This window comes from Rhinopithecus bieti, unplaced genomic scaffold (genome assembly GCF_001698545.2).
Source record: "Rhinopithecus bieti isolate Rb0 unplaced genomic scaffold, ASM169854v2 scaffold_70846, whole genome shotgun sequence".
NCBI classification, from domain to species: domain Eukaryota; kingdom Metazoa; phylum Chordata; class Mammalia; order Primates; family Cercopithecidae; genus Rhinopithecus; species Rhinopithecus bieti.
In genome coordinates this window covers 28127-100215 of record NW_016826194.1, presented here as the reverse complement: position 1 = coordinate 100215, position 72089 = coordinate 28127, and the positions used below count along the sequence as shown (strand labels likewise).

The following is a 72089-nucleotide window of genomic DNA, read 5'->3' as shown; positions in this document are numbered from 1 at the left end:
AACCAGCTTTTTATTTCATTTATCTTTTGTATTTTCTTGTTTCAATTTCACTTAGTTCTGCTGTGATCTTGGTTATTTCCTTTCTTCTGCTGAGTTTGGGTTTGATAGTTTCTTGAGGTGTGACCTTAGATTGTCTGTTTGTGCTCTTTCAGACTTTTTGATGTAAGCATTTAGGGCTATTAACTTTCCTCTTAGCAATGCTTTTGCTGTGTCCCAGAAGTTTTGATAGATTGTGTCACTATTGTTGTTCAGGTTGAATAATTTTCTTATTTCCATCTTGATTTAATTTTTGACCCAATGCTCATTCAGGAACAGGGTATTTAATTTCCATGTATTTGCATGGATTTGAAGGCTCCTTTTGGAGTTGATTTCCAGTTTTATTTCACTATGATCTGAGAGAGTGCTTGATATAATTTCAATTTTCTTAAATTTATTGAGGCTCGTTTTTGTGACCTATCATATGGTCTATCTTGGAGAAAGTTCCATGCACTGTTGAATAGAATGTATATTCTGCAGTTCTGGGTGGAATGTTGTGTATATATCTGTTAAGTCCATTTGTTCCAGGGTATAGTTTAAATCCATTCTTTCTTTGTTGGCTTTCTGTCTTGATCACCTGTCTAGTGCTGTCAGTGAATTGAAGTCCCACACTATTATTGTGCTGCTGTCTATCTCATTTCTGAGGTCTATTAGTAATTGTTTTATAAATTTGGGAGCTCCAATGTTAGGTGCATATATGTTTAGGACTGTGATATTTTCCTGTTGCACAAGGTCTTTCTATCATTATATGATGTCTCTCTTTTTTTTAACTGCTGTTGCTTTAAAGTTTGTTGTGTCTGATATACTCCTGCTCACTTTTGGTGTCCATTTGCATGAAATGCATTCCCTCACCGCCCCCCACCCCTCCTTTACCTTAAGTTTATGCAAGTCCTTAGTCTCTTGAAGGCACCAGAGAGTTCCTTGGTGAATTCCTTCCCATTCTTCTACTCTGTATCTTTTAAGCAGAGCATTTAGGCCATGTACATTCAATGTTAGTATTGAGATGTGAGGTACCATTCCATTCGTTGAGCTGTTTGTTGCCTGTATACCTTGGTTTTTGTGTTCTTTGTTTTTTTACTGTATTTTTGTTTTATAGGTCCTGTGAGATTTATGCTTTAAAGAGGTTCTGTTTTGATGTGTTTCCAAGATTTGTTTCAAGATTTAGAGCTCCTTTTAGCAGTTCTTGTAGTGGTGGCTTAGTAGTAGTGAATTCTCTCAGAGTTTGTTTGTCTGAAAAAGACTGTATCTTTTCTTTCTATATGAAACTCACTTTCACTGCATACAAAATTCTTGGCTGATAATTGTTTTGTTTGAGGAGGCTGAAGATAAGGCTCCTATCCCTTCTAGCTTGCAGGGTTTCTGCTGATAAATCTGCTGTTAATCTGATAGATTTTCCTTCAGAGGTTACCTAGTGATTTTGTCTCACAACTCATAAGATGCTTTCCATAATCTTAACTTTAGATAACTTGATGACAATGTCTCTAGGCAATGATCTTCTTGTGATGAATTTCCCAGGTGTTCTTTGCGCTTCTTGTATTTGGATATCTTGGCCTCTAGCAAGGCCTGGGAAGTTTTCCTTGATTATTCTCCCAAATATGTTTTCCAAACTTTTATATTCCTATTTTTCCTCAGGAACACTGATTATTCCTACATTTGGTCATTTAACATAATCCCAGACTTCTTGGAGGCTTTGTTCATATATTTTTTTCTTTTTTCCTTGTCTTTGTTGGATCAGATTAATTCAAAGACCTTGTCTTTGAGCTCTGAATTTCTTTCTTCTTCTTGTTCAATTCTATTACTGAGACTTTCCAGAGCATTTTGCATTTCTATAAGTGTGTTCATTGTTTCCCAAAGTTTTGAATGTTTCTTATTTATGCTATCTGTTTCTTTGAATATTTCTCCCTTCAATTCTTATATATATGTATTTCTAATTTCCTTACACTGGGCTTCGCTTTTCCCTGGTACCTCCCTGATTAGCTTAATAACTAACTTCCTGAATTCTTTTTTGGGTAAATCAGGGATTTCTTCTTGGTTTGGGTTCATTGCTGGTGAGCTAATGTGATTTTTTGGAGGTGTTAAAGAAACTCATTTTGTCATATTACCAGAGTTTGTTTTCTGGTTCCTTCTCATTTGGGTGGGCTCTGTCAAAGGGAAGGTCTAGAGCTGAAGGCTGTTGTTTAGATTCTTTTGTCCCACAGGGCGTTTCCTTGATGTAGTACTTGCCTCCCTTTTCCTATGGATGTGCCTTCCTTGGAGCCGAGCTGTAGTGATTGTCATCTCTCTTCTGGATCTAGCCACTCAGCAAGTCTATCCAGCTCTGGGCCAGTACTGGGGGTTGTCTGCACAGAGTCCTATGATGTGAACCATCTATGTGTCTCTCAGCATGAATACCAGCACCTGCTCCAGCAGAGGTGGAGGCGGGTAAAATGGACTCTGTGAGGGTTCTTAGCTTTGGTGGTTTAATTCAGTATTTTTGTGCTGGTTGGCCTCCTGCCAGAAGGCAGCACTTTCTGGAGAGCATCAGCTGTGGTGCTATGGGGAGGAACAGGTAATTGGCAGGGCCTTAAAACTCCCAAGATTACATGCCCTTTGTCTTCAGCTACCAGGGTGGGTAGGGAAGGACCATCAGACTGGGGCAGGGTTAGGCATGTCTGAGCTCTGACTCTCCTTCGGTGAGGTTTGCTACAACTGCTGTTGGGGATGGTGGTGAGGTTCTCAGGTCACTGAAGTTGCACAACTCCATAATCCTTGGAGGATTAAGGCTGCCCCTACCCTGTCATGCAGGTTGTCAGGGAAGTGGGTGAAAACTGGCAACCACAGGCCTCACCTAGCTTTCACACAATCCAAAGGGTCGGTCTCACTTCTACCGTGCTCCCCACAGCAGCACCAAGTCTGTTTCCAGGCAGTGAGCAAGCAGGACTGAGAACTTTCCCAGGACATCTACCTCCCAGCTGTGACTTTCCTTCTTCCCCCACCTGTGGAGTCTGCACACAGGATTCACACCCTCACCCAAGTTCTGGCCAGGAGGTTTCTCAACAGTTCAAATTGTCACAAAGTTCAGCTGGAAATTCTGTTCTCCCTGTGGTCTTTTCCCAGTGCCTCTGGCTGTCCTCACAAAGGACCCCTGTGAGGCCAGACAAAAACGGCTGGCTAGGGAGCCCAGCAAGCTCTCAGGGCTTTTCACGCTGCTTCCTCTACCCCCATATTTCACTCGGCTTTCTAAATTAACTCAGCTTCAGGTAAGGTCAGAATCTTCTCCCAGAATCTAGGCTGTCAGTTTCCCCAGTGGGGGTGTATGCTCCGGGGCAGACGATCTCCCCTTCCCCCTTCCAGAGTTTGGGCACTCACAGTATTTGGAGTGTTTTCCAGGTCCTGCAGAAACAATCCGCTTCCTTCAGGGAATCTGTGGTTCCTCTCAGGTTTCCTCATGTATTCCTGCAGTTGTTCTGGAGCAAAAGTTCATGATGGGAGTCTCCACACAGTGCTCTGTCAGTCCAAGTTGCAGCTGCAATCTAGTCCTGCCTCCCGTATGCCATGATCCACCGGAAGTCCTGTTTTGTTCCTTTAGTGGTGTCATGTTTCCCTGTTTATTTATGACCCCTCATGTCTTTGTGCCAGTTCCTGTACATTTAAAGAAGTAGGCACCTCTTCCAGTATTTACAACTGAATTTGGCAGGGAAAACCCTCTAGTAGTCAGCCAATCCAGAGATTCCTGGCAGGCTGATTAGTGAGGCCTATGGTTGAGCTTGCTGCAGAAGATAGCCCTTGAATAAGTTTTCCTGATTCCTGGGTCGAGGGAAAGGAGGGCTTGGCCTGAGGGCAGACCTCGATCCTGAGTCTGTGGGTACAGGCCTAGGTCCTGAGTCCATGAGGAAGTATCTGGTGCCAGAGTTCTCTGTGGTGGGCCTGGTGCCTGGATCTGCAAGGGAAGTTCTGAACCCTAAGTCTGTGGGAGTGGAGTAGGGCCTGGGTCTGTGGAACCAACCTGCCTGAAGCCTGGTTCTATGAGAACTGACCTGGAGCTGGGGCAGTCCTTGAGTCTAGATTGGGGGCCAGCACGGTACAGGGTGTGCCTAAACCACAGTTCTTTAGGGGCTAGCCTGATGCTAGGGCAAGCCTAGAGCCTTGGTCTACAGGTGCAGGCTTGGAACTTGGATCCACAGAGGCTGGCTTGGTGCCAGGGTCTACAGTGAAACTGGGGGCTCACTTCACTATCCTTCTCAATCATGGAAGGATCTCTGTGCTGTGGCTTTGTGGTCGTAGGGGAGAGGTGACATGAATAATGTGAAACTGTGCTTCCTACCCTCTTCAATGTGTCTCTTCTCATTTCCGTGCTCCACCCAGATGCTGTAGTCACTCACTGGAATTCTTTTGCTCTTTTGAAGATATTTTCATGCATGGGTGCCTTTTCCAAATGATGTTACTTTGAGGGGACAAGTACAAGAAACTCCTGTTTCACCATCTTGTTTACATCACTCTTTGCATATTTTTAAGTAAACATTTTTAATTTTGAAACAGATTTAGATTTACAGAAAAAATGCAGTTGGTGAAGAAAACTCATATATATACCCCACACCTAGTTATCTTACAATTAACATCTTACATTAGTATAATTATTTGGTTACATTTAATAAACAAATGTTGATAAATTATCTTTTGGTAGAGTTTATATTTTATTCAGATTTCCTTGGTTTTTACCTAATTTTATTTTTTTTTCAGGATCCAATTCAGTATACCACAATGCATTTATTCATCATATTTTCTTAGGTTGTAATTTTTCAGACTTTCCTTATTTTTTATGACCTTCACAGTTTTGAATACTAATGTCAGGCAATTGTAAAATGTCTCTCAGTAGACAATAATGTGATAATTTTCTCATAATAGACTTAGGTTATAGACTTAGTGGAAGAAGATCACAGAAGTATGAAAACATTCTCATCACACCATATCAAGGATCTATGAAAGTATGGAATCAAATACACTTATTTTATACTTAGGGTTATAACACAACACTACTTTGCTTAATTTTTGTTAAATTTTTTCAGTTTTGACAATTGAGAATTATTTCAGTTGGCTCCTGTGTCCCTTTGACATGTCTTCATCGTTCTTACTGTTTTAAGCACTTCTTCACTCTCTGCTGGTACTACAAGACGCTCCAGGCTTAACTTGCGTACTTTTTCTCCAGTCCTAGAATTTCTCCAAGAGGCCCCTATTAATTTTATTGAAGAATGGTATTAGAAACTAACTTCTGAGAGGTAGCTATGCTCATTGCTACAGTGTTACTTTTGCATCTAGGATTTCTCAACTGCAAAGACATATATATAAGTGTATACTAACAATTTCTACACACATATATCTATTTATTTCTATGTGTAACCAACTGTTTTTGTACCAATTTAAACAAATTTATTGGATGCTTCCAACTGTAATCCATTATCACATGGATCATTCTGGTTTTCTCTCTTGCTTATTTGCAATTTTCCACTCTAATAGTGAGAAACCTAGCTTCCAACCATCTTCTACCCATTTATTTGTTTAATTCCAGTATATATGTAGTGGTTTCAAAATCATTAAGTCCCATAGAAACAACTTTTTCAAGTCTTTAGTTGAAAATAGTCCTTATGCATATTTCCTTTCCTTTTAATCCTATAGACTATTTATTTCTAAATTAACTTAAGTCAGCACCTATTCCTCACCCCATTCAGTGAAGTTGTTTCTAACATTTGCAGTAGAGTTAGAATATTTCTTCATATTCTGATTTCCATCCTGGAAACTCATAATTAAATTTTTGAAATGTGTATAACTAAAGTTCAGTCTTTATGCTGTAAAGTTGGTTTTCAAAGGTACATTATTTATGTATCCACCATTACAGTGTAATACAGAATAGTTTCACCACCCTAAATAATTTTTTTTTTTTTAAGATAGAGCCTTGCTCCATTGCCCAGACTGGAGTGCAGTGGTGCAATCTCAGGTCATTGTAAATAAGCAATTGTTCATCTCACCAATGGTCTTGGCATTGAACAAAAGTACATACAGTTTCTAAGTATTCATTTTTGTTGTGTTCACTACTCCCTTGAATGTGATTTTCTATCTTTACCGTTGCTTTACTCCACATCTTTTCCACCCTGCAGTAATAAGGAGCTTCCAAAACTGCAAATCAAATATTACCTCTCTTCCAACATCATCTCCTTCTCAGGGACAGTTTTTTTTTTTTTTTTCTGACAGACACTAAACTGTGTACTAAAGGAAAAATATTGAGCAAAGTAACTCAAATTATGAACAAACAGAGCTAACAGTCTGTAATGAAAAATAGAATATTAGTAAGCAATTACCACAGAGTGACAAGTTGTATAAAAGAAATGCAGGTGATTGGAAGTGCAGAAAAGGTGTGCTATAGCATAGAGTGATCAGAAAGAATCTTTTGAAGTGATATTCAAGTGTTATCTTTATGTTGATTCAGAGTGATCCTTGTGAAAACTTGAAACGGGAGAGGTGGAGGTAGAAACGTTGTTCTTGGAGAGAAACATCTTTCGTACTGACAAAGCATAGATTATTTTTTACCAGATAAAAATGAAAGATAAAATTAAATGTGTCAGTGGCAAGAGGTAAAGCTAAAGAGCTAGGCAGGAATAGCAACCCAAAATATTACAGCTATTATTCCAGTGATGATGTTGGAAGAGAGACAATATTTGATTTGCAGTTTTGGAAACTCCTTATTACTGCAGGGTGGAAAAGATATAGAGTAAAGCAACAGTAAAGACAGAAAATCACATTCAAAGGTTGTGTGGTAATCTACGTAGCCTGGTGTTGATGTTAAGAGTTGAAATTCAAGTAGTAATAACAGGATAAATCAACAGGACTTGTTGATTCATTGGAAATTGGGGGAAAAAGAAGAAAGCAAGATGACTTGAAGCTCTCTTAATTGCAGAATGATTACAATATAATGCCATTGCTGTGTTAGTAAACAGCAAAGTAAGTACAGATTTGGGAAGATCACAAGATAAGTCCTGGCCATGTTGAGTTTGATGTGCCTGGGAAATATTAAAGTGAATATTTTCAATAGTCAGAAGGTCCTAGATCTCAGAAGAGAAGTTTTGAATTAAAGACGTAGGTCTGGAGATTCTCAATGATGTAACTGAAATAGAAATAGCTGAGATTGTTAAGACTTGGGTAAAGAATGAAAAGAATATGGCATAGGACATAGTTCTTAGAAGTACTAGTATAGAATGAAGGGTTGAAAAAGAGGGCCTTGGTAAAAAGGTACTGGGGACAGCCAAGGAAATAGGAAAAGAAATAGAAGATTGTGATGCTTAAAAATCAAGAGAAAATAAAGTTTTAGATGCATAAGTTGGTCATCAGAATTAAATTACGTTGAGAGGTCCAATTAGGTAAGACATGAAAAATGTCCACTGGTTTATTTTGCAAGAACGTTTTTAGTCAACTTGGTGAAATAAGTTTCAGTGAATTTCTGTTGGCTCAATCCTGATTACACTGGATTAAGTCATGAATGGAAAATGGATATATTATAAAAGGGAAAGCCATCTGAGAACCAGCCTAAATTCGGCCCATAAAGACCATCTGGGGAATAAGGCGACACCAACAGAGTCTGTGTGGAGTGAGCCACAGGGCAACAGAACAGCTGGAAACCAGCCCTGGGGAACCTGCATCAGCTGCCTTGAGTCCTGTGACCATTGTCAGGTTGGTCCTTTGCCCTTTCCCTTCTCCAGGCCTGCTGTCTGGAATGTAGATGTGGCCACATTGAACCACAAAGACGAGGACCACATTCAGCCTCTCTCAGACTTCAGAGAGCAGAATGTCAGAAAAGCCTTGAATCTCTCTGACCTCCAGACATTGTACGTGTGAAAGGGAAATGAAGTTCAGTCTTGCTTAAGGTGTTATTTGGGGGGTTTCGTCACTTTGAACATAATTTAATTCTTACTAATAAACCTGCTTTCTTACAGTGCTAGCTTCACTCCTGCAGGTAAGTTTGTGTGTTTGGTGACAGAAAGCTGAAGGAGCTTTCCTTCCATAGTCTATCGAATATTTAGAGCAGCAATAGTGGGTGTCTTGGGTGTCTTTATATCGCAAAAGGAGAGCTCTTGAGGCTGAAGGAAGAGGTAGCTGGCAAGAGTATGAAATAGTAACTGTGGAGAGTGGAGAGTGAACCAAGTAAGGGATTATTAGATTTATAATTATTACTTTGAAAATAATAGTTAATAGATTTATAATTATTGCTATGAAAATAATAGTGTTACAAGCAACACCACGGGCCCATATGAGACTACTAAGAATGAGTGTTTCATGATATCAGTTTAATGGTAATGGTTTTGAATTTCTTTTTTTTTAATTAAAGAAAACATAAATGTGCAGATCAACAAATCAACACAGAGAACACCCATAGAACAAGTTCCCAGGTCAAGAAATAGAATATGATGAGACCTGCTGGGCCTCTACCCACATGACACCCCTTTCGCTTTTCCAGTATTTATTTCTATCACCATAGTATAGCTCTACCTGGTTTTAAAACTTTATTGAATGGTACCATAGAGTATGTACTCTTCTGTGTCTAACTTCCTGTGTTCAATACATTTATGAGACTTACCAATTTTGTTGTCTATAGGTATACTTACTGATTTTCTTTGATGTCTGATATTTAATTATATGAATATGTGACAACTTATTAAGCTGTAGATAGACATTAGGGTTACTTACAGTTTTGACCACTTAAATATAATTATCATGGATTATGCCATGGATTATGGCATATCATGGAATATGCCACAATTATTGTGATATTATTGCGTAAGTTTCTTAGTGTACAGATACACAAATTCCTACTGCATATATACCTAGGAATGGAATTAGAGTTCATAGTGTAAGTACATCCTACACTTAGCAGACATGTTAAACTGTGTTCCAAAGTACTAGTACTAATTTGGTGGTATTCCCACCACATTGCATGAGCCTTCCTATATTGCTTCACATATTCCTTCACAGGTCAATACTTGAAATAATACTTGAAAATAACAATCTTCTAAATCTGGCGATTCTAATGGGAGCATACTATCTCACTGTGCTTTCATTTACATTTGAGTTGCTACTAAAGAGATGAAATGTCTTCACGTATTTATATTCACCTTTTAGATATTCTCTTTTGTGAAGTGAGTGTAAAGTGTTTTGCTGATTTTAAAAAATAGTTTGCCTTTTCTTATTGACCTATAGAAATTTTTAGTATATTCTGAATATGAGCTTTTCTATTCTACTCTACATCTTTCATTCTTGATTAATAGTGTCTTTTGGTGAACAGAACTTAATTTTAATGGAGTTCAGTTAGTCAATTTTTTCCTTTATGGGTGGTAATTTTAGCCCAGTTTAAGCAATACTTCCCTATACCAAAATCAAGAGTATTTTCCTCTATGTTATTGTTAGGAACTTTAATGTTTTGGTGTTCTCATTTCGATCATATTAAACCTAGATTTTTTTCTGAACAGAGTTTGAAGTTAGGAATCATATTTTCCGTTGTTTCCATGCAGCTATCCAAATGACCAACCATTATTTATAGAAAATATCTTCCTTTGATTATCGACCTCCAATCTCACCTTTATCATAAATAAAAGTCCATGTATACACCTTCAGATGCCTAAATTCTCTCCTTTAATATCATTTGTTCATTTCTCTAACCTCATGCTAATATGACAATGTCCTAGCAATTCTTTATATTGTCTTAATACCTAGTAGATCAAGGCTTCATAGCTGCTATAGTCTGAATATTTATGTCCTCTACAAAATTCATATGTTACAGTCTAATCCCCAATGCGATGGCATTTGGAGGTGGGGCTTTTAGAAGATGATTGGGTTATGAAAGTGAACACCTCATGAATGGAATTGGTGTCCTTATAAAAGAAACCCCAGAGAGCTCTTTCACCATATATATTCAGGCAAAGACACAGTGAGAAGACAACAATCTATAAATCGGGAAGTGCACCCTCACCATCTGCCAGTGCCTTCATCTTGGATTTCCCAGCCTCCAGAATTATGGGGAATAAATTTCTGTTGTTTATAAGCCACCCAGCCTTGTGGTATTCTGTTGTAGCAGCCCATATTGACTAAGGCAATATCTCTTCTTTAAAAAAAAAAATTGCTATTCTTTATCCTCAAAAATTTCCAGAAGAAATGTAAAATTGCTTGTCAATCACCACAAATGACCTCTTGAGATTTTTATTAGATTGTGTAAATACATAAACTCATGTGTCTTCCAGTCAATGAAGATGAAAACACCCTCATTTTATTTAAATATTCTTATATTTCTCTCAACACATTAATAGTTTTCTATATAGAGATCCTGCACTTTTTCATTGGATTTATTCACAAGTGTTTGATAACTTTATTCTTTTGTAAATTTTATCTTTTTAAATGATTTTAATAGTCAACCTTTGTTGCTAGGATATGGAAATACAATTGATTTGATACATTGACCTTATATGCAACAATGTTTTCTAAATTTATGTATAAATTCTGACAATTTATCTTTAGGTTTTGAATTTTCTACATATATAATCATATCAACTGTAAATTTTATCAGTTTTATTTCAGCTTTTTTGATTCTTACATATTTTATTCATTATTCTTGACTTAATGTGCTGTTAGCTAGTACGTCCAGTACAATGTCGAATGGTTCTGAAGGTTGTGGGCATTCTCTCTAAGTCCCAAACTCAGAGGCACACACCAACATTTTGCTGTTAAATGTGATATTTGATTTTGATATGTAATAGATGTCCTTCTTAATATTAAGACAGTTCTTATATTTTTGTGTTAAGAAATTTTTAAAATAATAATCACAAATGGTTATTTAATTTTATTACATTTTCATTAACTTCTTAAAGTGGTTCACTAAATGAGATCCAAGATTTACCATACTAGCATTAGAAGTTGAAAGTGGTTCTAAGAGTTTGCTTGGCTGGGTAACTGAAACTTGGATTTAAAGATGGTTTAAATTTAAGGAAGTTAAAATTATTAACTTCCATAGTATAATATGGAGAAAGATACCAAAGATTCAGGAAGATAGGAGTGCTGTATGTATTTATTATGTGAAGCATGTTTACATTCCCACTGTTCCCTGGGAGGGCTCAGAAGACACTCTATTCGCTAAGACATTACCAAGTATCAGTGAAGCATCACTAGCTTCCATAAAGCCAGCTCTGTAGGGTCAGCCTTCTGTAGTGCAGCATTGTAATGGGCTCCTTTTTTGATGGGGATGACTTCTTCACGGCAGCACTTAAACATTTAACTAAGCACAAAAGTATGGTAATAAGCCAATTTAATCTGTATGATCTCTGTTTGTGGCCCATTAATCACGATGAACCTAGAAAATAAATAGGTAACTACTGATACATAGTATTACTCAATATATGCAACTGGGAAAAAACATAAAAGACTTTAGATCTGGAAACTTTAGATCTAGAAACTTCATAGAGAAGTTTCTCTATGTCTCTAATCTTAGAAGAGAGAACTCCAGGCTGGGAATGGTAGCTTAGGCCTGTAATCCTAGCACTTTGGGAGGCCAAGGCAGGGGGATCACCTGAGGTCAGGAGTTCAAGACCAACCTGACCAGCATGGCAAAACCCCATCTCTATTAAAAGAAAAAAAAAAAAATTAGCCGATTGTGGTGGCACTATGCCTGTAGTCCCAGCTACTCGGGAGGCTGAGGCAGGAGAATCACTTGAACCCAGGAGGTAGAGGTTGCAGTGAGCCAAGATCGTGCCACTACACTCTAGCCTGGACCACAGAGTGAGACATCATCTCAAAAAAAAGAATAAAAGAAGAAGAAGAGATAACTCTAAGATGCAATGGAGAGAACTGGAGAAGGTCTGGAGCAGTATGGAAAAGAGAGGGCCCCGCAGAGTACAGAAGGCTGGTACATCTCGTTTGGAGAATGAGGGTATCTAGCACATGTGGTCCAATCATATTGTCTAGCTAAAAGATTGCAACTAAAAGAGTGCCAGCTAGTTTTCCCTTTAATCTTACATTTACATTGTCTCCCCAGTTCTATCACACCCCTGAAATTCACTGTCACAGCACACCATGCCTGTGCACGTGCATTCATGCACACAACATACACATCCGCCATTCTCAGTATGGAGCAGCAAACACAATATTCACAATTAGTAACCAAGCCCTCTGAATATAGCACAAATCCCAGGAAATTTTGAAGAATTGCTTTATCTTTTTATTTTCTGCTTCTTAAATTGCAGTGCAGTTTCCAAAGTATAGTTTCCTGTACCCACGTTTCCTTACATCTAAAGTGTCTTTGCCCAGTCTTAGCAATTACCAAGACTAATTGGTGATCCTGCCCAGCCATTGGGGTCACTCCCACAGGACCTATAGGTCTCTCCAAAGAGAAAGTGAGCCGAGTCCTACTCTCTGAATTTAGAACACTCTGACTTGGGATCAAAATTTTCTTTTATCCACCTCAAATAATCTCCCAAATAAATTCTGACTATTATACTACTCTTTTATTTTATTTTATTTTATTTTATTTTATTTTATTTGAGACGGAGTATGGCTCTGTTGCCCAGGCTGGAGTGCAATGGCGCGATCTCGGCTCACTGCAACCTCCACCTCTTGGGTTCAAGCAATTCTCCTGCTTCAGCCTCCTGAGTAGCTGGGATTACAGGTGCGTGCCACTACGCCCAGCTAATTTTTGTATTTTTAGTAAAGACAGGGTTTCACCATGTTGGTCATGCTGGTCTCGAACTCCTGACGTCATGATCCGCCCACCTCAGCCTCCCAAAGTGCTGGGATTACAGGCACGAGCTACCGCACCCAGCCTGTGAGACTCTTAAATGATCTTTCATCTTGTACCTTGACAATTACCCAGTCATGATTCCTAACTTGATATCAGATCTAAGGCCTTCATGTTACTCTTCAGCTAGGGTAGTCTTCTCATTTACCATCCAAAAGGCACAGCTTTTGACAGTGTAATAAAAGTGTGTGCTGTTAGTAATTACAATGGGACAACTGGCATAAACTAGGACCATTCTAGTTGTGTCACATTTTTAACCAACCTAGGATTTCCATGATGCTCCGCTGATTCTCAGGATTCTAAGAGTCCAGGGACTACACAGAGCTCTGTGATGACTAGGATCCCTTACCTAAGTCACTGAGCCCTTCCTACTGTGACCCAATTAGCTCCAATCAAGTTTATTATTATAAAGAATCACTTCATCACCATTTAATAACATATCTGGCTCGGTTTACTTTAGGATGGATGGAAGCTCCATACATACTGGAGTCATACCAAAACCCTTTTCCCAAAATAACTCTGCTAGAACACTGCTAAATCAAATATAGAACTCCAGACTGTTGCCCTGGCCCTCTTCTCAAGCATATCTCATAAATATAGTCTCAAGGCCTTAGTATATTTTTTATGTAGTCTTGTTTTGAACTAATTTCAGCTTTTCTTTTAAATATTAGTTCTTAATTCCTCAATATCCACAGAGTATACTTACCACAGTTTGCCTCAGGAGCTCAGAATATTCCCATGCATTTTCCTAAAAATATCACTATAAGGTTTAATGAGACTTCCCTTTTCATTCCATCTGAATTTTACAAAGCCTCAGGTTCATGCGTCAAAGATAGGGATAAATGATGATAAAAATAAGTTAACTTTTATTGAACACTACTGTATACCTGACAGTGTGATCAAGCATTTGCATGCATTATCTCACTGGATCTGCACAAAATATAAAACAGGAACTATTATTGACAGGGAAAGTGAGTGAGGTCTAGGAAGGGTAAGTCACTTGCTTAAGAACATATAGATAATAAATACTGAGAGGAAATTTAACCCCAGGTTGCTAGAACTCAGAAACCACTAATTTTTTTTAGAGATGGAGTCTCGCTCTGTCACCCAGGCTAGAGTGCAATGGCATGCTCTCAGGTCACTACAACCTCCGCCTTCCAGTTTCAAGCGATTCTCCTGCCTCGGCCTCCCGAGTAGCTGGGATTACAGGCATGTACCACCACACCTGGCTAATTTTTGTATTTTTAGTAGAGACAGGGTTTCTGCATGTTGGAAGACTGGTCTCGAACTCCTGACCTTATGATCTGCCTGCCTCAGACTCCCAAAGTGCTGAGATTACAGGTGTGAGCCACCATGCCTGGCCCAGAAACCACTTTTAACTGAGAATGTGTATACTTAAAAATGTAAGGCTAGCTAAATGTTTATAACTTGTTTTGTTTCTTGAAAGATTTTCACAAGCATTGTTTTAAGTCATTATTTACATTCATTCAAACTGTAAATAAAGGTATAGAACCATAGACAAACTTAGAAATTATAGACTTTATAAAAAATTGTTGCTTTTCTCATAGTTTTGTTTTCTCTCTCTAAATAATTATCCTGCTGCACAAAAATAGATTAGGAAGGCGGTTACTTGGTTATTTATGCTAAAATCCATAACAGAATTTTAATGAGAAACACATATATTGAAATTATTAAATATCACAAATCCTGAGCTTTAACTACAGCATAATTCTGAAACAGGAAGGAGCATTCCTGAGACAGTACATTCAGCCACAACATCCTCAGCTTTTCTTATCTGGTGGCCCCCAGCTGAAGATATTTTTCACAAAGGAATGGACACATAATATTGATGCTAACTGGGCTGCTAATGAAGAAATTCAGAGGCACAGCTTAGTTTTGATCACGAGCCCATTTTAATTTCTCATAAGAGAAAAGAAAAATGAATATAAGTGACCATGAGTTTTGTACAGGGCATCTAAGCAGATTGTGATATTGAGGCTTCCCTTTGCCTTTCCTGGATGTTGCTTCTAGGCCAGACATTACGATTTAAAATGACATAACATGACCTCATGAATAATTTGAGGTCTAACTTCGTGAACTCCAATTACAAAGTTACAGTGAGTTCCACAGAATGAAAGCCAGATGTAAGTAATTTACATTTTAGTCATGTATAAAAGGAAGAGATAAAAGGAGAAGTGCCATCTGGAAGATTAAAACCAACAGTAGCCACCTAATGGGCAGTTAGTGTCCACATAGGTCACCTGCCTCTTTAAAATGTTTGACACCTCCAGTGGCCAGCAGTTATTCTCTCTCTACAGATTGTCTACTTTATAAAACACAAATTCTGAGAAAACAAGTTGTGTTGAGATGTAGGGACTATCTAGGATTCTAGAATCTTAAAAGACTTGTTTACCAGTGTCTAGAAAAGAGTTTGGGTGTAATTAATTTTGTTTTATGTGGTACTTTTCTTAGTAAACAACAACTTTTACTTGCTTGCCTCAAAATACTTAATGTTTTACCCTACCTTGAAAGCATTTTAGATCTTAGGATCCTGAAGAAATAAAGTATTGATTTGCTTCTGTGACACAAGTGACTAATTATGGCAGGTTCCTTATATGTAGAATGAGTGGTTTGTGTTAATTGCTTATTAAATTCTATTCCAATTCTGAAATTCACACATGCTGTGAAGACACTGTACACATATGGAAAGAGGCATTATTCATGCTGCTTCTTCGTCATTATCACATGACAGACTCTCTTGTGTCTTTTAAACTGCAACAGGGAGAGACTGATACATCCAGCAGGCCAAAGCATTGACTGGTATAATTAAGTGGAAAGCAAATATGAAAAGCTCATCTTTGGTTAGTATGAGCTAGCAGCTTTCTCCTGCACTCTTATTTTCTTCAACTGAAATAGAATTTCTTTGTGGATATTTTTTATATTGCTTCAACATTTAAAGACTCTGTACTATTTCCTTTTATTTCCTGAAGTGAGAAAAGAATTTAATCCAGGAATGAGATTGTGAGTGAAAATGTTTCTCAATACCCTGAAATATTCTTTCTTATGCAGTTTTGATCATCTGCAAAGAAAGCGTTCAAGAACACAGTAGGATACACATCGCAGGGCATGGACAGGAACAGCTCATCTAACCCAGTGAGGATTGTCTTCCAGTTCTTTAGATGGCCATTTTAGAAGTTATTTCTAAAGGAAATATCTAATTTTGTATCTTCCAGTTACTTATGAAAAACTTTTAAAGTTTACATTTGGCCCTTAAGCCTCAACTTAGGACAAATTTTGAAAGTGTGATATGGAAAACCTTTCTATCATGAGCCTATGGGAGTGAAATACAGTGATCTCCTTCAACTTTAAGATGGAAAAATGTCCCGAATCCTTAGGAGAAAAGGGCATAGCCACAAAATATAAAGACCCTCCCCCTCGCCAGTTTAGCTGTTACGTGGATCAATTGCTCTGAAAGTTTATGTAGAAGCCTACAGACATCACAAAGAAACAGTGTTTGAAAGAGTAAGTTAACCAAGTTTGAATATGTAAAAAAAAAGGAATAAATATAATCTAAATATGATGCCAAAGGAGCACAATGGAATGATCTCCAACAGATTGTATTATGCTCAAGGAAAGAGCATATTCAAATAAACATTTCTATTTTAGGTTTTGGGGGAAAATGTCTGAATTTTTAAGAAGCAAAATAATGATCAAAAGCTAATTAACAGGGCAAGAAAGCAATCAAAAAGTGAGATGGCAGACTTTGATTGTTGGAGCACTATCAATAGGTATTTTTTAAGAAGAGATTTGCAATTATTATTATAGGATAAGGCATCAGCAATCATTTTGGCAAAGGAGAAATGGGCAGGAAATATTTCTCTTTTATCTGGATGCAGACAAATTTTCTTTCCTGATAATTTACTTCCAATCTTGTGGGAGAGTACAGTGTTTTACAAGGACTTGTACAAAGAATTGGACCTAGTCTCAGAACTGTGATCATGTGATATATTGAATATATTTACTTCTTAATTAAATTTTCTCATTTCAAACTGTTAATATAGAGACAGTTTATCGTTAACAAGGCAAATGACATGCTTTTTAGCACTATTTACAGTCCTTGAGATGCTATAACAGATATTTAAGAAAAAAGTGTTGGTCTACATTGGCAAAACTAAAATATCTATCAGGCACTTTTCATAAGGAGAACAAAAGGTTTTTCCAATATCATCTTTCTCCTTCCTTTCTTTCTTCCCTCCTTTCTTCTTTGTTTCCTTCATAGCTTAAATGCTTATAACTTTCTTTTAAAGTAATTCAATGGTTTATTTTACTAAAAAAGCTTTCTCACACTTTATTGTTCACACTCTTAAGCTTATTTTATTGAACTTTTATTGTTCAATAAAAATACTTCTTGATCAAGTACTTCTTAAAAATAGTTGAAATGCTTTTCTAAATTAATTTAGAACTCCTCTTACTTAAAATAAATGCCCTTTATATTGAGAACTGTTTTAACAGCAGATAACCTTGAGGTCAGGTCATTTCCATGACATATTATACTCATGTTTATGCTAAAGGTTGAAATAAAGCCAAAATCATGCTAGCACATTGAAAACATCCTGTTAGGCATAACATTTAAAGCATATACAAGGTTTTGTTGTTTACTTTCCAAGTAGTGCTTAGTATGGTTCAGGTGTGTTAACTTGGATTATGTTTCTGTGTTCTGAACTCATTGTCCATGAATGTTTGAACATAAAGAGATTCCTTTTCTTAGAATGATAAACTTCAAAATCCCTTGCTAAATACAAGGAGGATACAGAGTCTGGTTGGCCTAAACATGAACAGATACAAAATATCTCCCATGATTGTCTCCAAATCCCATATTCTGACCCTACTTACAGTGAAAAATAAATATATTTTCAGAAAATAAACAATATTGTGATGAAGTTATTGTGTCTTTAGTTTTCTGAGCTTTAAGTTATTGCTGCATTCAGCAATAGAAGATAAGTGATTTAAAATGCAACCACTATGTTAATTTTTTCCTGACGAGTAAAGGTATTAGGCAACTACAAATTCTTTATCTGTAAAATGAAAATACATACCCTACACTGGCTTCCTGATAGCATTGTTAAAACTAATTCATATTTCCAACTAATACTGAAAATTTGTGGTATAGTTGCATAGAAATAATAATGGGAATAAAAAAATGTATACTCTTCTTAGATGGTAAATGCTATTAATTTTGCTAAAAAGATTTAAATCCAGTAATAGTTGAGTTGTTAACATAATATACATTGTTGTTTCAGTTCTTAATAAAAAATAGAATGTACATCTCAAATCTTCACCAAGGCAGATAAGTAGATTTCTTCCACATTCTGAAACTTACTGTGATTTTTTGTGTCTAAAATAAGATTCTTTATTCACTTAGTCCCAGGGAACATTACATAATTATTGTGCTATGCAAACGAAAAGCAAATAAACAAAACAAAATCACGTAATGAAGACCTTAACCGGTATGTAAAACCCCTCCCCCCTCCAAAATACATGGAAGATGAAGGAAACGAAGGCAGGAGGTATATAATTTTTTAAAAAGTAAACATAGTATGGTGGGCTTTTGTTTCGAGAAAATTCCCTTAATGCGTGACTTTTTGTACTTTTTCTCTTCTCCGTCTGCCAGCTGGAGCGATATGGCTCCTGCATGAGCTGCTTGTACTGAAGGCTGTTCAGCAAGAAATTCGTGTGAAATCGTAGCATGTGATGCTCCTGGTTGGAGCAGTTAATAACTGGTTAAGCGGCATTTCCCTAAATGGCTGTTTTCCTCGGCCCAGCCGTCTCTCCCCCATCCCATTGCTCCCCGGTCCTCAGCAATGCCCCAACTCCCTCCCGGAACCTCTCTCTCTGAGCCCCCCGCCAGCGCCGCAATCCCGCCACTGTATTGTCCTCCTCGGCACCGAGCGATCTGATCCGCCGAGCCAGAAAGACACCCGATGGGGGAGAGAAGCAAAGTGGAAAAAAACCGACGTCCCTGCTCTTCAGAAGGGAGACCCCGGCGGAGCCGCTGTGCCCTGAGCCCTCCGCGGCCGCCCGGCTTGAGCTCCCGGGCGGGGCGCTGTCCAGCGCGCACAGAGTTAAAGGCATCATCGCAGCCATTAGAGGGAAAAGTTGCAGCGCCGCGAGCCCGGCGAAGTCCTCAGCCCGCCCCACTTGCCCACTCCCCACTTCCCAAACCGGCTCCGTGTTTAGGGAGGGCAGTGATCACGCAAGCCGGAGCGGCGGGCTGACGTTGGACGAGCTGCCAGGTAGCTGGAAGCAGGCAGCCAGGCAGCCGAGACACTTCGCAGCGATTCCAGCCTGGGCTCCGCTGGAAGCCTCGCTGAATCCCAGCCAGCTGGTTCTAACCTTCCAGAATCGCAGTCCCTTCTCCCCACAGCCAGCCCTCGCCGAGCAAGCAGCAGGATGTTTGCAGTGTCTCGCCCAGGGCTCTGAGACAGAGCCTGCCATCCACTCGCACGCCTTTCTTTTAGGGCTTTTCGGCTGTTGGCTACACTGATGTGACCCCCCCACCTCCCTTTTTGGAATGATGGGGATCTTTTTGGCGTATGTTGGATTTGTTTTCTTTTCCGTTTTATATGTACAACAAGGGCTTTCTTCTCACGGTAAGTCTGTGCTCAATGGCAAATATACATTTGCTCGCGTGTGTGTGTGTGTTTCTTACACTCAAAAAGAATGGACAGGCAGATAGAATAAGCTTCCTAGCAAGTAACAGTGGGCTTAGGCTGTATAAATAGTGTTCTGTTTGACGATTTTCTTTAAAGTTTATTAAACTGTAGACAAGCCAGGCTGGAGAGAAAATCTAGCTGGTGCCTGACAATGAGGTGGGCTCCTCGGTGAGCACAAACACAGGGTCGATGTGGTGTGTGTGTGTGCGCGTGTGTGTGTGTGCTTTCTATCTGTGTGCATGCACAGGGTAGCCACTCATGCATACATAATCATCACAAACAAACACAAGGCTGGATATGGGGACTCTCCATTACCAGTCCCTCTTCCTTGTGTAGTCAGACTGGGCTTAGAGTTTCCCTTTTCTAGGTCCCTGTGACTCCTTTTGTATGTGTGTTTATCAAAGAACAGACTCCTCTGAGGACCCATAAAAAGCCACAACTTGCATGACAAGCAGCAGCAGTCTGCTGAACCCGATTGTTCAGGACTTCGTGGGCTGCAGTGGTCGTTTCAGCACCATGAACAGATCATATCTCTGCTGCCAAAAGACTGCATCACTTCTGCAAGCAGAAATGCCATACTCCTTCTGCCAGCTAGAATAGAAAAGTCCTTTTCCGATCAGAATGTCTCCTTAATAGCTTCCCTGTTTTAGGTATAAATACAGTTTCATATCACTAGAGATTATTTTTGGGATTTCATAAAATGTTGAAAAGAGACCACGTCTCTCTTTAAAACCGGGGTGAGGTGAGCGGGGGGAGGAGTGCATCCACCCCAAATCATTTCTGCAGTCCTCACAGCCCTCCTCTCCGTAAGTGTGCATTGTGGTTGTGCATTTCCATTGGCCATACAAATCTTTCCAAGACTACTTTTAGGGAACCATCAGCTCTTTGCAAAGTGCCCCTTAGATAAGATAAGAACAACCATGTTGGTAACAAGATAAGAGCAATGCATGTTCAAGAAATGCCTTTAGGGGGAAGGAAACATTATATTTTTGTGAGTTTCACCATGGTTTCATGAATCATGCAAACTAGCAGTGTCAAGGTTGGTAATGAAAAGGCTGAGAAACATCGCCATAGTGACTTCTAAATAATATTTAATCTGAACTCAGCCTAGATGTGTGATCATTACATCCTAGGATGTATGGCAGTCCGAAATATAGTGACTTGATGGGAACAAATAAAGGTTAATTTGGAGAGAAGGAAACATACACAGTTTATAAAGTGTGCAACTTGTTTCACTGCTGCAGGCATGTTTCACTGGTGTTGCTAATAACTGCTTTGCTGTATCAGGAATGTGCATTTTGACAGATAATCATGATCTACTCTGTTAAATGAAACATCCAGTTAGTGGTAGATTGTTTAGAAACTTAGAGGCAAGAGACTCTCCTCATATATCAACTTGACAGATTGTCTAAATTGTATCTCACTAACTCAGTAAATTTTGCGGAATATTGCAATCTGACAAAAGGTATTTGGATCTACCTGCGGGGATCTTGGCTAACAGAGTTATTGGCAAGCTTGTTAACCTTTCCATTATCTGGATTTGATCAACAACATAGTGATTTAGGTATGATACCAAAAGTTAGACAGGAAAGAGGCAAAGGAAGGGGGCTGGGGGAACCAGACGAAGCCGAGGATGTAAGAGAGGGGTTTTGTTGTTATTTAAGTCCAGGAAAAATGCAGCGAGCTCTCAAGGAAAGAGACTCTGGCAAGAGGGGTGTGGATATTCCAAAAGGATGCCTTTCTGTTTTGCAGCAAAATTTACCGAGTTTCCGCGGAACGTGACGGCGACCGAGGGGCAGAATGTGGAGATGTCCTGCGCCTTCCAGAGCGGCTCCGCCTCGGTGTATCTGGAGATCCAGTGGTGGTTCCTGCGGGGGCCGGAGGAAATGGAGCCCGGGGCCGAGGGGGCCGGCGCGCAGGTAGCGGAGCCCGCCGACCCCGCGTCTCCCCTTCGTTTGCTGGGTCCTCAGGGTGTCCGGCCCGGGACTGAGGGCCGAGGTGCTGCCTGGGCACCCCTGGGGATCCGCCGGGGTTCTGTGGAAGCGAGTGACCCCCAGGGCTTCCAGGGAGGGAGAGGGAATTTGTCCTGGGGACGCGAAGTTAAAACCCAGAAGGAAGTCCTGCTGCCCATTTTCTTCCTGTTAAACTGGTAAGCGCCTCCTCCTATAAGTTCTGGTTCTTAGGAAGATGCCCGCCTTGCCCCTACCGCGCTGCCACTTCCTGGGACATCCGCGAGCCCCTTTCCAGGACGGAAGGAGGGGGAAGGGAATCGGTGGGCGGCCTCCACCCCCCGCCCCACCCCCTCTCCCTTCTCGGGGCACAAGGCACCATCTGGGACCCCAGTTCCCGGGCTGAACAACCAGAGAACCAGAGCGGCCAGCTCCTCTCACCTCCAAATCTAACAGATACGTGGGGTGTCGGGAAGAGAGGGAGAGAGAAGGAAAGGGGAAAATGGAGGAGGGAGAGAGGGAGAGAAGAAAGGGGGAGACCGGGAGAAGCACAGAGACGGAGAAAGAGACTGAGAGAGGGAGGGGGGAAAAAGGGAAGAGAGGGAAGGGAAAGAGAAGGGAGGGAGAAAGAAGGTAGAAGAGGAGAGAGGGAAGGGGAAAAGAGGGAGAGAGGGAGTGAGGAGAGGGAGAGAGAGAAGGGAAAGGGGAAGGAGGGAAGGGAGAATTGGAGTGGGGAGGGGAGAAGGAGAGGAGGAGAGGAAGAAAGAAAGGGGGGAGGGGGAAGGGGTGGGAAACGGAAGGGGAGACGGGAAGAGAGAGTGAAGAGGAAAGAGAGAGAGGGAAGGGGGAAAAGGGAGAGGGAAGGGAAAGAGAACGGGAAGGGGGGAAAAGGGAGAGGGAAGGGAAAGAGGGGAGGGAGAGAGAAAGAAGAGAGGGAGAGAGGGTAGGGGAAAAGGAGGCGGGGGAGGGAGAGGGAGAGAGAGAAGGGGAGGGGAAAGGAAGGGAGAGAGGATTGAGGTAGAAAGAAGAGAAAGAAAGGGGTAGAGGGAGAAAGAAGGGGGAGAGAGGGAGAAAGGTAAGAGAGGGGGAAGGGGTGGGAGAGGAGAGAGAATGAGAGGTGGAAGGGGGGAGGAAGAGACGGAGAGAGATGGGGGAGACAGGGCACAGAAGGGAGAGAGGGAGGGAGAGGGAAGGGAGAGAGGGCGGGAGAGGAAAGGGAAAGAGGGAGGGAGAGGGAAGGGACAGAAGGAGGGAGAGGGAAAGGAGAGGGATGGAAAGGAAGAGAGGGAGAGAAGGGAGAGGGAGTAGAGAAGGGGCAGAGAGAAGAGAGAAGGAGGAGAGTGGAGAAGGGAAAGAAGAGAAGACAGGAAGCAGGAGAGAAGGGACTACTGGAGTGGGGAGCATGGAGGGGAGGGAGGGTGACTTGGGAAGAGGCAGGAGAGAGGGTGCGGAGGTGGGAAAGGAGGGGGAGAAAGGAGGAGAAGAGGAAAAGGAAAATAGTGGGAGGAGGGGAGAAGGGAAGGGGGTCCGGGCGAGAAGGGAGACGTAGTTGAGCGAGAGCCGGAGCCCCTGCGAGCCAGCAAGAGAATCTGCGGCCAGGACCCCGGGGCGGGACGGCGAGCGGGATGGCAGCCGGGGCAAAGGCGCGGAAATTCGTCCCGGGGCACTTCACCCTCACTCACGCCGGCGCCCCACCCCCGGCGCCTGCGCCACCTCCGGGCCAGCGTCCGCACGGGTCAGCCAGCGAAAAAGACCCTGCGGCTCCCGGCCCAGCCTTCGGAGCGCAGCCTCCGAGCGGCGGGGACAGCGCCGGGACGGTTCCGGGGACAGCGCCAGGAGGGCGCAGGGGACAGCATGGGGACGGCGCGGGGACAGCGTAGGGCACGCCGGGGACAGCGTGGGGGCGGTGCGGTAGGGGCCTGGACGAGGGTGACCACGCCCCTGGTCGCTCCCCTGTCCACATGTCATCCTGACGGCCCTGCCCGGAGCCGCGAAGGCTGTGCTCGCGTTGGGGCAGGCGGTCAGGCGGGCCTGGCGCGGGACTGAGCGTTCGCTCCTTGCCCGCAGGTGGAGCTCTTGCCAGACAGAGACCGGGACAGCGACGGGACCAAGATCAGCGTGAGTGCGTGGGCGCGCCGGGGGCCGCGGGCCCAGGCCCGGGACGCACAGCCCTTCCCTGTCCCCGAGAAGGCAGCTTGCCAGCGCTGCAGGACAGCCGGGTGCCCCTTGCTTGCCTCACTAGATACATACAAATGGAAGCACGTTTAGAGTCCCTAAAGAAAATTACATATTTTAGTCACGTAAATATCTAAACATTCTAGAGAATCGTTTGCTATCCAGAGAAGTTGTGTGACACTTTCTTTCATTGCTTTTTGTAACTTACCTAACAGTAAGAGTAAATACAATGCTAACATCTATTCAAATTATGGAAATAATTATATTTCAGTAGAAAGTAAAACACTAGCAGAGGAAAATATTTTAGGGAGAAAATATAAAGCATCCAACAGGATACTGAAATTGTGATTAAATTAAGCAACTAAATTTTGAATGTCACTTTAATGTATGGAATGTATTTCCAGTGCTGTTATTCAGAATCATATAAATATAATGCCAAAAGCCAATATAAATGTAAAACCATTATTATAGGAGCTTGACCTATTGAAAATGTAAACTTACAGTTCCACTCTATTGCTTATTACTTTTAATAAGTGTGTGTAAAATTTAAAAAATGAAAGTCTTATTTTTTTACTCTACCTCAAATGAAGCCATATAGCATCAGTTAATATTAATAATACTGCTTCATTTGATAAATAGAAACGAAATAGTTATGTAATACAAAAGGAAGAAATCTGTTAAGCATAAACATATCGTTATTATTTGTTTTTAGAAATCTTTAAAAGAAAATGTATTTTAAGGCTCTTACAATAGCATAAAGTGGTAGAAGATTGGAGTTGCATCATAACTAAAAATGTACAAATATATTGTACATAGTATCTAATTCTGAGATCTAAATGTGTAATCTCAACATGGAAGAAAAAATGACAAAGATGAAATATCAACCATAAACTCTGATTTAAAACTCATAAAATTACTGACTTTTTAGAATACTTCAATTATTCTTATATCACAGAAACTGTTGTTTTCCTACAATATTAGAAAAGCTTTATTGGTGAAATCTAGTTTTTTCTTAATTATTTTATTTTTCACATACATATATAACTAGATAGATTGCTTGGTGACTATTCTTCCTTCAGCCTTCACCCGTCCCCCTATCATCTAAAGGCCAGTAACAAAAATAGGCTCATACATCCTGACCTCTGATGCATACAATGAGAAACATGATTACACACACAACTGTTGATGGTATTACCTATGCCAATAATGCATAAAAGTTAATGAGTGGAAGAGAGTTTTAGACACAAACTGAGGCAGAAAGTAGTTTGTTCCCTGTTTACCCACTGTGTGACCTTGAACATATGTTCTCAACCAACAGTTATTAACTTTGAATTCCCAGGAGAGTTGTTATAAACTACTGATATAAGCTCCACCCTCTAGAGGTGCAGACTTAATATTTCTGTATTACTCCACATGACAGTATTTTTAACAGCACCCCAGGTGATTCTAATGTACACTCAGTGTTGAAAATCACTGACCCAAACACCCCAAGCCTCAGTTTACTCAACTATAAAATGGGATAATAATATAAAGACTCTAGCTACCTCAAACTTTATTAGGAGATTTAACCCAGAATAAATGTGGAAGTATTCATTTCCATTTTTATAGTATTAGTGTATTTATATGTAATTTTATATACACTTAAACCCATAGGGTTCAATTGTTGGAAATTATTTGTATATATACCTCTATATGTAAAAACAGATGAGTGCTTCTCAGGTTTTTCTAATAATTTATGGCTGTTTGAAAGGGTAGTGTAGTGGCCATTAGCAGAAAAAATAACTTTCAGCCTCCTTCATTTCTTTTCTGTATCTTTCAAAATCAACCAAATTCTTGAAACCCAAATGTCTTATGAAACCTATAATTGTCTCAGTTATGAAGAACACGTGATTATGTATTAAACCTAACTGTTCTGACAAAGATGCTTATATATATAATATATGATATATAATAGAAAATCATATATTATATCTAGTATATCTACCAGATATCTGATCTTCTATTAATCTGGAATAAAACTTATTAGAAGAAATAAGAAAGCCAATTTCAATTTTGAAAATCAAGCCAATGTTTTATCGATGGCATCCCAAGTCTCTGTAGCATAAAGTCCCTATAATGGCATGGGATACATACTTTGAGCAACAAGACTTCAGGTAATAGGAAGCTGTATCCCCAAGTCATGCCACCCCATGACTAGAGGCAAGACTGCATATAAAATTTAAGAAGAAAAAATATTAATATCCAAGTTCATTAACAGCGCCTTTAGTAGTCATCCCAGTATGGGGATACAAGTGCATTCTCATTCAAACCCATGACCAACAAAATATTTTTTTGATGTCTCAGAGTTGAGGGGGTTAGTTTATAGCCCACAGGGAAGGAAAGAGGTTGTTTCACCTATAGAGTTGGCCTTATTGGTTTGTGCTTCATTGAACTGAGTTAAGCAGGGAAAGGCCAATCCCATGATGGAAAAATGACAGAGCTGCTATTGGCATGTGGACAATGGGGGGCATATGGCTGACAGAATCTGGCACTGGCTGCATTGAACTAATTATCCCCTGAGTCTGCAAGTGCAGTGGTTGGTGGAATAGGATAACCAAGGCCTTCGGATGTGATGTTAAGGAAATAAAAAGTTCCTTCACTATGGCTATGGGGCCATTAAGACCCTTTAGCTTTCCAATGTTAGCAAGCTCAGGGGAAAAAAATGGGAACAAAATCATTTGATGCAGCACTTTATTTTTTTTTTACCTGCAATTTTTCAGACAGTGAAAGTCCAAGGCAATGACATCTCCCACAAGCTTCAGATTTCCAAAGTGAGGAAAAAGGATGAAGGCTTATACGAGTGCAGGGTGACTGATGCCAACTACGGGGAGCTTCAGGAACACAAGGCCCAGGCCTATCTGAAAGTCAATGCCAACAGCCATGCCCGCAGAATGCAGGCCTTCGAAGCCTCTCCCATGTGGCTGCAGGATATGAAGCCCCGCAAGAACGTCTCCGCAGCTGTCCCCAGCAGCATCCATGGCTCTGCCAACCAACGAACGCACTCCACCTCCAGCCCTCAAGCGGTAGCCAAAATGCCCAAACAAAGTCCACAATCAGGTATGGAAACCCATTTTGAGCCTTTTATTTTACCATTCACAAACCCTCCACAGAAAGGTCAGTTGTATAGAGTAGACAGATTTGTGAATGATGGTTTTTAAAATCGGAGACCTAGTTCAGTGCAAGTGATTATGAGAGGTGACTGCTGAGCCTGCACCGATTCACTCAGAGCTCAAAGCATGTGGGTGCGCCCCGTGAGTCCCCTAGTGGTGCTGCATTTCCAGGGCATCTGAGAGCTGGACTCTGGTTTTTTTTTCCTTTCTGTATTTACACATTATAAGAACAATAAATCATGTAATGTTGGTTACATTACAAATGCATGTTCATTTTCTCTACAGATTTATGTATCGATAATGACCCAAATTAAGAGGCTTTCACTTAATCAAAATGTAAATGAGAGAGACATGCCATATCATGCATTTTCAGCGACCCATAGCTCTAAGCAGGACTATTCTCCAAGTCCTCCAAGCAGGACTATTTGATTTTGAAGGAGAAACCTCAGCTGCCTGTGATGATGATAATGGAAGGACAGAGGGGGGTTGAAGACAGTAGGTGGTGCAAAGATAAGGCAACTCCTGTGAATGTGCCTTCCAGGCCAATTTAGAAGCTTAGTCACAGGATTCTGAAGGCAGCTGTGCAAGTTAAAGCTGTTCTGAATGGCATTAATGTATGCAGTCATTCAGCCAATGGAAATGCATAGAAGTTTTAACCTTGATGTGGGATAAAGGCTTCGTGGAATGAGCAGAACCCTGCACAACCCCGCGGCCATCACGCTTTCCTCAAACACATGACATGGGATGAAGGGAGCACAAACATACCGACTTCATCCTTCTTTAGGTTTTTCCCTTTATATTTTATCACTGAAGAAGTATTGATGCTACCATCAGTAATGGAAAATTACATTGCTAGTATTATTTAAGACCTCTTCAGTCATTAAATTAAAAAGTCTGATTACTTCACCAGGATGATTTCTGAGATCTCATCTCATATCATCGTGAATACGTACACACACGCACACACACACACACATTACTTCACCAGGATGATTTCTGAGATCTCATCTCATATCATCCTGAATACGTACACACACACATCTCAGAAATCGTCCTAATCAAATACAGACTTTAATATATATATCAAATATATATACATGTAGAAATACATACAGGTTTGTATCTTTAAGTCCTTGCTTGTGAACAATGCTTTTAAATGTTTTTAAAATACTGTATGCCAAAATAGGTTTTCTGTTAATGCTTTACTTCCTAATGGATGTGATTTGCATATTTGTAGGGCACTTGGATTAGGGTTCTCTGAGTTTGCCCTGCCTTATAATGTAGATGAGCAACTCTCCTGGCATGCCTTGGTCATTGCAATTTATGTCAGTCTGATGAATAGATGGCTTAGCCTCTGTGAAGCCCAATGTGTGTGGATTTGTCTAATTTTTTTTCTTTATCATCTTTTCTCTTTCCCAAATTAAAGGACAAACTAATATAGCTGGAACATATGTGTGTGTATCCATACACACAAAACACACAGGTATATGCTAAATTATAATGGTAACCAAATGATGGTTACAACTTTGTGACTATTATTTCAGGAAGATTTCTTCACATTATCAGAAAAGAAGTTAGACACTACAGGCAAAATTACAGAGTAGACTAAGCAGACAGTTTACAACCTAATTAGCAAGAACTCCAATCATGGAAGTGAAATTATTAATATTACCCTACATAGACTGTTCCAAGTTAGATGTCATCAATCTGTTCGGCAGAATAAAATCAAACAGCTTATCTATTCCAAGTGAAGAATTCCAAGGGTACAGTGAAATGCTTTATCTATTTCTAGAATATTTTCTTAGCTTTTGGGGTTTAATAATGCAATCTAAAACTATCTATTTATTTTATTTTAATATCTCTTAGCGCTGTGATTAGTGCTAAATGATAAACTCTAGATCTCTTCTAACAATTTTCAAATGAAAATTACTGCTCTTTTCTCATCCCATTACCAGCCTTGCTGTTAGATACAAAATTGCTTTTTCCAGAGTTAAAGATAGAAGGAGAGAAACAAATGACTCATGAAGTTTATATTCATTAAAAGTCCTGTTCACTAAAAGTATCTGCTTGTATCAAAGAGTAACCTGAAATATCTCAAAATATTTAATTTCAATATTTCCAACCAGTGAATACTGGATAATATTTTTATATACTTCTATCGACATTTTCTAATTTCTATTTCAGAAGCTGGGGCAGCCCAGCCACTGACTTATGTGTAAGTTCCTATACTTGCACAATTATTATATATAATTCAGTATCTGAGGTGGATATTTATATATTATATTCACTGTAATACCCACATCCTGATTTATGATTTTTGCCTTAAAATTTTCAGATTATATTCAAATAAAGCTTATTTCAATACCCATGTTTCATTTATTCATTCATTTATTCACTTTCCATCCCTCCCAGGAACTCACATACCAAGCATAGGGACGCAAACATGGAAGACACACTTCTTCTCCTCAAGGAGTTTGTATTTTAGTTTGCAAGAAAACAAAATATTTGTACATTCCATTTATCATGCATCTTTATTTCATTATTCTGTGAAAGGCAAGATGTGGTGAAGGCACAAAAATCAAAATCTTACTTTTGGAAGTCAATAGCTATATTGTACTAGCCTTTTATCTTTTATTGTTTGACACAAAGAGGCATCCTTCATCTATGGTATATGGGACACTGTCATATCAACCTCTGTCACAAAAAGCTGGCCTGTTTGACCCTTTATTTTTCATCATAATCTTTGACTTAGTTGACTAAATTATTTAAACTGAAGCACTTACCTCTTAATTGATACTATTTTTCTGTCGAATTTCTGTTTTATGAAGGAAAACATATTAGCTGAAAATAATTTTATATAAAATCTTCAAATTTTCATACAATTAATTTAACCAGTTTTTCTAGAGCAGAGATTTACATGAATAGAGGAAGATGGAAAAGATAGTCTATGTCTACCTACCTATCACAAGATAAAGCTAACTATTATTTAAGGTATTTTCCAACAGTTTTTGAGCATGTGACTTTCCCCTCCCACTTAAAATTATTTCTTTTTTATCTTTGTGAATCCTTTACTTGTAAAATTATTTGAATTCTACCTCCACTTTGTGATCAACAGTTAAAACAAAATATTGAAGCAAAATGGTTAGGCAAACAGATAAACAAAACTTGGCTGTTGCAATCCCTTTAAAGTTTGCCGTCTTCAATTGTTCTGAACACTCTCTGGTTTTGTGTACCATGACCAACTTAGATCATATCAAACCTATTCCCCTCTGCCCACTTTTTTTGGCTCTATTTGCAAGAAGCTTATCAAGAGAGGATGCCAATAAATATGATGTTATCAGGAAAGCAATACATAAAGTTAGAAGCAGAAGAAATGTTCTATAGATGTTCTGAGAAGGTGAATTCTTGCTTCTTGCTGGAGGAGTCAGGGAGGGCAACCTGGATGAAGGGGCTTGGAGAACAGGGAGAGCTCACACAAGCAAATATGGTGAAGAAAGACCTTTCGGAGAGGAGGGTGGCACCAAGCATAACTGACTGTGGAAGTCCCAGGATCTTGACCAGGATGGGGTGGTTTAGGTCCCTCTTTGCAGAGCACAGAGGACTCAATGCCACTCCACTGTGCCCCCAAATACCCCCATATACTAAGCCATTCTCTACTTGTTTCTTCCTGTCTCATCCAGTGTCTCCAATCCTTCCAGAAGTCAAACATCTCCTCCACAGACCACCTCTACCAGTCCTTCCTTTCTTCTCTCTGTCTTCATTTTTTTCTACTGACCCCTTCCCCACCTTCCCAAGGTCACACAGAACTGTGAAGCAGCTTCCTGCTCCTCCTCCCCAACCTGGCCGTGGATCAACCCCTGGCGTGCAGAGCTGCATGCTGACTCCTCCAGGTCAATTGCCCAGGTCACTTGTACTCCCAACGCTGTCATGCAAGTCACTGGTGTCTCCTGCTTCCAATTCCCCGCCCTCTCACATCTCAGCCTTCCCAGTCTCTAGGTGACCTTTCTCCCTTGATCACTCTTTCCTGACACTCTTACCTCTCTTCTCTTTGCTGGCTGGTCCCCTATTTACTGGCTCCTAGCATTGCCCTCTCTCCTTTACTGGCCTCCCCCACTAAATTCCTCTCTTAAATATAGTTCTTTTCCCATTGTCAACTCCCTGATGTTCTCATCCACTTCCATGGTTTTGACTGCTAAATTTTCTTAGAAAATTGTTCCATTCACCTTTGTACTTCTGACTCATTTCTGTAGATCCAGACTCATATTCACTCTTGTCCCCAAAGCATCTACATATATGTCCTGCAAGAACTGTGGCAGAGTAAGAATGTCTGCACACTTGTCTCCATCTCACCCAATGAAGCCTATTTTCCTTCCCCTGAGCATTGGCTGGCCTGTGACCACTCTGCCCAATAAAGTATGAAGAAGTGAGCTGTGCCAATTATAGACCTATCCTTTACAGGGGCAGGCAGTACCTGCTGAGCCCTCCTGGAGGCCAGCCACTGTGGAGGCAGTGCAGCCACCTTACTGAGTGAAGCTCAGCCATGGCCCTTGGTGTGCAAGCCTGGAAGCAACCTTGGGTATCCAGCCATTCCAGCCTTCCTCCAGTCACAGCTCCAGTGACTGTCTCATTGCAGCATGAGGGAGCCCAAGTGAGCATTGCCCAGCTAAGCACAGACAATACGCAGAACAGAGACAGATGATGATCTCGTCATTTTAAGGCACTAGGTTGTAGTGAGGTTTGTTTCTTGGTAGATACTCAGATAAGACATCTAAAACTCAAATATTCAAAACTGAATTTATCTTAGCTTTCTCACTAAAAAGAAATGTTCTTCCTCCTATGACCCCAAACTGTTTTAATAGCATTCATCACAGTCATTGGTCTTGAGGAAGCCTTGAAAATGTTCTCATCTCTTCTGTCAGTTGACACACTGAATTGTCCTAGTAATTGTCTCCCTAAAACATCCTTGAGAAACTGCATCTTTTCTGTTCTAACCAATACTGGTCTATTGTCAACACAGGCTCTTTTCATTTTCCTAATCTAATCCAATCTATTCCAATAAGATTTCTTGTTTTAACTCTAATACAAGGGACATATCACAACAGAGCATGTATGAAATGATTATTATTTTCAAAGTGCCAACATTAGTTTTTGTAGTCTAACTCCAGCCTTGTTTCTTCTGGGTTACTAATCTCATTCAGTCTTTCCATTTGGTATTGCAGGAATGTTTTCAGATATTTTGTTACCTCTACGGCTTTGCAAATGCTGTTTCCTTTCCCTATTTGCTGAGTTCCTACAAAAATGAAAACTCCTTTATTAAAGCTTTCCCCTTTTCTCTTTGTCAGAATTGGTTACTCATCAAGTTCTCAGCAATTTGTTTATACTTACTTTGAAGCCCTCACTGTGCCTTGTATTGTTGAACCTTTAGTGCTGAAAGTCACACATTCTGGAAAACCTCTTAGTTTTAAGCAAACCGGGACAGTTGATCACCCTAACTATAACTTCTTGGCTACAAACATCGTGACTTGCTTTTGCAGTTCCTCTATGTGCCCTGAACAAGTGGGGCTGATGTTCTTTTTTTTTTTTTTTTTTTTTTTGTATAATTATGTTTTCGAAATTAGATAATTTTGCCACTACTCCAGAACTGATCAAGACTCCCAAACAGTGTTTCTGAAAGTGAGTTGTGCAGCCTACCTATGCCAGACTTGTCAGGGACCTTATTAAAAATTCATATTCCAGGACTCCACCCAGTGCCTACTGAACCAGCATCATTGTAGAACCAGAAATAAGCATGCTATGTTCCAAAAGTTAAAAGAATCATTGGCTTTTTGAAGTTTTTCAGAGTAAAAAATATTTCTTCTTATCATTTACTATGAGATATATATCTGTATATCTATCTGTGTCATGCTACAAAATTCTTTTTTTAGAGGCTCTGCTCTGTTGCTCTTATTATTTCCAGTGTTGGGGTGGACTTTTGTGAATCTGTTCACTCCTGTGATCAACAGCTGATATTTGTAAGGAAACTGGCTGCAGTGAAGGTGGTACTTGTGTCTTCATGTGTGGAGTCTGTAGTAGTTCAGCAGGAATGCTGATTCTCTGAACTCCGAAATACAATTATTGTGTGTTCACCGTGATATGAACCTGACTGTTAAGGAGCCCAGAGTGGCCACATTCAGCAGGATTCATCTTAACACGGGATGTCAAAGCCATTGGGAGGAGGGAGATGAGGGGCTGAGGGTCTTTGCAGGAAGATTGCTTGTCTCATTTAATATGTGAGTAAATGATGCACTGCTTTGAGGTAGAGTCAGTCATATAATTCAGCCCTTACTGCTGATTTTTGTTTAAATGATCCAACTTGGCTGCTTACACAGGTTAAATTAATTTGATCATTGTAATTCTATCATATAAATGGCAACTATGTAAATCAAGTGTCTATGAATAAGACGAAAAATAGATATGAGGGAATGATTTGGATAATACAGGCCAAAGAATCTGCTAGGGCTGTATTTGAACCAGAATTATGTAGATTAAGATTCTATACTGGTTAAATTCTCCTGCAAACCATATTTAATTTTACTCATTGAAGTTCAGAACTATTTGGGCCTAGAATATCAAGGCCTAGCTGTAGGTTGGATGGGCTTTTCCATTCATAACTGGCCACAAGAAGGCTTGCTTGTGACTACTAGTTCCTCTGTAGTTAAGGAGACATGAAACAGAATTTGCCAATGTACATATGAAGATTGGCATTTAATAATCCCTGAATAAACGGTGGCTAGTTGCTGTAAAAATATGACTATTATTGCATATGCTTATGTACCATTATCAGCAATGAAATTATTAGAGTTAATGGTTTTCACCACCTGGTTCTTCTAGGCAAATATTTTCCTTCCTGAGTGTGTGGAAGTGATGGGTTAAGGAAGGAAGACTAGATCTCCATTTCTGGCTTATGTTTTGTGGTTTATAATTTCAGAGCTTTCTTTTTTTTCTTCTGTCACAATGCCATTAATTGATGATAAATTTTCCTCTAAAGAAACACAACATATTAGCCACCAGCTGTCTTGCCCAAGGTTGTAACTAGATCTTTATTATAAAACATGATAAAATTCCAAAGTATTTTTAAGAATTTAAACTGCAACCTGAAAAAATAACAAGTATTCTAAAGCCATAATTATACAAACTGGTGCTCATCTTAATTAAATTCAAGCTTTCAAAAAAGGTTTTCTGAGTTTTTAAAATCACAAAGTAATTAGTAATACATCTGAAAACATAAACAAGTTAGAGTATTATTTAAAGACTTAAAAGAGACAAAATGAAATAGGAATATAAATTAATAATAAAAATTTCATAGTTTATGGTACCAGGTAGATATAGATTTGATTCCTAGATTTGCTATCTGCCAGCATGTTACTTTGGGTGAGCTGCTCACAAAATCTCTCTGAACCTCAAAATCTTATGTATAAAACTGATATGGTAATACTTATCTGCCAAGGATCATTTTTAGCATTAAATGAAATATTGAATTTTAAAAATCTAGCAGAGTAAACCTAGCACGTGAGTGAGCTCAGCAATGCCCTAGTTCTCTATCTCTTTACCTACCAGATAGGAAAATATGCTACAAAATAACTATTATTTAAGAGGACAATAAAGAAACAGAAATATGAATAGAGATTAAAGCAAATAAAAACAAACTTGGAAAGCTCGGAAATTATACAAAATAATATCTAATGAATTTTAAAATGTAACAATTAATGAAGAATTTATTTAATTAATAATGCCAAAAGGAGACATATAATCACAGTTTACAATATATATCCAAATGAACACCAGTTAAAAAGGTAAGCAGAAAATAAAAATCAAATATAGGAAGATTAACATAAAATAAGATACTTGTGACTTTGGAGGTTAAAAGTTACAAAATAATTTGCAAGTGAAAATATTTAGCTATAACTTTAAATTTTATTTAACTAAATAATATGTAACTAAAAAGTAAAGCATCAAACAAGGAAATATTTGTGTCATACTTAGGAAAATAATAAATGTCAATATTTACAGATGCTATGATTTTATAACCCACTCTTAGTCACTTAGAGATATTAAAAGTGATCATATAATATGAATAAAATTAAGATAAAAGTATAAACTTAGGTCAACCTTCTACATAACTCCAACACCAAAGTAGAAAATAATTTTAGGAATAATATTGAATCCTCAATAGTAGCAACAAGTAAAAGATATAAAATATATAATCATTTTTTGAAAAAGTATGGCTACAAATCAGTAGTATGAATATGATGACCACTAAAACACTTCATTGAGAGAGTTTAGGTTTGAATAAATGAGTTACAATGCTTTGTTTTTGGATGGCCCATCTCAGAATTGCAAGCATCTCAGGTTTTTCAGAAGTATTTATAGATTTGATGCAGTCCCAGTCAAAACCCTTCGTCATTAAAAAAAATTGACAGATATAATCTTGGCAAAAGTTTTCTAAATCAACAAGCATCATAAAGGTTACAGTGAATCAGACATTCTGCTACATTGCCATTGGCATAGTGAATCAGTACTTCCCTTGTGAGGGAAAATTTGTCAGGGAAGAGTCGTCACGAGGCTTTAGATTATGCAGCCCATATGTCCCTGAAATTATACTTCCAGGAGGAAATTCCAAGGATATCATAGTGAGTCATGAAGTGCAATGCTTATCACGGAGTTTTTCATACACCTGAAAATACACAGATGACCAAAAGGCAAGTTACCTACTGAATGTGTTAAAGCATACATTGAACATTAAGCAGTTTCGAGAATCATATTCTCAAAGAATGTTTAGAGACATTAGAAAGGACTCAGTACATAACATCACGTGAAAAAATATAGGATACAAAACTTTAAAGTGAAAAAATGTAGCGTACAAAGCTTTAAATCAGTCTGAGCCATGTGCACAGAAAAATAAAAGAAAAAAGAAAATGTACAGCAGTCAATATGTTATTATTTTTAATTTTTTATTGTTTTGCTTGTTTATAACATTGTACAATGATAACATATTACTTTGTTATAAGTAGAAAAAGAAAATTTAAATTTTTTCCAATTAAAAAATGGTAAACAGTTGTCTCATGAGAGAGAAAATAAATTAGCAAACACATAAAATATTTCAACAAAGTGAAGCAAAGTAAAATAATGGTGTATAATTATAGAGTTCATGACAAAAATCTTAAAAATATCTAGACATGTACATATATGTACCTAAAGTACTGTTGTGAAAATGGTCTACTCAGAAAACACATTGAAATTAGGAACTTTGTATTTTATTATATCTTATTTCCTGGAATCTGGGTGGAGAATCTGACCATCAAGTTAGTCTTGTTTTTCTAAGCAAATAGGTGTGATCTTGATGAATTCATATTGATTAAATAAATCAAACACATACAAGTAAATAAAATATCATGCAATCGTTTTTCCTGTCAATGAGATGATTCACACAGCCCCCAATTCCAAGGAAGATCAAAGTGAGGAGCAATGCATTGTCATTGGGAGTATCAAGGGAAATTGGACACAGGAAGATTTATAAATGAGTATTATGTTTTACTTAATGCAACTGCTTCAAAACAGACTCTGAGAGAGCATTTTTGCATGAATTCAGAATCCTATAGGTATAAAACATACCTGATATAGGTTAAACAGTGCTTGAATTAAAGCAAATAGTAAAATCTAGGAGTTGTGGTTTCTTAGTCCCTGAAGCTGACAAATATGAAGCTGTAGAGAAAATTTTAAAGATGAAATTAAGTCTAGCAATTTTATTATTATCTTCAAAGAGAAACATTTTAATGAAGTTAAATAATGCAGTGAAATACTTCAAATGTTAAAATGTAAAGGTATCAAGCACTGTGCAGTGAAGGGCTCTGTTATGAGATCAGTGTTTTTCTTGCTTCATTTTGATGCTTCTGTTACAGACACACCCTGAGGAGCCTGTTCTTCAGCCATGCATATAATCTTTTACCTTTAGTTTTTCTGATTAAACAAATTCATATGCTATGAAGGCAATTTTCTAACTTCTAGCATTGTAAATAGTTAAGTTGAAAAATCCAACATTTAGGGATTGAGCAATAGAATCACAACCACTAAATAGAAAAAAAAACTTTAGAATTTAATACCCCACTCTATTTCAAACTATCTGAAAATATTATAAAGGTTGTGAAGATAGGAATTGTGTCTTGAATTTTAGGTGTTATTGCAGCATCTAGCATTATGTTTAGCATGTACTTAGAGTTAAATGTTTAGGGATAGAAAATTACGTTTTGGTTTATGTATAGTGCAAAACACTTCTGAGGATAATACCACTGCTAAGAATATACTTGAAGTTTAATGTAATTTGGTGAATGTTTAAGAAAACAACTCAAGACTGCCTATGTAGCAGTGATCAGAAAAGATTAAAAAACATCCCTTGGACTATCCTTCATTACATATTCATGATGATAATATTAATTTATTTAAAATGATATTTAATGACAAATTATGTCTGGGAAGTTTGATGAACAAATCCCAGGCAATGGCTTACTTCTGTCCTTTTATTTGTATATCTTGACAAATGAGATGTGAATTTTTAAAATCTTGCTTCAAATATTTCTAATTACTTAATGCTGATAGCTAAGAAGATAACTTCTACTAATGAAGGCAATTAATAAAGCATTCTAATTAAGAAAACTTGAAATAGCTAGATTAAGGAAAAGGGTAAAGCCACTGGCTCAAACTTCGAAAAAATATGGGTAAAATCTTAAGACATTTTCCTTGTGTTAAAACAGGTATGTTTTCTGAAGCCATATAATTTATGCTTTTTTAGGTCCTATTGACATTAGGTCCTCCAATAATTCCTTCCTCAAAGTCAGACATTAATGAACCATAAAAATTCGTTTTTTAGTTTTTTTGGTTTGTTTTTTTGTTTTTGAGACAGAGTCTCACTCTGTCACCCAGGCTGGAGTGCAGTGGCGTGATCTCAGCTCACTGCAACCTCCACCTCCCGGGTTCAAACAATTCTCTTGTGTCAGCCTCCCAAGTAGCTGGGACTACAGGCATGTGCCCAGCTAATTTTTGTATTTTTAGTAGAGACGGGGTTTCACCATGTTGGACAGGATGTTCTTGATCTCTAGACCTCATGATCTGCCTGCCTCGGCCTCACAAAGTGCTGGGATTACAAGGGTGAGCTACCGCTCCTGGTCTTTAGTTTTTATATTTATAAATCATGGCTATGTCTTTATTTTTCAATTTATCTAAGAAGATATATGGGAAACAAAATCACATATTTGCAGCTATGTTTCTTTCCTTCTTTCTTTTTCTTCTATTTTTTTCACTCTGAGTTCCTCAGTTGCCATTTCTTTAAAATATGAAATGTTTTCCTGCTTTGATGAGAGATTTTTCTCTGACAATATTGGCGGTGGAGGTCTATAGCAACATTCAAAGAGGACGTGGATAAGGAGAGGTATTCTTTATTTCACCAACTGATGAGCGATTTCTCAGATATTCAGCCAAACTGATCCCTGTTTCCTCAACTCACGAGTTATTCTTTTCTCTGACCTTTTCAGTTAGTAGTCAACAATACTAGCTGTGATGCACTTCTGTTGGCTTCCTAATTCAGGGCAAGCTGTCCTCACTGAGCCAGGGAAGGGCTCTGGGTGCACAATCGCTGAAAGGATGCCAGTGCACATGGATGCCATTTGTCTCTATTGCATTCCCCATCTTGAATATACTTTCTGAAATCCTTAGTCAAATTTAGCACCATTCATGATCAGGGCAACAAAACCACATGTGGAATTCCTAATATGAAATTTGTGATTTTTCAAATAAATCCTGGATTAATAGCTACCTATACATGATTAATAAAGAGAATGCTAATGAATAATGAAAGCAGACAGGCAGGAAGCATTTTTAAACTCTGTGACTAAATAGTTTCAAGCATTTTAGCAACATTTGTCTATATACCAGTAAATAGAGCGCTAATTATAAATCGTTCTTATTTATGCATTAAAGCAGTTATTAAATATATGCAGTATTAGAATTTCATTCTTGGAAAGGTTTCTGTTTGTTTTTCCACCAATTTATATTGTTCTCCTTTACATTTTGCCAAAGCCATTCATATCTCTATATATTTTTAATAGGCAGAATTGGAAAAGTATAAAGTTTTCAGATGTGAGGAATTGCCATATGAAATTATGATGCAAATATTTGTACCATCTTAGCTCTATAGTCAAACAAAATCCGGATTTGAGTCTCACCTGTACCACCTACTAGTTGAATAAACTCCAGTAAGTTACATAATCTCCTTCGGCTTCAGTTCCCTATCAGTAAAATGATTATGGTTAACTCCTGGGATCATAGCCAGAGGTAAAGAAATCATAAGTGTTCAAAATTATTGGCAGCTTCTATCATAACCATCATCCCATCTGCACAAAATCAGTTATTGCTTGTATGGGTGTGCTACCATGAAAATGTACTGTTTTCAGATGTGCCGTGTCCCCAGCAGGAAGAAGGCAGCATTGCTTGCACACATCCACTCTTCAGTTGCTGCAGGAGGTAGAAAGGCCTGCCAGCTGCAGAGGAGGATTCTAAGCAACAGAAGAGAACGGTCTTTGGTGAATGGAGTGGCACCCATGCACCCTATCCTGTAGACCTGCATTCATGGGCAACTGCACTCTCCCTCAGCTACAGTAAGAGCCCTCATAACTAGAACAGAGCTGTAAATTTGCTGACTAAAGGAAAGCAAGAAAGGAAATTTAAACAGCTGCTACTAGCATGCTGGAGCACATTAAATAGGCAATTTACGTATTAGGTCAAAGTGAAGCACATTTCTTTTAAAAAACAGATTTCTGGAAGAAATTGGCACCGGACGCATAAGCATTCTAATAAAAAGATATTCTTCTCAAAAAATTATGGGATAAAATCATTCTATTGTTTGACCTTTCCCCTTAAACAGTGATTTAGTATGTTCAAACCTGAATAAAAATTGCATTAGAAGCTAGCTCAGTTTTTCTCACACAGCGATTTTCATTTCTGAAGCTGGCACCTGTAATAAATGAGAAATATGTTGAAGGGGCCTGTGTACTCGAAGAGCTGTAATGGACACTCAGTTCCTCATAAGCTGGACTTCTTCACAGACAGAAAAGTATTTGACTGTTGCTACTTTTACTGTTGGAGGATTTCTATTTTTAAGTTTGTTGTTATGACCCTCACTCATATTCACTTTTACAAAACAAGGATTCTGGAGTCCAGACCACGCAGTCACAGTGGGGTGGCGGGTGGGAGTAGAAAATGTTTTCTTTCTTTTTCCTTGCTCCTTTGGATTCCATTAGATACCCAAACAAGAAGAGAAAGAAAAGAAAAGCCGATCAGGAATCAGGCCTAACTGCAGAACAATGCCCTGAAAATACTTATGGTACCCCATATCTAAGCCAATTAAACTTGTATTTACATAGGAAATTAATCCATCAGAAAATATTCAAAGCCAAGAGAAAGTGGATATTTGGAGAACTGGTCAAATGTACATGGAATAAGTTGTTTATTTCATTTTCTTCACTCAGCACTTTGAATTAAATACCCACATCCCCTTCCGGGATCTTTCTTGGAGCCCAGAAGTCTGGTTCTCATCCCCCACCTGCCACTAATTAATGATAGTACTTTGATCCATCAATGTAACCTTTCCTGGGCCCAGACTACCAAATTTGAATAAAAAGCTTGGAAAAGAGGTTTCTGAAAAGAAGAAGGAATGCTAGAATAATAGTGGAGCCAGGTATTAAATGAATATTTAAATAAATTCAGAGGAACCTTTGTAAGCTGTAAAAGTCTACGCTGTGAAAAGTTCAAAATATTGTTATATCATAAGAAATTTGGTACATTGCGAAGAACAAACAAGCTTTACGTTTTATTAATGCATAGAAAAACCAAGAGGCTGGTAATGTTTTCATATTCAATATTTATCAGTTCAGAGTTGGGGAAAAGTTAAGTTTTATATCAAGTATGAAGTATGTTATATGCAAACTATGTTATATGCGGTGCATTTCCTCTGAAAAGATGAGTATACATTCAAATGACAGCTGCGCATCTCAATTTAACAAATGCGGGGTATTGGAGCAAGGTTGCTTGCCCCAGGGGGTTTCAGAAAGCGGTAGATTTCTGCTCTGTGCTGATGGACCACACTGCTGTTTCTTCATTTCTGTGTCTTTGCATCGCTCCCTGCTAGGATGAGTTATTTCACATTGCTGGGTTACATATTCCTGATCTGCATATTTGTCACACAGGGTTGTTGTGAGGATTAACCAATATGATGGAGGCACAGTGCCTACTGCATGTTGCCTGGCACCTAGCAGGTCCTCAATAGTTTCAGCCGTTTTGGAGGGTAAGATGTGGGCACGTGGAGAGATGCAGCACCGTTCAGCCTGCCCACTGTCTCCCAGCCTGGTGACTGCAGACGCAGGGAAAAAATGGTAGCACAGACGGAGGTCTAAACTGAAAAGGAAGGTGCTGAAAGGCAGCCACGCACTTCTACCTGGCGGACATATGAGGGGGCATGGAAGGGCAAGAGGCATGAGAACAGGAGCTGGTGGCACTCAGGCAGTGACGCAGAAGCAGACCCTGACCTCTCCAGGCAGTGGCCCTCTCTGGCTGGCAACAGGCAGTCCACTTGAGGGGAGCAGCCCCACACCGTTTCCGCCGGACTGCTGAGGCTGCCAAGGTCTCAACTACTATGCTCTGATTGTTTTTAATTTTACTTTCTTTTGGTAATGAAATATATGGAATTTCTGTTATTCTCTGAAATCATAACCATAGTGAAGTTAATACCTGGAAGGTTTTTTCCATGTTTCTCCTCGGTCGGGCTTTCGTTTGTCACACTCTCTTGAGAAATGCTTGCCTGCTGCATCTCAGGAGAGGCAAGGCCCACACCACTCTTGCATGAGGAAGAGAAAAGGATGAGAAATGGAAGCCAAGTTTCTGCCCTGCTTAGTTAGACTTCTAAGACTTCTCAGACTCTTCCGTTTACAAAATGAAGAAAACACCTCCTCCGCCTTACAAAGATGGGGGAATTACACTTGCGAGAGCACTATGAAAATCTTTAAGCATAGAAACAAAGCAAATGAAAAGCATCATGATTAAACAGATGTCGAAGGACATTATGAAATGGCAGTCTGTGTCCAAGAGAAACCTCTAGGTCCTATTAGGCCTATCTTCATCTAAGCCTACTGCCTGTAAATTTTCTTCACATAATTTAGATAATAGCATCTTCCTTTCTTCTTCACAGAGCATTTTATGTTGTGGGTAAAGTTTGAAAACTCTCAAGGCCTTGCTTTACACATAAGTAATTTTTAAAATTGCAAAAAATTTTACTCCTTGCTTTTAATGAGCTAATAGCATAATCAGTGAGGTAAGACAAATATGATTAATTACACACAGTGTAGGCCTGGTAAAGAACCTAGCAAAAGAAAATACTGCTGAAGTTCAGAGGAGGGAGAGATTACAACTAGCTACTAGGAACAGACAAATGGACAGGCAATTATCTGAGGGCAATAGTTGCTTAAACGTGTGACTGTATTAAGGGGATAACAGATTATCCTGCTTGGCCTCAGCAGAGAACAAAAGAAATCAAATAAAACAAAACAGGCAATCCTATCACAACACAATACCTGGCATACTAATATGATGAGAATAAGACAATTCTACACAGTTATTATGCTCACTTTAGGAAACATGGGGAAATAGTATCTCATTTAAGATCTCAAAAGTGAGTGGCAGCAGAGGAAATCAGAACTCAGGGGTCCTGACGGCAACCCTGGCTCTGAGTATTTCACAAAAGTAAAGCATTTCTATCTGTAAAATGAGCACAGAGTGGCCAAAGTTTACTTGTTACATAAAAGTTAATATTTCCATACAATAAACCATAGCATGTTTGATAAGAAGTAATGGCATTATGTAATTAGCATAAATCTGAATGAAAATGACTATGATGATTATTTGTTAAAATTACACAGGACAAATTATAGCATTTTATATTCTCAGATGTCACTTCTAAAAGTCTTTGCGCATACAAAGATAAAGAAGTACATATCTTTTCATTCAAGACATAAAAAACAGAAAGGAAAGAAACACAGTCAGTGATTTGATGACAATACACATTTGCTTTAGAATTCACTATATAGGAAAAAATCTTTGTAATTTTCCTAGTGAAAATGAATTGCATTTAATTAAAAATATGGTATGCACCTAGAGTGGCTGAATGATTACAATCTGAAAACAAAAGTACCATGCTTCAATAGTTTATTACATGTCTGATGGAAGTTCAAAATTTTAGTAGACTCAAAATATTCTTTACACTACATCACTGGGTTTCTTTTTAGTTATAATACTCATGTAAATTACGCTTTAACTTGCACATGCTGGATATAGTATGATAGGAAATGGTGGGTCAAAATGAAGCAGTTGTTTCCATAATATCTCACTGGGCTAATGGGATCAGGCATGTCCTATGAAGGGTTGATTAATTAAGAAAAGGGATGACATAAGTTATGGTGCAGTTTCAACAAATTCGAGCCAATCTGCAACGCCCATGTTGAAAAGAAAACCGTTATTTCACAAAATACATTTTAAATAGTGAATTATTTTACCAAGTTATATTTGTTTTCATCATTTTAAAACTTGTATTCAATACCAGACATACTTTGTGTGAAATCAAGGACCATTACCTATTTGGGGAAGCATTTAATAATTTATTTTTCTTTCTTTTTTTCATTAAATGAATCCCTGTCAAAGAGTTTCTCTTCAAAAGATAATGAGAATACGTGTTTAATTTTGGAAAGCTCTGATGTTATTGGTTCTACATAGATTGCGTACATTTTCCTTGTAAAATCTCTGTACTTAGAACTGCATGTGAACTGAGCTATCACAGTTGCATTTTTTGAAACTTGTCACCTAACTTGAATACAGGACCATTCTGCAGAGCCCCACTACTAACCTCTGAGTCTTCCTCCAGTCACTAGGTTTCTGTGAGCAGATACTGTATACTGGTAAATACATAGCCCTCCTACCAGTAAGGCAAATCAATGACAACACTAAAGTAACCTAGCAGAAATATAGTAATGTGAGTTTACTAAATGGCTACTTTGGAAGCCCCAAATATTTATTCTACATACAGTGACTTTTAGAGAAAAGGGGTTCTGCCACAATTTTATCATTGCTAATGTGGACACAAACATGATTTAGATGAAGTATTCAAAAGATTGCATTTCCCCACGCTTACCCCCTTCACACACATTTAATCTTTGTCCAGTTAAAGATGAAAGAAGGTAATGCTTTGATCCTCATCACATTTTTGTTCTTTACTAATAAAGGTATTCAATATGTCATTTGTAGCTAGAAGCTTATTGAATAAAATATATGAAGAAAAAAATGCAAAACTACAATTTCTTCCCTGAGATAATCTTGGAGCTCTTTCGGGAGTTTCCAATTCTTGATAGCACTAACTTTCTCCAAGATTTCGAGGAAAAAAAAAAAAAAAAAACTCACTCTAAAAGTAAATGCCCAAATGCACCCACCCTAGAACAAGTTCCCCCCTCGTTGAGGAACCTGCTGTTCTCAGGTTGTGTCATATGCCCTGTGGATTTATGCTCACGCAGTAGGAAAAAAAAGGGATGTGTTTTAAGGTACCATTATAGGAAGAACCAGATGACTTTAGGGAATGATCCTCAAGGAATTACTTGAGGGAAAAGTATCTGGATTTGCCCCTCTCAGTGTTCCCAGCCATGGGATGGCATTGTTTGAAAACAGACAAAACAAACAACACCAACTTCCTGGGACTGAAATCCTTTGTATGTGTTGTTGTTTGCAGTGCATGCCAAGACATTCATGAGCACCAGAGCCAAGCTGGCGAGCTAATTAAATATATATATGTATGTGTTTAAAACAGCCTAATAAGGAGCGTTGGAAATCTTCAAGATGAGCGAATATCTTATAACTTCTTCCGCAGGTGCGAGGATAGCTACAAGCCATGGACTTTCTGTCCTGCTTCTTGTTTGTGGCTTTGTGAAGGGTGCTTTGCTTTAATCTAAAGTGCTGACTTTTTTCCAATATCACTTTCTCTTCTTAAAGCAAAGAGCAAATCGCCTGTAAAATCTACGGAGCGGACAGCAAAGTTGACCCTAAACTCCAAGCACCACCCTGCACCCACTGTACTCTAATTCACTACACAAGGAGCGCCTGCTTCCGGAAGCATAAATGAAGAGGCTATCACATGCTTTGTTGATCATATTTTCTTTGGCAAAACACTGATCTTTTATTTTAAGAGAATTAGTGTGAAGCGATAGAACGTTTTTTAATAGCAAGATCTATTTTTTTCCCTTTTCTTTCGGCGACTAAAATCATCTCACTGACTGCTCGAGGGTTGGCCTGAATGTCATCAGGATAGGGAATATTTACTATGGATATCACTGATTTCCTACTAAAGGATCCAGTATCTTCAGGAAGCAAACAGAGATCGAAAGGCTACAGAACAGAAGCTATCATCAAACAAAACCCCCTTTTTAGGGCAGGAACAAAACTATCAACACTGCAAGTCAACAAGGAGGACATTACTTTAAATAAGGAGTAACACAAGAGAGAATTTTTTTTTTTATTTTCCCCTTTTTTCTTGGATTTTCTTCTTTTCTTGATTACAGTTCTTGTTCAATGGTGGCAAGTGCTGGTTATGGCCAATCTCCGTCAATCCTAGGAGGTTTATAGAACTACATTTTGAGTGTTCTATATTTCAATGTATTTTAATTCATTTTGCAATTCCTGTATATGCAAACCTGACAAATTCTGTAAATTGCTTATAGTATATGTGCTATAACTTCAAAGTAGATGTACTGCGACCCTCATGCAAGCTAATTTTTATCATTATATATATAAATATATACTTAAGAATATCTACGTGTTGGGCCACTGACCAACTTTTTTTGACCAAGTGTTTGTTTTTCGTTGATAATTCATACACTGCGTGAATTTTGTAATCCATTGTTTCACTTCCACAGGTTTGACAGCTGCAGATGGTCTCTGTTGTCCTCTGCTTCATTCTGGAAAGTGCATATTCAAAATTGTATCAGTCTCTGATCGATTAATTAATTTTGTTACGTCTGTGCTAAGTTGGAATTTGCTATGTTCCTTTATACATGGGATAAAGGTTTATTGAGGTTTGAGAGTCTCTTGACTCGGAAGAATGTACACTCTCTGGTTTTGACAGCTATTTCTGTATTATCATCATTATACTCTTGTCAAATAGAAATGTTACTTCTAGAAAATTTGCCTTGGAGGTGAATGTGGGGAAGGTGAAGCTCTCACCATAATTCCCAATATTCATGTTAGAACATTTCTTGCTATGGCTAAAAATGCTGCTTCCTTTGACCTTTATGAATTTCTGTACCTTTGTCATTCTGTTATTTGCTGCTAATTATATTTTAATGTCGCCTAATTAAAAATTAAAATTTGGTTGTTGGCTAAATACAATATGCAAAAGATGATGGCAGGTCCCTGACTAAATAAGATTAATGTGTTCAGTTTTCACTGGTTAAGTGAATTATAATTTTAAATATTCCATTCTTATTTTTGGCTTTATGATAATTCAGACTATTTTATTTTGAACCTGTTTTCTACTCTGGCAAAGAAAGATAGGCAGAACTATTAAAGTGTTCCATATACATTATGGAATAGATATAGCTTGAGAGATAAATGACCTAAGTTTTCCTTCCAGAGAGATTCTTCCATTTTCTCTCATTACAAAACCAGAAGATCAGCCATGTGGGGCCATCAGCTCCCAGCCTAAGGTCCTATAACCCGAAGCTTGAAGGCAATCAGTACCTCTGCTTTTCAAAGGTAAATTCATTTTCTTTGATTCAGTTATAAGCAAGTATATATTTCCATAATATTCTTGACATTACCTGAGAAATAATATTTCATGCTAAATCTTTTACTGCCATTTTTCTCATTCATTTGGTTTATCATTTCAGTTTAATGAGAAAATTAATAAAAGTTTTGATTGCGCTATTTTATTAATCTAGAAATGTATTTTCTTTCAAAGTTTAATACTTAAAAATGCATAAAATAATGGTAAGATATATACCATCTATTAAGTTTATCTGGGCCTTAAAGATTGCATATATTAAAGCATAAGTATACTGTTTCAAATTCAGTCAAATTGGGAAAAATCTACATGTAATGTACTTTTACTCAAAATTTAGGTCATGAGATTGGTCATTTCTAAAGCAACAAAGACTTGTACCTGTATCAGCAATGTTTGCCATGCTCATAATCAAAGACATATGCTAGTTTGGAATGAGCTACTGGCTCATTGTATCAGTGTCCAAAATAATGAAGATTTATCTGTCACTGTGCCACCAAGAGTCCAACTCACTGGCCATTTTGAGAAAGAACATGGTGCACTATTTGCTTCAAACTTAAAAAGTTAATATGGAACCTTAAAAACTGGAACAGAAACTAAAACAAATTAAGGAGATCTTTCAGAGATTTTAACCTTATATTTTGTCTCTGCAACTATAACTTTGTAAATAACCATAACTATGAATATGAATAAAGATTTAAAAATAAGTTAGCATTCTCAACCTTGTTTCCAAGATTATGTAATGTTTATCATAAGAGAGAATCCTAAAATATTAAAATTGCTTACTTGAACTTAAGTTGAATGCTTTTGTTCTTTCTTAAAGACTTATAAATTGCTTGCAATAAAATAATGCAAATGAAAACAGATGAGGATAAAATAATAAAATAAGATAAAAATTATTTAAAGCAAAAGCCGCTAGACGGGGTTAGTAAATAAGCTTAGTGGAGTTCGTGAACCCACTGAAATTCCATGTATATTTTTGCAAATCTGTTTTATGGAGATGGTCTTTCATATGGCCAGAATCAATTCATTGATTCTGAATGATTTGATTATGATTTGCTGGCCTAAAAGAAGAATGTTTAGATGATTTTGAGCATCTAAGAAAACCTAATTATCATTTTGAAGTGGTTTGCCTATATATAATTTAGGAAGATATGCTAAGGCACTCATATGTGTGGGTGAGTGCAGGGGGGACAAAAAAACACATTTTTAAGTTCAGAAAAAAAATTATTGCAATTTGTTAACAGCATGGACTAATGATACAGGAGGATGTTGGCTGAATTTTCAGGAATAGTAATGTAATTTTGCAATGGATACGTAGATGCCATTCAAATGAATGGTTCTGTTATTTATCCTATATTTTTTTAAAGTGAAAATAGTAAACATAACTTAGTTTGTATAAGAAAAAATAATTGCAGGAGGTCAATGCAACCTGTCTGAGGTAACACATAAAACTCTGATGATTATATTTTGGAGTTGAGACTATGAAGCTAAAAAAATATGTGTGCACATAATTTCAAACATTAGGCCCAAGTAATTTTATTTTCAGAACTGCTCATTAATTATGGGAGCACTCAGTGTTTCAGGAAGTGTTAAGACTTCAGGGTTTCAGCAATGAAATTGATAAGGCTCTTCCCTAGATCTAGGGAGAGATAGACAATAAACATTCAAAAGCAAGAACATGTAAGATACTGATACATTCTAAGAAGAAAACCCAATAGGATGATACATAGGGGTGTGACCCTGTATCTCAGGGAGGTCAGAGGAGGCTGCTCCCAGGAGGTGACATTTATGCAAATCTGAATGATAGGAAGCCAGGCAAGAGATCTGGGAGCCTAGCCTTCCAGGGAAAGGGAAGGACTTGTGGAAAACCCCAGAGGCGAAGTCCATCTAGGCTTGCTCAAGGTCGAGAAAGAGGATAAGAGCATTAAGTGTGGGGAGAGTGGCGAGAGGCAAGATCATCAGGCAAGGGCGCCTTAGACAAGACCACGCCAAGGGGAGGGCACAGGACAGAGCAGGAGTGTGTGGAAATTCCAACATGAATGACTTGCAAAATCAGGACACAGGCTCCCCGCCCAGCCTGACCTCTTCTGGTGCTTAACTAACTTGTTAGCAAAACTCCTTGGGGCACAGCACTGAGTCTTCCAGCCAGGCTGCCCCTTTGTATTGACATTGCAGGGATACAGGAGGCAGTAGAGACTAACTTTCTAGAGTTACAGTGTCTCTCGAATTACTAGAGACATTCTATGCTGATTTACAATTGATCTGGCAAAGAAAGATAGGCAGAACTATTAAAGTGTTCAATTTCCTTCCAGAGAGATTCTTCCATGTTCTCTCATTACAAAACCAGAAGATCAGTTATGTAGGGCCATCAGCTCCCAGCCTAAGGTCCTATAACCCAAAGCTTGAAGGCAATCGGTACTTCTGCTTTACAGTTGATCACTTTGAGGGGCCAAAGCAAAGAGTGAAAGATTGGGACCACTTTGAGTGGATGTGGCACTGAACTCGTTGTAATAACTACAAATGCAATTCAAAATAAAAGCATGAGTATATGAATGGAAAGGGTAGGTGGACAGAAAGAAGAGACTGACTCCTAGACAGGTGCTGAGAAAGCAGTGTAATTAAAAAGGTAAAGAAAGAAAAGAAGCTACAATATGTACACCTCACATGTTATCAGATATTCAAAAAACTAGATCTTAGACCCCACAATACAAACCCTAGAGGACAAATTACAGTCTTGGAGAAATATTGTGATAAAATCATTGCATACTTAGCTATGTTTTCATTGTTAAAGAAATAAACAGACCATTTTGAGGTAGTTGAAGCTCAGAGGAGAATGGCATGTATTTACTCGTCTTGAAATCTATGTTGGCTTTATGCCCCAGCTAAGATAGGAATCAAAGGTGAGGTTGAAAATAAATAGGCATAATATAAACTGTCCACCAGATTGTGTTAAATCTAAAGAATGGTTCAGTATTTTATTGTATCTCACTGTATGTGAAAAGAAACAAAAGTTTCATAAAATAATACCCTTATTTTGTATATGCAGTGCATTATCATATTTTCTATTTTGTTCTGTCTCTTTTTTTGTTCATGCTTGACACAAAACATTAAATTGGTTTTGCAACCTACAATTTGAAATAAAAGTCACAGATGTATTTATTCCAAAATAGAATACCAATAGCAAACATAATTGAGAATATATCATAGAAAATGATAACTTTAGTTTTACACTCTTATTATGTTATTAAAAGCCAGGAAGTCAGAAATGATTCAAAGAAAAAAAAATGCATTATTTGCCCCCTGCTATAAGTGGTTGTGACTCTTGTTGGCATTGGGAGGCGATGGGGCTGATTTTCATGTCTGTGGTCTTTGCCTGTTGTTTCGGGTTTCTTTCTTTCTTTTCTGGCTTATCATCCTCTGAACTCCTTCCTATTTTGAGTTATCCCCAACCCCTAATGACAACTCATGGGGTCTTCCAGAAGACATTTCCTTCTTCAAAGCTTGAGGAACGCACTGGAGAATAGCATGCCAGCCCATGAGTCCACCTGTGCTATCCCCAGTACCCAGAGAGTGAGCAGACTTTGATGAAGTTCTGAGTAATCACTAGTCTGACCAACTTTGAATGGTACATGGCCCATGGGGCTACTAGGGAAGAAAGAGAAGGACAACCTTCTTGAAGATACGCTCATAAGAATGGTTCTTCAGTTCTTGAAAGCAGAGTTATGGACCACCACAATAAAGTCACACCCCCTGATCTAAACCCACCAGCAGAGTTTATAAGCCTAGAGCACCATAACTGAAGAGCGCATTGGCCCCAACGATAATATGTCCTGTGTGTACTGGGAGTATTACTCTCAGCCTCCCAAAGAGAGAGGCCTTTTGGAGACTATTAGAGAAAAAAAAATACTCATACCTCGCCGTGTGACCAGACAGTGGCTCAGGACTAATACTATATCTTGGGGTCACTAAGGTGCCTTAGTCAAAGATTTAGGCGGCAAGTACTTAGACCCCCTTAAGCCCTAGGAGACCACTATACCCACGTGTAATATTTCTGCAGCTTCTAAACATACAGTTGAAAGGTATACCTTAAAGATGGAAGAAAGTCTGCATTGGTTCTCTGTCCTGTAAAGGCTGTAATTTTATGAAAGGACCAGGAATTTCTCCTCTTTACCAAAATAGTAAAAAGCAGTGTCTTGTCCCTGGAGGAAACGTGGCTCTCCCTCTTTCTTTGGTAGTACCCGGGGCAGCGGAGTCCTCACTCTGGGCCACCACAGACTTGCTTCCATGCTGAGCACAGTGGTTGCTGCTGGTCCTCATGTGGGCTACTTACCGGAGCAAATTAGCAGAGTTCCTGGCTCCTGTCCTGTAGTCTATAATTTGGTAATTTCCTACCTTACTGCAGTTAGAATTTTAGAAAAAGGTGTCTGACTTGTTTTTTGTTGTTTTCTATTTGTTTACCTGGAAGGGATGGAAGTACCTTTACATTATAATTTTGCCTCCAAGTTGCATTGATTTTCCAGATCTAAGCCATAATTTAGTCAGCCTGACCATCCCCTACGATGTCCTATTGATGAGATCTGGAGATCAGGAAGAAGCAGCACCTTAGAGGCCTTTATGTATTTATATACACATTCAACAGGATGGAAAAACTTTGTAAAATATGTGAAGCCATGGATGGCTCCAAACATATCTTTAAACATTCAAGGAAGTAATAATTCCAGTCTTTCACCAACTATTGCAGTCAATAGAAAGACAAGAAATGCTCTCCAATACATTTTATAAGGCAAGCATTATCTTGCTAGAGGGTCTGACCATGACTGAGAGAGAAAAGGCCATTACAGGTTAATCTAACTCATGGATGTAGGAGCAAAAATCATCCATAGAATAATGGCAGAACAAACCCAGCAATATACAATATATCACTTGAAATAAACATGGTTATTTGCATTTCAGGAATGCAAAGTTGGAAAAACCAACAATAAAATGTTCAACAATCTTAGATTGGATTTCCCCCAGAAGCAGACACAAGATAAGAATATGAGTCGAATCAATTTATTTAGTAGTTTCAGGAACCACCAGTAGAGGAGGACGAAATAGGATTAAAAAAATTTAGGCAGAATGTGTTATCAAACTCGCTACCACTGCATGCAACTGGAGTTTACTCCCACAGAGGTTTCAGACAGCATGAAACACACACCTCAGGGTTATCCCCAGCCGAAGGAATATCTGGAATATGTAAATACCAGCTCCTGTCAGTCATCGGTTGAGGGTGCTGGCCCTGGGAGGGAAAAAAGAAAGTTGGAGGTTGATACCCAGGCACTTCAAGCCTGCCTTATGAGGAGAGAGAACAGTTTTCTGCAGCTTCCAGGACAGTCTTCAGGAGGAGAATTTCAGATGGTGGCAGCTGGAGACTTGCTTACATATTGACATGCTCAATTCACAGAATAAAAGAAAAAAGCATACATAGATCTCAGTAGATGAGGGAAAGGCATTTGATGAAATTCATTATCCATTCATGATTAGAAAACTATAGGAACAGAAAAGCATTCATCTATACCCTGGTAAAGGGTATTTTTTAAAAATGTTAGCAAACATTGTTCTTAATTATGACACATGGAATATTATTCCTTTTATAATCAGAAATGAGGAACAAAACAATGATGCCCATTACCCCACATCTATCTCCCATGTGAAACTGTTCTTAGAATTATTTTACTAATCCACAATTGGGAAGAACATAAATAACAATCATTAACAGTAGAATATATAAGCAAGTAGTATATTCACCAAAAGGAAGACTGGGCAGTAAAGAAAATAAATAAATTAGGGCTATTTACAGCATTATGAATGAATAATTGATGGACTCTTTGAAAAAAATCTAGCAAAGTAAAATCTAAATGAGAAAAGAGTAAATGACAGTACAGCACCTAAATTTTAAGTAGGTAAAGATTCAACATCAAAAGATATAAAACTAAGGGAGAAAACCAACATACATAATTGTCAAAATCAAGTATCCTCACATATTAATTTAAAACTCTTATTTCAATAAACAGGGAAAATATCTCAGCAATTTAAAATTTGGGCAAATTATAACTTTTCTTGAAAAACATAGCCAGTATATGAAAATTTTCAGCCTCACTGAAAATAAAAGAAAGGAATTACACCATGACCATGATGGACTAAATATTGGTGAAACATCAATTCATAAATTGAAATTCTAATTCTAAAGTGAGGGTATTTGGAGCTGAGGCATTTGAGAAATAATTAGGTCATGAGAGTGCAGTCTATGAAAAGGGATTACTGCTCTTATAAAAGAGAAGCAGAGACCTGCCTCTTCCTTTTTAACCATGTGAGGACACAGTGAGAAGACAGCTGACTATGAACACATGAACCGGAAGCAAATCTTCAGCAAATCTACGAACTTCCCAGCCTGCAGAACCATGGGAAGTCAGTGTTTGATTAAGTCATCCAGTCTATGGTATTATTTTCACAGCCTGAACAAACTAAAACAAAGAGTAATTAATGTTTTGTATATATAATTCTGAATTTTAGAAAAATGGATGTTCTCAAATATTTTATTTCCAAACAAGAAAGAAATTGTATAAATTATATTCTCAACCTCAGAAGGTAACAATTACCATTTAAATGAACCACAGGATAAGAAGAAATAATAAAGATAAAAACAATAAACTATATAATGGAAAAACTTTAAAGAACAGATATGAGAAAGTTGTTGGACAAATAATAGCAAAATAAGTAAAACTCTGGGTAATAAATTCAATAAAAAAGTGGAAGAAATAAATTTTTAAGACTTACAAGAAGAGATCAGCCAGGCGCGGTGGCTCATGCCTATAATCCCAGCACTTTGGGGACTGAGGCGGGCAGATCATGAGGTCAGGAGATCGAGACCATCCTGGCCAGCATGATGAATCCCCGTCTCTACTAAAAATACAAAAATTAGCTGGGTGTGGTGGTGTGTGCCTGTAATTCCAGCTACTTGAAAGGCTGAAGCAGGAGAATCACTTGAACTCAGAGGTGGAGCTTGCAGTGAGCCAAGATCACGCCATTTCACTCCAGCCTGGTGACAGAGCAAGACTCCATCTCAAAAAAAAAAAAGAAAGAAAGAGATGAAACATGAAAAGACTACACAAGAATATAAGTTACATGTCATGATACTCTACAGCATATTCAGTAGCATATAAAGCTTAAAATGGCAGGGAGTAATCTCTACTTTCAGTTAAACGAAACCAGTGCTTTCACTTGGTAGAGGCATGCTTCCGTTGGAACCAAAGGTAGTAGAGCTTGATGGAGGAAGAAGATCAATATTCTGTGAGTGAGAAATCTTGTGTAACAGTGGAGGAAACACTCCCAGTTGGTTCTTGATTCCTGGACCCATATATTCAAGCTTTGGAAAAATCAGCACCCCATATCAGATGCTGATTCAAATCATCTACTATCTTTAGGACAGTGCTTCTTTTTTTCTGGGTGTTCGTCCCAATTAGGGTATAGCTAAGTCTTCCCGAGGCCGGGCCATTTGTTTCACTAGGTTAGCTGCTTCTGGGTGAGAAGGAGGCTAAGTGTAGCATGGTGAGTCTTCTGGGACTGAGTCCTTCAACATGTGTCCTCTGTGCAATAAGCACATTAATCAGAGGCAATGTTGGAATAATAGTGGCGGCAAAAGCACAACTACAGAGAGGAAAACCCACATGCAGAAAGCCTGTGTGTTCCCAAGCAAAGGCACACCCCCTCCCTGATGGAGAGAATCCAGTGTCACCAACTGAATACCAGAGCATCCTGGGAATGTGGGGGTCTCAGCGCCAGTTTCTACAATCAGCAAGTTGGTCACTCAACAGCTGTAACAACTGAAACAACCCCTGTGTGGCGGAGCCCCAGGCATTGAGCCCAAGCATATGTATACACTTAAAATACGATGAAGTTAGGTAAGATAGTACAAGACTTCAATACACTAGAAAAAGAGAAATCACCTCCATAGACAATAAATGGTATTGATAACATTTAAAATATTTTTAAAATAACCTTATAAACTTGAATTTGAAAGATACTTTCTCAATAAAACAAATTAAGTCTATTTAAAACTAACAACAAACCACATTTTAACATTTAAACACTACAAACACTTCTATTAAGCTTAGAAACAACCAGAATCTCTGCTATTAATGTTTAATATTTAATATTGATCTAATAATCTAGTGAGCACAAAAGAGAGAAACAAGAAACAAAAACTGGAAAGAGTATAATCATTACAATTGGAATGTAATATAATTATCTGCTGAAAGCCACAACAGAATAAACTGACTTTTTTAGGGTTAGTAATTGACTCTAGTATGGTAAAAGATAAAATATTAATATACAAAACAGCATTTTCCTCTATGTTAGTTAGAAAAAACGTAATGGAAATGGAAATACATTCACAATGAGAACACACACACATAAATTTAACAAGAATAACAATGTCAAGAAATATGTTATACCTAAATGAAGAAAACAAAACAAAGCAAAATACTGAGGGCACAAAGGAAGACTAATTATAGGAAAATTATACACTATTTCAGAATGAGTCTCTATAAAGATAACAATCCTTCCTAAAGTCATGCATCTCCAAATATATCCTAGATAGTTTTGTGGAGTTTTCTTTTTTGGAATTTTGCCAAATTACTTTAAGCTTGATCTTAGAGAAGAAATGAAGGAAAATAGCCAAAGAAGATTTTTAAAGATAAATGAATGGAGAGTTAGCCACCAAGATAATGAAACTACAATAATTAAAAGATTGTGGTGCAGTTCCAACAATTGACAGGAAGATGAATGAAACACATCAAATGGTCTAGAAAGTGCTTGATTATATTTAAATAATAATACATGATAAAGGTGAGATGGACAGGAACTGGGAAGGTGGGGTATTCAATGATTATGATTTGATTAAAAAGGCAGTTGAATAGTCCCTATTCACCACAAACGCATGAACATTCTAGAGGATTAGACAATTACATGGAAAAATCAAGACATTCGAAATTGGTGGCAAAAAAACTTCTAAGCATGAAGCACTGAGAATAAGCAATTACAAGGGAAAGTAATAAACTATGTTGAAACATAAAATTTCTGTAAGTAAACAAAAAATTGAAAGACAACAACTTGAAAAAAGGAAAAAAAGAAACACACAGATAAGTGAATTATACCCTTAATATTAAGGAGTTTATAAATAAGAAAAGAACTAACTAGTTGGAAAATGGGCTAAAGATACATACAGCTACCAGACAAAAGAAAAAAAAATATTTAAAATAGGAAGAAAGGGACACAGAAGTGATACAGAGGGAATTAAAATTATAAGAGAATATACAAATCTATGCAAATATATTTGAAAATATAGATATAGTGAGGATATAGCCATTAAGTGCTTTTTTCATCCACTCAATACTCTGCAGACATTCATTGCCTAGGTGGTCTGTGGTATTTGTCATTATAAAGAAAATGCCTGAAGAGAGTCTGAATTTTATCTCAGGGTTGCTCCAATTTTTTTTCTAAAAGCTTTTAGGGTTTTTAATTTTATTCCTTAATGTTAAAAATTGTCATGAAAATATTTTTTCTCACAAATTATCTATTTAACCTTTATCTAAATATTTGCACTCTCCGCCATTTTTGTTGCTGTAAGATGTGATGGTAGTTTTTTGGCAGCAAAAACTGCCTCCGGTAGCCTATATACACATAGGGCAAAACTATCAAGGATCTGCCTGAGAATGAACGGTTTAGACATTCGCTTTAATCTGCTTTTGCTCAAGTTTCTCAAGTGACTTGCTCAGCATCCAGCACAAAGCAAATGAAAATAAATAATTCCTTCTTTAGTTTCTCTTGATGACAAGATCATTTCATGATTGGTCCAGACTTCCATTTTGGTTTAATCAGCATGCAGTTTCTCTTCTGATATGGTGGGCAAATCCACAATGGGAAAGTATAATGCAAATTATGAAAGAATGACTCAAGTTAATGCAGCACTGAAGCAGGGCATGGGTGAAGGACTGACACTTCCTAAGTCCAAGACTCACTATAAAGCTATTAACAAAATAGACAAATCGATCAATGGAGTGAAAAAGAGAACTCAGAAATAGAGCCACACATTTAGAGCCTATTGACCTCTGACAAAAGAGCAAAGGTAATACTTTGGAGCAACTATAGTCTTTTTACCCATGGTGCTGGAATAACCAGACACTCAAATGTCAAAAAGAAAAGAAAAGAAAAGAATCTAGACCTAGACCTTACACCTTTCACAAAAATTAACTCAAAATGGATTGCAATGTAAGACTTGTAAAACTATAACTATAAAGCTCTTAGAAGAAAACTTAGGGAGAATTGCCCTGGATTCAGCAATTTGTTTTTAGATACAATACCAAAAGCATACTCCTTGAAAGAAAAAAAAAAGTGATAAGTTGAACTTCATTAAAATTAAAACTTTTGTGAAAGAAACTATTTTTTTAAAAGGTAAAAACAAGCCACATACTAAGAGAAAATATTTTCAAAACTCATATCTGATGAAAGAGTTGTATCCCAAATAAACAGAAAACAATTAAAAATGACTCATTTTAAAAATGGTTAAAGCATCTGAACAGTCATCTTACCAGAGAAAATATGGCATCTTTCCAAAAGAAAATATGATGCCAATGGCAACAGAACCTATGAAAACTGCTCAGCATCATATACCACTGGGGAATTCCAAATTAAAACAATGGAATCCACTACATAACTGTGAGAATATCTAAACCCAAAACACTGACACCACCAAATGCTAGTGAAGATGTGGAGCAACAGGAATTTTCATTCAATGCAGGTAGGAATGCAACACGGTACAACCTCTTGGGAAGACAATTTGGCAGTTTCTTAGAAAACTAACATGCCTGTCCAAAACTCTGCACAAAGATGTTTATAGCAGCTTTATTAATAATCACCCAAACTATAAACAACCAAGATGTCCTTCAGCAGATGAACAGATAAACTGTGGTTTGCCAACAATCAAATATTATCCAGTACTAAAAAGAAATGAGCTATCATGTCATGAAAAGACATGGAAGAAACTTAAATGCATATTACTAAGTGAAAGACACCAATCTAAAAAGGCCACATACTGTATGATTCCAAATATACGACATGTCGGCAAAAGCCAAACTATGGAGACAATAAAAAGATCAGTTGTTGCCAAGTGTTGGGGGGAGGGTGGGATAAGTAAGTGAAACACTGGGGATTTTAGCACAGTAAAACTACTCTGTAGGACACCATAATGGTGGACACATAGCATTCCGGCTTTGTCAATACCCACAGAATGGACAACATCAAGTGTGAACCCTAATGTAAAGCATGGCCTTTAGCTGATAATGGTGTGTCAATGTTGGTTCATCAACTTGGTAGGGGATGTTGATAGGAGGGGAGGCTATGCTTGCATGGGGCAGGTGGCATATGGAAAGTCTCTGTATTTTCATCTCAGTTTTACTGTGAACCTAGAAATCAGTACATAAAAGGGATACTTGCACTCACATGCTTATTGCAGCACTATTCAAACCACAAAGATAAGGAATCAATCCTAAGTGTCCATTGACAGAAAAGTGGACAAAGAAAATGTGGTCTGTATGCACAAGAGAATAGTATTCTGCCATAAAAAAGAAGGAAATCATGTCATTTGCAGCAACATAGATGGAATTGGAGGTCATTATGTTAAATGAAATAAGCGAGAAAGGCAAATATATAGCATGTTCTCAGATGTGGGCAATAAAAAAGATGATCTCATGCAGATACAGAGAATGAGGGATACCAGAGGTTGAGAAGGGTGTGTGGGTTGGGGGAATGAAGAGACATTGCTCAGTGGATACAAACATATAGTTAGATAGGCAATATGAGTTCTAATGTCCCATAACAGAGTAGGACCACTATAGTTAGCAGGAATGTATTGCATATTTCAAAGTAGCTAGAAGAGAGGACTTGAAATATTTCCAAAGCATAGAAATGATAACTACTCAAGGTGCTGGACACCTCAAATATCCTGACTTGATCATTACACACTATATGCATGTAACAAATACTCACATGTACCCCACATATATGGAAAATACTATGTATGAATTTTGTAAAAGCCTATTAACAAAAAGAAATGTGTTATCAAGTCACAAAAAAGACATGGGGGAACCTTAAATGCACATTACTTGGTGAAACAAGTCAATCTAAAAAGGGTGCATACTGTATTATTCCAACTATATGACATTCTGGAAAAGCAAAACTATGGAGACTTAGAAGGATTAATGGTTGCCAGGAATTCCTGGGTACAGGGGAAATATGAAGAGGTGAAGCACAGCAGTTTTGTTACAGTGGAACTATTCTGTATGATACTGTAATAGTGAGTACAGGAAGTACACTTTTAGAACTACACCAAGACAATGTGCGAACCCTAATGTAAACTACAGACTTTAGTTAATAATTACATATCAATATTAGTTTATCAATATTTACAAATGTACACCAGTGCACTGTGGTAATAATAGGAGAAAACGTAGAGGAGAGAGAGGGTATGTTAGAGCTCTCTGTACTATCTGTTCAATTTTCTGTAAACCTAAAACTGCTCTAATAAACAAAAGCTATGAATCTTTTTTTAAAAGGTGACTCTGTTGCTGTAAAATATGTCAACACACTTTACTGTGTTTCAAAAAAAATTTGAGACACTCTAACCACTCAGCATGATTGAGGTCAAGGATTTGGACAGGGTTGCGGCAATCACTTTGCTATTACTCTTATGTCTTTAATGTCAGATGCCAATGTCACCAAGTAATTATGAAGTCAATATCTTCAACTAAAAACAAGACAAACAATAATTATATCTTCACACACTGAGATGCAAAATATACACTAAACCTTATGCTACTAAAAATGTTATGATTATGTTGATTATGCAAAGAAAACTATAATGGAAGCAATGAGCCCTTAAAGTACATCATACACATTTTCTACATGATGCCAAGTTAGGAATTTTTGCTGTAAGATTTCATTCTGTCTGCAAGTCAAATTCAAAGGTTTGAAAATATGAATCACAGACCTATGGGTGGATGCCAGTGGCCCATTTCGTAAGTCTCTCTAAAGTATATCTATCTCTAGCAGTAGTGTAGGCTCTTGGAGTTGAAATGGAGTATAAATACAATGCATGCATATAAAGAAAGAAAGAGGAAACAAGGGAGGAGGGAAGCAAAAGAAAATAAAGGAAAGAATGAAGATTCCTTGATTGAGCTGTGTGTGAAAATGCCTAAATTCCTTGTTTAAGCCTGAGAGAGTTCTGAGTATTCTCCATCCTACAGAATTTCAGGAATCAGAAAGATAGTCAAACTCTTTTGTATCTGACTTATATTTCAGATTTCTCAGAATATCAGAAAGTGTTAGATACAGCACTGGTTGCCTTGAAACTAAGCTCATTTTCCCCAGAACCTCTTGCAGATTTTTCTTAAAGAATCTGTTTTGTATGTATTTGCTTCAATGACAGTTATGGATAAGGCTGACGTGCCTAAAATATTTTAATGTTCCAAGACAGGAATGCATCAAATGTTTAATAAGAGCCTCACTTCATTTTTAAATTGGCAGCAACAGCACACATTCTCATATTCCCCGGCATTAACACATACCGGTTCCCTTTATTATAGCAACAGCATGGTTGGAATGAAAAGCATTGTCACATCATTTTAGATGTTTATTGTGGTGCAACGTTGCATTTTATTATCTACAGTTTCAGGTAGTGAATGAAAATGATTTATACAAGCTTCTTAAATTATACCTATCTGTAGAAACATGACTATGCTTTTAGTTGACAATGATGCTTCTTTTTGTTACATATTAATTTGATCACCTTTCTTCTTTCTATCTTCCTTTTATGCTCTTTCAGGGAGTGAGAGGGTAGAAAAGAGAAACTCATAAATTTGAGAAGAGTGGGTATGGGCATTGGGAAAGAACAGATAAAATTGCAAAAATAGGAGATCCTCTTGGTATCAAACAACAATAAAGATGACCCCAGGAGAACCAATCTTAAAACATGATAGGGAAGAATTCCATCAAAAATCTCTAAAATCAAAATGCTAATTATATTGACAGGAAAACTAGAAGAGGTAAAGTTACTGATGTCACCATTAAACTCAGCAAAATTAGAATCCAAAATGAATGTTGATGCACTCTAATTCATCTTAGGTCCTGTATTGTTTTCCCACAATATACAGTAGAGAATGCACATATTGAATAGTTTCATGAACTATTGCCACAAGGCATTAACCTATATATTCTTTATAATATCTACATATTTATTATAAACATCTAACAAATTAAGAAAAGGTACACAATTATAATAATACACAAACCATACAATGTAAATAGTTTCCAATGTTAAAGTCACTTAGCTTGTTAAATCCACTTGGTAACCAACGAACCCATCCAATGAATGCACAGTATAATTTTGCTCAACACTTTTCAGTATCTCCCATGTGTCCATAAAATATAAATTACATACGTAGGCAATTAGAATTCTTCATGGCCTGGATTCACCCTGTGGTCCTGGCCCCATCCCATACTGATTCTTCCCAGATACTCTCTGGTTCAACAAAAACCCTATTTACAACACCCCAATGCTCTGCAAGTTGTCATTAGTGACACAACCCAGAAACACATCATTCAAGCCTCAGGATGGTACATCTCAGGCTATTTTTTAAATGTCTCTTCACAAAAACAAACAAACAAACAAAACAAACAAACAACAAAAAAAAAAACCTATTCATCCAATTATTTTCAAGAAGTGGCAGATACTATGGGAAAAGGTAATAATGCCCAAAACAGTAAGGTCCACGTATTCTTCAGCACAAAATATGTCATAGGTCTTCATCAATTATATATGCAGATAAGTGTTTCAACAGAGGAAATAATCACGAATACAGTCATGTGTCACTTAACTGGGGATATATTCTGAGAAATACATCCTCAGGTGATTTCATCATTGTATGAACATCAGAGAGTGTACTTAACACAAACCTAGCTGGTAGAGCCCACTACACACCTAGGCTATATGGTGTGGCCTATTGCTCCTAGGCTACAAACCTGCACAGCATGCTACTGTCGTGAATACTGTAGGCAGTTGTAACATAATAGTAGGTATTTCTGTATATAAACATATCTAAACATACGGGCGACAGAGCGAGACTCCGCCTCAAAAAAAAAAAAATATATATATATATAGTATAAAAGATAAAACATGGTACACCAGCATAGGGCACTTACCACTTGAAGGACTGGAAGTTGCTCTGGGTGAGTCAGTGAGTGAGTGATGAGTGAATGGAAAGGCCTTGGACATTACTGTGCACTGCTGTAGACTTTATGATCACTGTATAATTAGGCTACATTCAATTTATAAAGAAATACTTTTTCAATAATAAATTAACTTTAGTTTACTTTTTGTACACAAACTTAATTTTTTTAACTCTTTTGTAATAACATGTTGCTTAAAATACACATTATATAGGTTTTATATATACATATACATATATGTAAGATTTTCTTTATATACTTATTCTATAAACTTTTTCTATTTAAATTTTACTTAATTTTACTTCTTAAATTGTTTGTAATGTCTTACAAACACACACATTAGCCTAGGCCTACAGGGGTCAGGATCATCAATATCACCATCTTCCACCTCCACATCTTGTCCCACTGGAGGGTCTTCAGGGTCAAATAAGTAGAAGTATACTCTAAAATAACAGTAGCTGGGTGCAGTGGCATATGCCTATAATCCCAGCACTTTGGAAGGCAGAGGCAGGTGGATCACCTGAAGTCAGGAGTTTGAGACCAGCCTGGACAACATGATGAAACCCTGTCTCTACTAAAAATACAAAAATTAGCCGGGCGTGATGGCAAGCACCTGTAATCCCAGCTGCTTGGGAGGCTGAGGTGGGAGAATTGCTTGAACTTGGGAGGTGGAGGTTGCAATGAGTGGAGATCACACCACTGCACTCCAGCCTGGGTGACAAAGTGAGACTGTCTCAAAAAAATAAAATAAAATAATAACAATAAAAGTATAGTATATCAATATATAAACTAGTAACATAGTCATTTATTATGATCAAGTATTAGGTACTGTACATCATTGTATTGCTAGACTTTCCTACGACAGGCAGCACAGCAATTCGTTTACACCAGTGTCACCACAAATGCCTGAGGAATGCATGTGCTGCAACACTGGGAAGGCTAGGCCTCTAGGAGATAGGGATTTTTCAGTTCCACTATAATCTTCAGGGACCACCATCATATTTGCAGGCCATCATTGACCGAAACTTGTGTGGGACATGGCTGTAATCGTCACAAAAGCTGCTTTTCCATGTCATTGCTGGCATTTCACGCCTCCCTGCCTTGTCATCTGTCCTCTTTGTTGGCCTGGTCCACCCTACCTGACCTACCCGCTCCGGGCTCATCACATTCATTATCTGAAGCTTCCAATTCACCTTAGGGGTTTGCAGTTAAGGTGTTTCCGTAATTTGGTGTGTTTCATTTTAGGTGTCTCATTTAAAAACACAGATTTCAGGGAATTTAAATGACATGGCCAAGCCAGTTATAGAAGACAGGAAAAGACAGGATTCACAGATACTATTTTCTAAGCCGGTGTCTTCCTCCTACTCCATGCTCCTTTCCATAAAAATGATGCCTTTCACCAGAGAAGTGGCATGGCGGTGATGAGCCACTTAACCTCCCTGAGCCCCAATTTCCTCATCTGTCAGGGGGAATTATGAGTTCTGCCCTGCCTATCTCGTATGGCAGCTGCAAGAAGCAAATAAGATAATGTATGTGAAGAAGTTTCTGAAGTGCTAATAAAAAATTAAAAGTGTCATTTTATTATCTGCACATGAAAGACAACTCACGAGCACCAGGATTAAAAATACCAGATTTAACCTCTTACTGTGTTGCCATGGCAAATAATGAAAGCTGTTTGGGCTTAATGTTTTTCCAAACTATGAAACAACAATGCTAAACAAAATGCTCACACAGTCCCTACTAGGGATGGAACCAAGGTTTGTGAGAAACTGATGGTGACTCATGTCTTCCCACCTACCAATTAAAATAGCCTTCAAGACATCAGAAGAAGTAGCAAACTTGCAAAAGATTAAGGGTGTTTAAGAATTCTTAGAAATGTTCTTCCTTAAAGTACAATGCCTTTGGGTTTTGAGTAAGATTACCGATTGTGCTTCCATTAAACTGAAGTCTCATTAGAAAGTTCCAAAATAAGGCCTAGGAAGACTCATGAAAATTCATTCCATTTTTAAAAGCTAAGATTGACAGTAAGTGTATTGCTAGAATTTGCAAGTGTTTTATATTAATTACAACATCAGGGAAGCTGGATTTAGAATTGTCCCTGGGAGTCTTCCACACTCAAAACAGAGAAGCCTCCATCACAAAGGGCTGCTGCTCACAGATTACAATGGTTCTTCCCCGGGAGGAAGGAGTGGGCATCCTCAGCTGAGTTGTAGCTGCTGTGAGGCAGCAGAGAAATATTTGCTCCCAATCAGAGGATGAGGTCAGAGAAGACAGCAAGAGGTTCGATGTCCAAGCAATCTGGGAATTGGGGTTTTTCGTCGATGCCACCGTCTCTTCAACATCAATAAACAAGCCAGATCGCACTGAAGAACGATCTGATTTTAGTCCAGCAGAACCATACGAGGTGAATTGCTGGACAATTACTCCGAGGCTTTGCTTGTTCAGCAGTTACAGATTGGAGATGGGAACTCACAAAGGACCAGGGTGGATGTTAGAAGTGCTGAGACCAATATTCCTACCCTGAAAGTAGACAATAGGTCTTGATATAGCCCTCTGTTTTAGTTCTTATTTTGCAAAAACAGAAAATTCATGCATAGATACATTGAAAAATAAATGAACCCAAAAGAGTGGGATTTAATGAAAAGGGTACATGTTGATCACAAAACTAATCAGATATAAGTGTTACTATTATGTTTTAAATACATGTAATAATACATAAAGCCTTAAATTATTTGTAACCACTTTTCATAGTCTATTCCAAGACGGACGGATCCAAACATGGAAAAAAAACCCATATATCAATTCAAAGGTTCTATAATCAAAGCATTATGGGAATGGGTAAAAGGATATGTTTACAACATTATAAAATGTTTTGAAAATATCAAAGCATGAAATTTTATACAAAATATGATAATAACTAATATTACCAAGTACTCACAATGTGCCAACCACATTTCTGATATTTACACATATTAACTTATTTCATTCTCATGAACATGTGAAGTAGACACTGCAATTTTCTCTCTTGAAGGAAGAAACTTAGATTCAAAGAGGTTAAGTAATGTGTATCTGTGACTCAATGTCACCAAGAGAGTATGGTAGAATTTCAATGACTCGGGAGAGTATGGTAGAATCTCAGTGACTCAGTGTCACCCAGATGGTATAGTAGAATCAGAATTTAAAGACATCACTCTCTGGTTTCAGATTCCTCACTTATAATGACTGTACTGCATTAACAACAGCAACAACACATACATACAGCATACACACACACAGTATACACATATATACCACACACAGTATAACAACAGTATACATATAGTATACCACAACATGCTGTATACCCACACATATGGTATACACGGTATACAACGCAGAGCATGAACCACGTATACGCACAGTATATAGCCACACAGTATACACATACACACCAGTGTATAACTGATACAGGTACAGGATAGCAGTACGCGTATTACATAGTATAACACATATTAATATACATAACATACAAACATAGCGAGCAAACCAGCAGTATACACACACATCAGTATACACATACAGGTAACACATATAAACACATACAGCTATTATGAACATATATACACACAGTATACATCACATACAGCTATACAACATATATACACCAGCATACAGTATAAACATGTTACATCCAGTATACACACAGTACACAACACATACAGTTATACACATATACCCAGCACATCAGTATAACAAACATATGCATGCAGGTATACACACAGGTATACCACTACACATTACAGGGTATGCAGCAGCAGGCAGTGGAGAGCAGGCATGCACACGTGCAGCTATACAACACTATGCATACAGTACTACACACGAGTATACACAGAGTATACAGTATACACTTTATACACACAGTGACAACGAGGGTTACATACAGTATACGACACAGACATAGATATGCAGTATACACATATATACACACATACATTATACAACATATGCATACAGAATGCACACAGTATACACACACATATAATTAATGCCAGAGGGCTATACACAGGAACACTATTGATTGTTGTATTAAGCTATAGGATTCAAGGATATTTACTGTCCTGTACAACTTAATAATTTTTATTACGAAAGTCCCTCTATTAATACTTCTAAAACGTTAAAGCACTTTAAAAAAATAATTTTACCATCTATTGATGCAGACATGAGCAATAGAATAAACATAAACAGTATGAAAGACACCATCTGTACAATTGTGCAGCCAAATCCAAGTGTATTTTACTCTTGTTAAAGTAAGCATGTTGATTCAGTGATGTGTTGTTTCCAAGTTGACTCAATTTAGGTGGCCTATTCCATTCTTTCTATGTAGGGCTTCTTTATTTCTTTAGTTGTATTTATACATTGTCTTAAAATATCAAGGAAATAATGCTAAACAATGCTTCTAAATCAGATAGTGTAAAAAGGTAAAATCATTATCAATATTCAAATAAATGGACCAGACCCTAGAACCTGAAAGGAAGTAAACTGTGCACAACATATTCAAGATGACGCTGTGAGTGTGAGTTTAAACTACCTGTTGCTCAGGCCATGTTGAACAGGAACTAATGCAATGAGCACAGGCTGAGGCAGCCACATTTTGGGATCATTTTAGATCTTAACCCCTGTGTCTCAATTTCTTCTTCCATAAACTAGGGATAATAATAGAACCTGCATCACAGGGTTGTTGGGAAGATTAAATAAAATGTTGTCATAAAATGTAACGGTGTGAGGTTCTGTTTGTTTGTTTGTTTGTTTGTTCATTTGTTTGTTTTGATACAGGGCCTCACTGTGCTGCCCAGGCTGGAGGACAGTGGTGTGATCATGGTTCACTGCAGCCTCAACCTCCTGGGCCCAAGCAGTCCTCCCACCTCAGCCTCTGGACTAGCTGGGACTACAAGCACACAGATCCATGCCCGGCTAATATTTTTCAGTTTTTTTGTAGAGACAGAGTCCCACTAGGTTGCCTAGGCTGGTTCTTAATTAGAACAGTCCTTGCTATATAGTAAGTGTTCAAAAGATGTTAACTACTATTCTTATTTAGGAAATAAAGTAACGGGCAACGGAAATAAGCAGCACCGTGCCTCCCTATGTTCCCTTATAGAAAGGTAATTCCTGTGGGTAGCGGGTGGATAAGGCTGCCTTGGATGAAATTGAATAGATTACAGCCTTTCTACCCCGTGTGTTTCTGAGATTAGCAGCGCCTTCATCACCAGCAAGTTTGTTAGAAATGCAGAATCTCAGTGTCCTCCCACATGCCTGAATCAAAATCTGCATTTCAGCAAGACCTCCCGGGAGATGCTGTTCAGGAAGCCCTGATCCAGAGCGCAGACGCGGCTTGTTATTGTGTGGCTGTCCTCACACCTGAGGTCAGAGGCTCGGCTGCATGCCACCCCTCCAGCCTCCTTCCTGAGGCCTCTGGGTTCAGGAGTCCCAGCTTCATTTGGGAAAGCACTCCTTCAACCAAACTCAGCCTGGGCAAGACAATCACCTGTCACTAATTTTCCTGCCACTCAGTTTAAAGTCTATGATAAAGAAAATATCTAAAAAGAAGCTATCTGAAGTTTTTATTCTATTTTATTTCTATTGCAAATTGCTTCTAGCAGAACCTGACAAAAATAACCCCTGCTCTTCTGAAAATGATCACTAGTCACCATAAGGGCACGGTACGCCTTACTAAATTACGCTGTCAACTGGAAATTAGCAATTGACCTGCGCATCCCTTTTAAATAAGAACATCCCTGCTGGTATTGATTTATATGGAGCATTATTTCCTATTGCAGTATGAGTAGTAATAATTTTTCCTCGGAGGCACCTTAAGTTTTTAAGAGTTCCTTTAACAAATGAGATTTTAACAAGGCAGGAGTAATTTCATGTGATTGTAGGCTGTTGGTTATGCACTGGTGATTTGTTTAATTGAACACAATAGAGAAGACTCCAGTATTACAAATACATACCACCAACAACCTCTTTACACACATCTGAAAATAGAAAGGGAACACGAGATGATGAAAGCATTGAGGCATTTTTAAACTCATGTAGAGAAAAGGCACCCAATTTTAATTTGGAACCATCTAGAATGTCCACTTGTCTAGTTGGTATTTAATCTGTCTACACACTGAGCATTCTATGTTGACATTAGTGGGTGTTAAGCTCCTGGGCTCATACCCTGTGTCCTGACATGACTGTAATTTTCTGCTCTTACTCAATGAACCGGCTTTTTGGTGTCACTCTGGTTTTCTTGACTGCTTTGCCCACTTGTAAGAGAGAATGTCATTGAAATGGAGGAAAGTATATCTCCGTTTGGAAAGATGCCTTGGTAATCTCAAACTTTCAAAAGAGAATATTAACACTACCTCAAGTGATTATTTGTTATGTCATGTGGCTTGGTTCCCATTAGGAAGCAGATTCAGTGCACTCAAGCTACTCATCTGGGGCACATAGTCTTGAGCTCATTGCTACTCAGAATGTATTTAAAATTCTATTGAGCTAATCCACACTTCAGGGGAAGGACTGCTGTCTTTCCCTGCCTGAAAATACTTCCTCATCTCTAGGTCAAAAGAAATCAGAGATCTACGTAGATAGGCCTTGTCACACTGGCCATGAGAATTCTTACTCTCATTCTAGTTCACTTTAGCGTAATAGCACATACATCTAATGATATCATATGAAAAATAAAGAAGCTGTGAACACATTCACGAAGCTTATGTAAATGATGCCGTCAAAGATAATTTTATGTACCACATGCAGTGATTATCTCTGAGAGGAAGTCCTCTTTGGTGCTCATAAGAAATTAGTTGTACGTCTTCTGAAAATTTAGTTTATTTTCATCTTGTGGACAATGATTTATATAACTAAAAGGTTTTCCTTTCTGCTTTCTCTGCCGGAAAGCTTCTGGCTGACTCAGTTCTTTCAACTTTGTCTTATTTCTGGCACCATTTTTTGTCTCCATCTTTAGTCTATTTTCTGATGCTTCCACTTTTAACATTTATTATCTGCTTGGATTTTAGTTTTCTTTGTAAACTACCATAAATCTTTAATAGGAAGTAGATAAATTAACAGCAGAGACAGGTGACTGCCAACAGGAGACCATGTGCCCACCCAAAGCCATGCACACATGAAGGACACATCCTTCTGAACAACGTGTCTAGAAATCACCATGGGCATCCTATTGTGCACTTTAATTTCTTATTAAACAAAACAACAAAATGAAATTGCATTGATAAAACAAGACGGAACTTTGCTGACCACGAAATTCTTATTCATGAGATAAACAGGCAAATGGGAGAAAAAGAGTTTTAAATGAAAAATAACTGATGCTTACTCACCTCCTCCATTTACATGAATAAAGATAATTCTATTTATGAAAATGGTCCCTCTTTAATAATTCTCTAGAGGTTCTCGACTTCTGAAGAATTTTCCTCTGAGAGATTTTACATTAGCAGAAATACCTTCAGATGGAGGAGTAATTTAAACTATTCCCTGAAGCCAACTGGAGAAACTTTTTAAAGCAAGAACAGAAGAGCAAGTTGTTTAACTGCTGCTGTCACACGGAAAAAAATGAGGACCAAGAAATAATAGTCACTGGAATTGAAAACATAAAGGTCACAAATGACCTTGAGTGAGGTTTCTGTACAATGGTAGGAATGGAGGCTTGCTACATGGGTTCAAGAGGGAATGAGAGAATGTAAAACGAAGAAAAGAAGTGTAGAAAATGTTTTCAAGACATTTTTCTAAAAAGTCAGCAGATAAGGAGGGCATTGCTGGAGGAGAACATAGAGTCAAGGGAGGACTTTTTTAATTTCTCTTTAAGCTTACATGTATGATGATGAAAATGGTCCAACAGAGAAAAAAAATCTAATCATACAAAAGATAGATGATTCAAGCACGCACCTGAGTCAGAAATAGGGAATAAATAGGGAATAAATAAGAAAGGTGAGTACAGGAATAGAGGAATCAGCTTTAGGAGCAGAAAGATGTAAATGCAATGGAAGACAAAGCAGGGGAAAAAACACACACACACAAAGGGAGTGAGTGTGTGAGAGAGATGCAGGTATATTAGTGCGGGAGCTATGAACGTTTTCACATTTACATTTTCTCAGAGAAACAGAAAGAGAGGGAGGGACTCAAGGAGACTTCTGGAAAAGTGGAAATTAAAAAGACTAGGGAAATATGGGATTACTGTCACCAAAAACTCTCTGAAGTACACTGCTGGTGAATTTAATGTGAGACCCACCAGTATCACTGCATCTTTTCCTCTAGTCTCGTTTAAAGTGTATGGGGAATTGGAATTAACTGCATGGAATGTTTTGCCAGGAACAAAAGGAAAGTATGTGAAAGTGACAACAGTGAATGACAAGGGGCCTTCTTCGGCTAGGAAGGAAAGGAAGTGCGGCATGTATGGAGTCTGCGGGACAGTGGCAAAGCTGTGGAGCAACTGATTGGATGATTCCGTGAATGAATGAAGTTGGAGTGCAGAGAAAGGAAGCAGAGGTGATTCAAAGTGGTGATTAGAGAGTGTAATCCTTAAAATTGAGGCTGTGGAGGGGTTGTCATTATTGGTAATAACAACATTAAAGGTAAAAATGAATGACCATTGATTGTGGGCAAGATTACTAGAAGTGGAAAACTCAAGGAAATGAGAAGTGCCAGGGCATTAAAAACATTTTCCATGAAAATATTGGCATAACCAAGAGAGTATGAATCATTAGTGGTTAGAATAAAAAGAACACCTAGGAACACAAGTGAAAGTCATTCAAAAGAAGATTATAACATATGTGATTACAAAACAAAAGAGCTAAAAAATGAGAGATTTACAATGTGTTCATAGATAGAAAGGCTAAATATCATAAAAATGACAATGCTTCCCAAATTAATCTATAAATTCAGAGTAATTGTCATTAAAATCTCAAGAGTTATTCACAGAACTTGACCAGACTGAAAAGTAAACAAAAACAGAGCCACATGAAAAATCCTAATTGTGAAATTTTGAACATCAAGGATAAACAACAAATCTTAAAGCCTCCAAGAAAGAAAACCAGATCAAGAAAGCCTTTCAAAGGCCTAGAGATCAGAAGGGCATTTGACTTTTCAGAGCATTTCTGACACCGAGAACAATGTGGCAATGAATTCAAAGTTGAATGTTTAAAAAAAAAAAAATTAAAGGAAAAAGAAAAAGATCTCCTAACTACTCCTTCTCAGGAAGTTAATAGAGACCATACTTCATTGGAGAAAAGTAGAAAATAGGCCAAGAAGTTAGAAGCCATGAGATCTGCAGTGAGAGAGGAGAAGGCAGTTATGAAATGTGTCGTAAGTTTTGCTGCCCAGAAAGAGCCTCTTAACAATTCTCCCTAAATCAATGATTTTCAAATAGTAGCTCTCATTTCACCTGGAAACTTGTGAAAAATGTAAATTCTCAGGGTTCTTCCCAGATCTACAGGATCAAAATCCCTGTAGCTGGGGACACAGCAATCCAAATCCACCCTGCATTTAGCCCTCTCAGGGTTTCTGCTGCAACACAGGTGTAAGAGCCACTGGCTGCGTGCCCCAGTTCCCAGATGTCTTTCTTGTCACACCGATTTCCCTAAGGCCTGCTCTAGGTTTCTAACATGGGTTTGTTTTTGAATGGGCTTCAGTCTTATTTTGAAAATAATACATGATCTCAACTGATATTTTGGAAAATATAGAAAACATAAATAAAAAAGAAAATCCTCTACAATTTCATACATATAGTAAACATGTATATGTGTGTGTATATATATATTTGAATTATGTGGCATATACCTTTTTTATATTATTTTATTCAAATTTATATAATATTTTCTATATTATTGAAATATCTTCTAAAACCCTATTGTACTGGCTGCATGTTTCATAATATAGTAGTAGTATGATTTATAAAAATGCTCTTTTGATACAGGACTTAAGAAGAATTTACTTAGGCAGATAGTGAGGGTATGGGGGTCCTCAGTAAGGTTTTGTTTTCATGAAAAGCAGCCCCAAAACCATTTTCTTTTT

At 38.0% G+C, this 72089-nt stretch overlaps 1 protein-coding gene across 2 annotated transcripts; it reads left to right on the top strand.

Moving 5' to 3' along the window:
• Window positions 1–18999: 18999 nt before the first annotated feature.
• Window positions 19000–46877, top strand: VSTM2A (V-set and transmembrane domain containing 2A). 2 transcript variants are annotated; one of them, XM_017863352.1, is made up of 5 exons: window positions 19000–19488; window positions 21304–21470; window positions 23568–23618; window positions 26435–26771; window positions 44936–46877. In XM_017863352.1, exons 1-5 carry the CDS (start codon window positions 19410–19412, stop codon window positions 45022–45024), a joined length of 723 nt encoding a protein of 240 aa, XP_017718841.1. In that variant the 5' UTR covers window positions 19000–19409; the 3' UTR covers window positions 45025–46877. The 2 variants fall into 2 exon arrangements, with proteins under 2 accessions (XP_017718841.1, XP_017718842.1); XM_017863353.1 differs by having other exon boundaries at window positions 44814–46877.
• The last annotated feature ends 25212 nt before the right edge of the window (window positions 46878–72089 follow it).

Coding starts and splice junctions, on each gene's coding strand:
- VSTM2A (XM_017863352.1), top strand. CDS start 19,410: ATGATGGGGATCTTTTTGGCGTATGTTGGATTTGTTTTCTTTTCCGTT. Junction 21,471..23,567: donor CCGAGGGGGCCGGCGCGCAG/GTAGCGGAGCCC, acceptor CCTTGCCCGCAG/GTGGAGCTCTTGCCAGACAG. Junction 26,772..44,935: donor CAAACAAAGTCCACAATCAG/GTATGGAAACCC, acceptor CTCTTCTTAAAG/CAAAGAGCAAATCGCCTGTA.